Source organism: Callospermophilus lateralis, chromosome 2 (genome assembly GCF_048772815.1).
Source record: "Callospermophilus lateralis isolate mCalLat2 chromosome 2, mCalLat2.hap1, whole genome shotgun sequence".
NCBI classification, from domain to species: Eukaryota; Metazoa; Chordata; class Mammalia; order Rodentia; family Sciuridae; genus Callospermophilus; species Callospermophilus lateralis.
Genome location: NC_135306.1, coordinates 154,027,088 through 154,099,176, shown reverse-complemented (window position 1 = coordinate 154,099,176; position 72,089 = coordinate 154,027,088). Strand labels below are relative to the sequence as shown.

At 35.3% G+C, this 72,089-nt stretch overlaps 2 protein-coding genes and 3 pseudogenes across 2 annotated transcripts; all 5 read right to left on the bottom strand.

Annotated features, from left to right (window-relative positions):
- Nucleotides 1-4,794: 4,794 nt before the first annotated feature.
- On the bottom strand, nt 4,795-5,772 carry LOC143388915 (olfactory receptor 56B2-like; annotated as a pseudogene).
- A 9,147-nt stretch (nt 5,773-14,919) lies between these two features.
- On the bottom strand, nt 14,920-15,877 carry LOC143388904 (olfactory receptor 56B2-like; annotated as a pseudogene).
- A 12,057-nt stretch (nt 15,878-27,934) lies between these two features.
- On the bottom strand, nt 27,935-29,440 carry LOC143391410 (olfactory receptor 52N4-like; annotated as a pseudogene).
- A 26,249-nt stretch (nt 29,441-55,689) lies between these two features.
- LOC143391409 (olfactory receptor 52P1) lies at nt 55,690-56,664 on the bottom strand. The gene has a single exon (XM_076844113.2). It carries the CDS (start codon nt 56,662-56,664, stop codon nt 55,690-55,692), a length of 975 nt encoding a protein of 324 aa, XP_076700228.2.
- Nucleotides 56,665-69,980: 13,316 nt separating this feature from the next.
- Nucleotides 69,981-70,940, bottom strand: LOC143391408 (olfactory receptor 56B1-like). The gene has a single exon (XM_076844112.1). It carries the CDS (start codon nt 70,938-70,940, stop codon nt 69,981-69,983), a length of 960 nt encoding a protein of 319 aa, XP_076700227.1.
- Between the last annotated feature and the right edge of the window lie 1,149 nt (nt 70,941-72,089).

Sequence of the window (72,089 nt, the reverse complement as noted above, 5' to 3'; positions counted from 1 at the left end):
TTATGTATAACAAAAAGAACCACTAAAAAGAAAAATAAAAGAAAAAAAGAATTTTTTTTTTTGTTATTTCAGTTGCTTTCTGTTACACTGAGTCTCTGGATCTGGTGCTGGATCTGGTGCCCATTGTTTTTAAGTGCATGGATAATTGCCAAACATTTTTTTTCCCCACAGGTAATCTACTTTTTAACATCTCAATAGCAATATATTTATATACCTATAAACACTTGCTGACTTCTAATTTTTAATGATATCTATTTCAGCAGGTATAATTATGCATTCCTATAATTTGACTTGAATTTGTCTAGTATATATAGACTAATGATGCTAATTATATTTATAGATATTTCTTGGTTATTTGTACATTTTCCTAGAGAAAACTACATTGAAGTTCTTTGATCACTAATAATTGACAACCAAATTGACTTTCTTCTAAGCAGCACATGGAACTTAAGGTAGGTCACATTTAAGACACAAAAAAGTCTTAGCAAATAAAAAAATAGAAATTATTTCTTGCATCTTATTATATTATAATGGAATGAAATTGGAAATCAAGTAGATAAAAACAGAATCTATCTTAACACTTGGAGATTAAATAATACACTTATTTGAGATAAATGGATCACAGAAGAAATCAGGGGAGATGTTAAAATTTCTTTGAAACAAATGAGAATTGAGGTCCCACATATAAAAAAAGGCAAACTACATTTAGAAATTTAATAGCATTAAGGTCCTACTTAAAGAAAGATTAAAATATAGAAAGACTGCATATAAAGTTACACCTAAAGACCCTAGAAAAAGAAGAACAAACTAATTCTAAAATAAGCAGAACATAGTAAATAATGAAATTGAAAATAAAAAAGATACAAAGAACAATGGGACAAAGCATTGGTTCTTTGACAAGATAAATAGAATTGACAAACCCTTAGTGAGAGAGAGAGAGAGAGAGAGAGAGAGAGGACCTAAATCAACAAAATTAGAGAAGAAATAGGAAATGTTAACACAGACACTTCTGAAATTCAGAGGATCATTCTAAGTTATTTTGAAAACTTATACTCCAATAAACTGGAACATGTGAGATACAGACAAATTTCTAGATATGTATGATCTACTCCCATTGAACCATGAAGATGTAGACAACATAAACAGACTAACACCAAGCAGTGAGAGTGAAACAACAATTAAAAGCCTTCCAACAAAGAAAAGCCCAGAACTGGATGGATTCTCAACTGATTTCTGCCAGACTTTTAGGGAAGAACTAATGTCAATTCTCCTCAAATGATTCCATAAGATAGAAATTCATTCTATAAAGCCAGCATTATACTGATACCAAAATCTGACAAAGACACATCAAGGAAATTAAACTACAGGCCAACATCCCTAATTAAACATAGATACAATAATTCTGAATAAAATTTTGACAGATTGATTAAAAAAACACATTAAGATGATTCCAATGATAAGTGGATTTCATTCCAAAGATATAAGATTTATTCAACAGAACTGAATTGAAAAATTTAGTTCACTGCATAAATAGAATTAAGGACAAGAATTAATTCATCCTCTCCATAGATGCAGAAAAAGCATTTGACAAACATCCTGGATGTATCCATGTTAAAAACAGTGGAAAAACTAGATAGAAGAGCTTAACTTCAACATTTTAAAGGCTATACAGGACAAACAAAGGTCAACTATAGTGAATGGAAAAAAAACTAAAAGCATTTTTTTTTAATTAGAGATAAGACAAGGATGACCACTCTCAACAGATGTGTTAATAATAGTTCTTGAAACTGTAGTCAGAGCAATAAAACAAGAAAGGAAATTAGAGTAAAGAAATACAAATATAAAAAGAAGTCAAATTATCTCTCTTTGATGATGATATGATCCTCTATATAGAAGACCCCCACACACACATGCTGTAGTCCAGCTGGGCTGCCTAAGTCCAGCTGGGCAAAATAACCGAGAGGTGACAAGCAACTTGAAGGTTGAAGCAGGAACTACTTTACTGCGAGTGAACTCAGCAGGAACTGAGAACTCGAAGTAGCGGGCACCCAAGGTAGCAGGAGCCATTTCTCTGCCGGACCACAGAGGTACATATACCCAACTAATTACACACAGCTTAACTTAATTGACATCATCTAGACATAGCACTCAGTCATTAAGGAATCCTCATCATCTTAATGGCTGAATGGCGTTGGCTAACAAACCACTCCTCCCAGCATACTGCCAGGAACCATCTTAACTTGGTTGTGGCCCTCATCACCCACACACAAAAAAACAAACAACAGAAGAAGACTTTGAGGGCTGATAAAAAAATTTTGCAAAGTATCAGGATACAAGATCAACAGTCATAAATCAATTAATTTTCTGTACTCCAATAATGAATCTTCTGAGAAAGAAATCAGGAACACTATCCATTCACAATAACCTCAAAGAAAAAAAATACTTGGAAATAGATCTAACAGTGGAGGAAAAAGATTTCTACAATAAAAATTATAGACTACTGAAGAAAGAAATGGAAGAAAACCAAGGATGATGGAAAGACCTCATGTTCTTGAATAGAAGGAATTCATGTAGTCAAAATGACCATACTACTAAAATCATTATACAGGTTCAATGTAATGCCCATCAAAATACCAATGACATTCTTCCCGAACTAGAAAAACAGTTCTTAAATTTATTTGGAAGGATAAAAGACCCAGAATAGCCAAAGCAATCCTGAGCAAGAAGATTATGCTGAAGACATCGCAATAGTAGATCTCAAATTATACTACAGAGCTATACTAACAAAAACAGCGCCAAAACAGACATGAAGATGAGTGGAATGGAAAAGAAGTCACAGAGACACACACATAAATATAGGATCAGATATTTGACAAAGGTGCAAGAAGCGTGTATAAGAGAAAAGATAGCCTTTTCAACAAATGATCTTGGGAAATCTGAATATCCATATATAGAAGAACGAAAGTACATCTCTATCATTCACCCTGCACAAATCAAATCCAAGTGGATCAAAGACATATGAATTAGACCAGAAAGTCAGCAATTTTTTGAAAAAAATGCAATTTTAGCATTTCAACATATTGACAAAGGCACTATCTTACTTATCAAGCCTCTAAAGTACAAGAAATAGAACCAAGAATCAATAAGTGGGAGGGCATTAATTTTAAAAGCTTTTCCACAGCAAAGGAAAGAAGTCATGAATACAGAGTTTACAGACTGGGAGATCTTAGCCAGTTGGTCCTCTGACAAGGGATTAAAATTTAGAATATATAAAGAATTTAAAAACCTAACACCATGAAAACAAATACCTCAATTACTAAATCAGCCAAAGAAATAAGTAGATATGTGTTAAAAGAAGAAATACAAAAGACAAATGTATACATGAACAAATATTCAACATCTCTAGAAATCAGGGAAATGGAAATCAAAACTGCATTAAGAATTAATCTCACTCCAGTTAAAATGGCAACCATCAAGAATGCAAATAATAAAAAATGCTGGTGAGGATGTGGAGAAAAAAGTGAGATTCCCGTTGCTAGTGAGACTTCAAATTAGTCCAAACAGTATGGAGATTTGCTTGTACTAATTGGAAGCAATATGGAGATTGCTCAAAGACTAGAAATGAAGCTACTATATGACAGAGCTATAGCCACTCCTTGGTGCTTATCAATACAAACTAAAATCAGTATTCAATAGTGATTCAGGAACATTAATTTTATAGCAGTACAATCCACAATAGTCAAGTTGAGCAACAATCAACAGTTAAACTGGTGCCCTTAACAGATGAATGAATAAAGAAAATGTAATGGAGTACTATATGGCCATAAAGAAAAATGAAATCATGGCATTTTCTGGTAAATGGATAGAATTGAAGAACATTATGCTAAATAAAATAAGGCAGACTCAGAAAGTCAAGAGTTGAATATTTTTTCTGATGTGCAGAAGCTAGACCAAACTAAGGAAAAAGAGTGTTCATAGTCCCATAAAAATAGAAAGAATATCAGCAGAATATGATTGCAGGTGACAGACGGGGAACAGGAAAAGAGAGGAATAGTGGAATAAAATTGACCAAATTGTACTGTGTACCTATAAGAATATGCCATAGTGAATTTCATCTTTATGTACATCTGTAAAGCACCAATTTTAGGAAACAAACTAAATACGTAGAAGGAAGACCAGTAGAGTAGAGGAAAGGGGATAGGAGAAAAGTGGGAAGGAAAAAAGGAAGTACAGCAAACTGAAGTGGAATACATTATTTTTCATACATGCATGATTATGTCAATATAAGCCACAGTATTACATATAACTATAATTCACTAATAAAATATAAATTAATTAAAAATAAGAACACATGATAAGGCACATAAAAAAGTGCAAAAGTAATTTCCACCTTATCAGTAATTACATAAAAAAGACTAAACTCTCTAACTTAATAGTAAATATTGGTAAGTAACTGATTCAACCATATCTATTCAACATCCTCTGGAAATTCTGCCCATTGCATCCATGAAACATAATGAAAAATATATTTTCTATATCTTTTCCATGGATTTCTTGAAACAAATAGCATCATTAATATGTTATTTGTTGTCTGAAGATTTTTGCTTGACACACAAATATTTCAAATAAAAATTCTCATGTCTTCTTCTGCAAGTATAATTGTTGCCATGAATTACTTGTGATAACTGAAAACCTGCCACAGTGTCAATATTATTAACTTCATAGTCACAGTCATTGATAAATGTGAAGGGTGAGCATATGGAGTAAATGAAGAGACTGAGTATCTCCTCTATGTTAGATGCTCTTGATGTTCAGCCCAAGCACCTTGCATAAGCCCTGCCTGAGCTCCTTGTTCCTGAGGGCACACACCATGGGGTTGAGAGCAGGAGGGATAACATTGTGTAGCACATTGAGTAGAACTGGGATGAGGGGAAGTTCCTTCCCTCCACTATGAGTGATGGAAACAACAACAATGACAGTGTAGAAGAATAGAATTAAGATGAGGTGGGAAGTGCAGGTATTTAGGGCCTTGGATGCAGCTTCTTTGAAATTGAGTTTCAACTCCAAAGAGTTGAAAGATTACAGACTGAAGAATCAAAACATATGATATAATAATCAAACCCAGACCACTTCCCATAACCGTCCAAGCCGGAAATATCTGATTGATACTGTTGATTTTCCTGTCATCACAGGAGAGGCTAGTGACTCCAAGATTAGAACAAAGACAGTGCTCAATTTGATTCTGAGAACAGTAATTTCTCTGAGCAGCTAACACAGGCACTGAAATTGGACACAGACTGTTTCTAACTGCCATGAACACAGTTGCTCTGATCACAAAAGAGTCAGTAACTATTGATGGGTATCTCAGAGGTTGGCAAATGGCCACATACCTATCTATAGCCATGAGACAAAGATGCCTGACTCCATGGTCACAAAACAATGGATGGCATACATCTGAGCAAAGCACTCAGGGAGGCTGATGGCCTTAGCACTGAACCATAAGATGGCCAAAATCTTGGGCATGATGGTGGTAGCCAGGCCCATGTCCACCACAGCCAGGATGCCCAGGAAATGGTACATGGGCTGATGCAGACTTGCCTCTTGGTAGATGGTGGTCAGGATCAGGATGTTGGCCCCAAGGGCTAAGAGGTAGAGCAGAGCCAGGGGTAGTGAGAGCCAGCGCTGCCAGCTGTGGATGCCTGGGAATCCCATCAGAACGAACTCAGAGACCTGGAACTGAGAGCTGTTGGAATCTCTGAGATCCTGGAACATCCTTTAGTAATAGATAAAAAAGTTTAACGTTACTCCTCCTAAATATCACTGAGAGTGTTGGAAAATTCTAACCCAGGATAATGGTTCTTTGTCATTGATGATGTATCTTTATTATTCTCATCCTGACACTCATACTTACTTTTCTTACAAAAGTGGAACTGTATAAGTGTAACATTCTCAGCCTCATTCCTAAAATACATCATGTGCCTCATTTTTTCCTTCATCTCATAAATGACAAATAGACTATTAGGGAAAATCAGTGCTGTGTTCATGACCTTCCAAGTAGAAAGTCGTTGAATTAGAACAATGTGAACATTATCTGATCATTGTTTGACTGTGAGATTTGGCTTTGCTGATAATTTGGTTGCTTCAGAGACCTAATATCCAGATCTTCTTGAGGCTTTCATGCATGTAGACTTCTTTAGGAACTTAGATTATCTGACACATTAAAAAATTATTTGTTCATTCAGGTACTTGAGAATTTATAAAGTACCAATGTTCTCTTTTAAATTAAATTTTGGTAAGCTTGTATGAGGCAAAGAATACTAAAGACACTGATGTACTAAAACTTTCTATACCTTCCTAAAGCTGAGCAACTATAAAAGAACATAATATAGCTTGAAAGCCCCAGTGATCTTTAAATTCGAATGATTATTTATTTTTCTTTAAGTATATTATCTCCACAATGTTTTACAGTAACTTAGGCATATCGTTAGTTCTTAAAGTCCGTAAATCATGATTCAATAAATGGGCATGACTTAAAAAAATAAAGAGCAAAACATATGCATTTATAAACTGTTTTGGTAAATGACTTACTAATATTAAGACATTCTATACTTCAGAGACTTTTTTAATATAATAATTTGCTAATATTTTAGTGCAAAAATTAAAAAAGGATGTCCACTATGTGTTCTTACCAGATGTTACCATGTACATTTTCTTTCTATTTGAAGATTTCAAATTCTTAGAATAAAAATTATTTATACACACAATGTTTTAAAATATTGTGGTTAGAATGATAGAACCAACAGAAGATGCAGTATAGGTGTAGACTTGGTGAGTACATTCATCTTAACCCCAATAACATCCTCATTTGTCCTTAAAATAAATGAAGTTACATTATTAAAAATATTTAATTATAGAAATGTATTTATTTTTTAACGTATATTATCACCACAATTTCTGTGTTTTCCTCATTTATTTTTATAAATTTGTTTTAGAGTTACTTACTACACAATTGTCTGCTTATTTTTCACTATGAATTCAGACTTTTGTTCTAAAGTTCATATTTGAATCTGCTTATCTTTGACAACGCACTCAGACTTAATAAAGGGCTTTGGAAAGCTGTGCCAAGACTGTGGATGAGTGAGCATCACTTGAGAGGATCAATTTTGAGTGCTCTTCTCTAACCTCTTTGTTTCTTTGTAGACATTCTTAATTAGCACTGTTCACAGGTCTTTCAAAAACACTTCATTATTTTTTAAAAGTAGCCACAAAATATACAAATTATTGAAATAAAGAAATGGCAAAGAGCTTCTTAGGCTTGAGTAACAAAAAGTTACTGAGAATTTCATACCTCAATGTGAATGTTGATTCAAACCCCCTTCTTTTAGAGTGCCTCCTCTTTGGCCTTGTTCATATATAATGTACCCGTGTACATATTATTAGTTGAAATGTCTACTTTGAATAGACTTTCAGACATTAAAAGAAGATAGTTTATATTACTTAGGCTGGTGGACAAATCAGACATAGCTCATTGTTCCTCATTCGCTGTTCTTTCCCTACTTCCCTGTTTTGCACTGAAGAGTGACAATGAGAAGGCAACTTCTTCTGGAAGCAGCAAAGAAACAGGATGAATATTTTAATATGAGTATTGCTCAAAGCTCTTTTCTTGTGTTATAATAAGATGTGAGAATCATGCAGGAATATACAGAAATGGCAAGTAGGTGATCAAGAACAACTTCTAAAGGGACAAGACAAATGTTCTTATACCAGAAACATTGCTGGTATTCTGCCAGTCAGAGTTCTCTTCAGTTGTTATTTCTCATTTCCTATTCACATCACGCTAACATTCTTTTGCTTTGTGATTTTGCAGTTCTTTCTTTGATGCTATGACCTCACCCTCCACCCCATCACATCCAGCCTCAATAATCCCTTTCACAGGAAAACTCAACTCTTTTGGAGAAGATAGCCGACCACACTTCAGATCAGCATAACATCATGTAACTAGGAAATTGGAAGGCTTGTAGGAGGGAATATATAGGCTGATGGAATCTATCTCTGTTGTTATTTGAATATAATGGTACCTGATTACCTGTTTATAGTTTTGAATCACCCATAAAAACACAACTATAATATTTGAACATATTGCATGTTCTTTATATTTGCAGCATCTAACAAGGCTTGATGTATATAGCTAAATACCATTTGACAATTAATGAGCAGATTAATGAATCAATGAATGTGATATCATAATAGATTTTAAAAATTATTAAATCAGGAGATACATATTGTTTCTTTGAAAAGATTAAAATATCTTCAAGAAATTTAATATGTCTACCTCATAGATCGTCTGAAGAAGCACATTGCCCAGAAAAATTATTATCATAAAAAAGAAAGAAGTAAAGAAACCCAAGAAAGCAAAAATTTAGGAACCAGTCAAAACAAAGGTCCTGGTTTGGGCAGTAAAATCAATTTGTTAAGACCTTTTATAAGTCATCATACTTCATAGATACAATTTATATAATGTATATGCAAAAATGTATAGACGTGCAATAAAAAGATATACAGACAAAACCATAAGCCAAAATATATCTAAAGATCTTTTGGCAATCACAAACTACACAAACATTAAAACCTTGTAAAAAAGTTAGTAAGAAACATCAAAGTCACTCAATTTTAGAAACCAAAGACATGAAACACTGTCTCAAGATCATGTTCAGAATCAGTGGATAACATGCTTGACACAGTGTAATTCAAGCTCATAGTGCCAAATTGTTTTATTCTATGTGTTTATCAGTTTAATTATTTCCCACATGTAATATAATAGGAAACATTGAAATTGGCTTCCTCGCTGTATTTATCCACAGTACAAAATTGAAATATGGGGAATCTATTTAATTAGAGCATTTTATCTGATGCTTTGTTTCCTATCCTACAGCACTGTTAAGGACTATGGTCATAATTACAAGGTTAACAAAACCTAGTAATCTATATTATGAACACAGATTAAGATGAATTTGTACAATAAGAAAAGATTTCCTTATGTGCCAAACTTGTCATCAAAATTTTTTTCTGTCTGGTTTGTTAATTTTTATCTACTGTTTGTGCTAAATAATGCATTTTTCAAATTTCCTTGAAAATTTTTCATTAAAAATGAAATTAATCCTTTCATACATGTATATGCAGATATATAAAACTAAGTCATACATAACTCATGATTGATTACTATAAAAACAATCTGTATTTTGAAATGAACTCTTACTAGTTTAAATATGCATTGTGTATCAAAAGGACACAAAAATAGATGCAGAAAACATTAATGTAAAGTTCATTTCATAAACAAGCAGTGAATACATTCATGTGAATAAGAAATGGACTCTCTTCTGTCATGCTCTTGAACACCACTGTGGGTTTCCCTTCTATTCAAAGGCAGTCAAGTAAGAGCTAATGCTGTAGATCAAATTTGCCTTTCTATTCAATCTTTTATTAAAATAATTTTAAATATATACAAAAAATAAAATTTATACACCATCTCTTAAGTGCAAAATTGTCACAGATTGCTGAAAAATGTAAGATCATTATTTATTACTTTGTCTCAATTTATTTGAATGCTCAAATCTTAGCTCATATTTGTTTTGACAATAGAAACCAAGTAGAAAATTAGGAGAAATGTAAATACTTATGAGTAGAGAATAGGAAATACATCTTTGAGATGATTTGTGCTATATTCTGAATAATGTATTTCCTAATAATGAGATAAATGTCCTATTTGTGACCCACATGATCCCTTCATGAGTACACTTTTAACTGCTGATACATGAGAACATCTATTTATTATCTTCAACATATCAAATTGCTGAGTAAAGGTCCAAGTTGATGCCAGGCAATGTGGCAATAACTACTAATAAATCAGATTGTCTCAGTACAAATTTAAAGTGTTTTCCATACTGTTTGAGTTTACTTTTCTGTGGGGAAAACAGACTCATATTATGCTATGAGTGAGCAGGTTCATTGAAGTAATAACAATAAACGCAAATATCACCATAGAAAGTACAACTTTCAAAACATCTGTAGTCTGAATTCATAACAATTTTATTCAAAACAATAAGTTTGTGTCCACACTTGATCATCCTCAATCCTTACAACCCATGGTCAAACCTTTTGGTAGTGGGCTCATCTAAGTCAGTTTTGCCATCAAAAGTGGGTGAAATAGTCATAAGTATTCTCTAGAAAGACTTGCTATGAAGCAAATAAATTAGATTTTTCTTTTGAGTAACAAATGAATGCAGGGAAGAAGTAATAGAGTTCTAAAATTGTCACAAACTCCGCTCTAGCTACTTTAACTCACCATGGGATAATTTAACCTGTCTTCTAGCATCCAGTTATTCTTCTTTGGTCAGGGAAGGAATAGATATTCACAATCACCATGAAAAGTCACCTTGAATTGCAATGTGAGAACTTGGGAAATTAGCATTTTCCAAGACAAACCCATCTTTTACAAAATTTATGCCTTCAACTGGGTGGTGGAAATCAATTTGCATTTCTGACAACATTGTAATCACTTAATATATACTCTATATACTCAAACAGTGTTCACATGAACAAAATCTCTCTTCAGTGTGCTATTAACAACAAAAAGAATCTTGACACTACTTTGTCTGCCTTTTCAGGCCCTTTATTACCTAATTTCTGGATGAAAAAACAGTCAGCTGAATACAATCTGGTCCAAACAAACAAGGTTGGGTATTTTAAAAAATCAGAATTCTGCAACATTTATACATGCGTAGCCCCCAATATCTAAATCCCTTGATAGCTGTAGGATTGAAGTAAGCCTTTAAACAAAAACCCCAAAGGGATATTTAACAGCTTCAAGACACAGATGCTAATACAAATCAAGATAATTCACATGGAAGGAGGAAAGGAGCAGCTGCTTTTTATCTTTACTGGTTGCATGATATCACATTAATACATGAATAATTTCTTATGCCTATGTCAGTACATGTGCTTGAGGGTGGCCATGTGTAGATGGAGGGAAATGAGAATGAGCACAATATAATTTGAATGAAAATCCATGATTTTCCTATTATTTCAGATTGTTTCTGCTTAAGGCCTGTTGGGAATACAAGCATTTCTGTATACAATATTTTAATCACTCCCATACATATATTCATATGTTTCTTTATTCATTTACAGTTTCATAAGTTTATAGTACTTAGAACCCTCCAAAGCATGCACATAACTATGAAAAAAAGCATTAGATAACATGGATTTTTGTTTTCAAGAAATTTATTTTCAAGTGAGATTCATGATGAATATTATGACATCAGAGAAACTCATAAAAAGTACAGGTAAACTTTTTTTACTGAAATTTGACAAAGGTACCTAAAACATACATTGGAAAAAAGACATTTTTTTTAAACAAATGGTGTGGAGAAAACTTGTTATCCACATATAGAAGAGTGAAACTAGACCTTTATCTTTCATCCTGCACAAAAATCAATTCAAAGTGGATCAAAGACCTAGGAGTTAGACCAGAAACCTATAAAACCCCTAGAAGAATATGCAGGGTCAACACTCCAGTATATAAGAACAGACAATGACTTTCTCAGTAGGAGCCCTAAACTCAGGGAATAGTCAAAGTTAATTAATTAGATGGCATAAAACTAGAGACGTCTCGAAGTTTGTATAAATATGCCAAAATATACTGTACTATAATATGTAACTAAAAGGAACAAATGAAAGCATTTAAACAAAATTAAGGACTTCTGCAGAGCTAAAGAGACCTTTAGGAATATGAAGAAAAAATGTATAGAATGAAAAAAATATCTTTGGTAGCCACTCTTCTGACAGAGGATTAATATCAAGAATAAATGAAGAACTAAAAAAAACCCCATAACACCACAAAAAGCAAATATCCCAATTAATAAATTGGAAAATGAAGTAAACAGACACTTTTAAAAAGAAATATGAAAGGTCAATAAATGTATGAAAATATTCAACTCATTAGCAATTAAGAAAATGAAAATCAAAACTACACTGAGGTTTAATCTCACACTAGTCAGAATGGCAGTCTTCAAGAATACAAATAATAATAAATACTGAGAGCAAGTGGATAAATAGGAACACTTTTACATTGTTGGTGGGATGGTAATGACTACAACCATTATGGAGATCAGTATGCAGGTTCCTCAAAAGACTAGATATGAAACTACCATACGACCCATGTATACCACTCCTCAGTAGTTATTCCAAAGAATTAAAGTCATCATACTACAGTGACACATTCATACTCATATTTATAACAATACAAACTATAAAACTAACCTAGATGTCCATCAAAAGATGAACCAAGAAAGAAAATGTGGTATATATACACAGTGGAGTTTTATTCAGCCATAAAGAAAATGAAATTATGTCATTTCCAGAAAAATGGATGGAACTAGAGACCATTATGTTAAATGAAATAAGCCAAAATGAGAGCATCAAAGTTTGTTAGTTTTCTCTCACGTGTGGAAGGTACAGAGGAAAAAGGAAAAGAAATGTGGGGGGTTTCCACAAAGGTAGAGAAGGAGTGGGGAAGTGCTAAGGAGTGATATTGGCCAAAATATATGGTTATATTGTGTGCATGTACATAACAACAATTCCCATCATTATGTACAACTCCACTACAACAATTAAAAATGTGGAAAAAAGTATAGAAATAAGTGTGTGGGTAGCATGTACCAGTACTTTGTCAGTTTTGTTCATTTGGTTCCTTTATTTTTTAATTATTTTGAATTATACTGTACTAAAGTTTGGATTTGATTTTGTAGTATTTAGCAAGCCCTTAACTCCTTAATTGAATCTAACTTTTAAAAATAAAGTTTCATTGTGTATATCAAGATTTACAAGATGATGTGATAGGATACATCACAAATAGCAAAATAGTGAGTATAGTGAAACTGATATCTTTTATCTCACAGTTATTTCTTGATGAAATAATCTTGTTTTGTACAGTTAAATATATATATGAACTTGTTCATTCATTCGGCAACTTAATTATATATAGCATGCTTTCACTTTTTGACTAATAGTGTTACCATAAACAATCATGTACAAGTTTTTGTTCTCACACATGATTCCAGTCATGTTAGATCTACACACCAGAGTTAAATGCTGAGACCTATCATTACAATTACTGAGAAATGGTCTAAAATTTTCACATCTATGATACAATTTTATATCTCAACAGCAACAAATGAACAGATAAAATATGGTATGTATGCACAATGGAGTGTTAGTGATAAACAGAATGAAATTATGGCATTTGCTGGCAAATAATGGAACACCATGCTAAGTGAAATATGCCAGCCTCAAAAAGGCAAAGGTCAAATGTTTTCTTTAATACACAGAAAAACTAGTGTAAAATAACGGAAAAAGTTGGTGTGTGGGAGGAATCCCATGAAAATACAAGGAAGATCTGTGGAGTAGAGGTAGGGATTGAGGGGAAGAGAGCAGGAGTAAAAGTAACGAAATGACCAAATAAAGCTATGCATGTAAGTAAATATACCATATGCAATTCTATTTTTGTTTATATGTATAAATCATCACTTTAAAAACAAATAGAAGGAAGACCAATAGAATAGATGAAAGTGAACAAGGGAATGAAGGAGAGAAAGGAAAGAGAAAATACTGGGAACTGAAGTGGAGCAAGTTACATTCCATGCATGTGTGACTATGTCAAAATTAACACCACTGTTATGTGCAACTATAATGCATTAATAAAACACTTTTTAAAAGACTAGGATAAGAATCACTGTATGACACAGCTATATTGCTCTTCAGTAATTATCCAAAAGAATTAAAGTGAGCATACTACAGATATTCCTACTATAGTGACATATAGTGCATACCTATTTTTTTAGATGTATGGACACAATACATAGTTTATTTATTTATTTTTATGAGGTGCTGAGGATTGAACCCAGTGCCTTACGCATGCAAGGCAAGGGCTCCACCACTGAGCCACAACTCCAGCCCGAGCACATCCATTTTTATAACAGTGCAATTCACAATAGCCAAGTTATTTAACAAGTCTAGGTGTCTGTTGATAGGTGAATGCATAAAGAAAAGGTGATACACACACACACACACACACACACACACACACTTTAGCATACAATGAAGTTTTATTCAGCCTTAAAGGAGAATGAAATTATGGCATTTGCAGGAAAATGAAAGGAAATTGAGAGCATTGTGTTAGGTGAAATAAGCCAGACTCATATAGTCAAGAGTTGTACATTTTCTCTCATGTGGAAGTTAGAAAAAAAATGGGTGAAAAAAATGGGATTCTCATGAAATTACAAGGGAGACATATAGAGTTGAGAAAGGGAATTCAATGGCAGAAGAGAGGGAAAGGAGAAGTATTGGAGCATGAAAGTTTCTAATATTGCTATATGTGTGTACAAATATGTCACAATGAATCTCATTATTACATGTAATTATAATGTATCAGCAAATATTAATTTAAAATGATCCTACCTTATCAGTAATTACATCAAAATAAAAATACTGTGCATTCAATTTTAATAGTAGATATTCTCAAATATTTGCACTAACCATATTTCCTTGACATTGTTTGAACATTCTAGTCATGGAAAATACAAAACATAATGAAATGTAAATTCTTCACATCTTCCCCTTGGATTCCTTGAAACAAATAGCATCATTATATTACTCTTGTCATGAGATTTTTGCATGTAAGTAAATACTTACTCAAATATAAGCTCCACATGTCTTGTTCAGAAGCTTTATTGCTGCCACAGCTTCCCTATGAAAACTGAAAAGATGCTACTGTATCCCTATTATTGACTTTTAGTATTTGTAGTCACTGAAGACTATAATGGATAACTATGTGGAGAAAATAAGAAGCATGTCTTGTCCATGTTAGTTGCCCTTGCTGTTCACCCCAAGCACCTTGCATAAGCCCTGCCTGAGCTCCTTGTTCCTGAGGGCATACACCATGGAGTTGAGGGCGGGGGGGTAACATTGTGTAGAACATTGAGTAGAACTGGGATGAGGGGAAGTTTCATTCCTCCACTATGAGTGACAGAAACAACAACAATGACAGTGTAGAAGAAGAGAATTAAGATGAGGTGGGAAGTGCAGGTATTTAGGGCCTTGGATGCAGCTTCTTTGGAGTTGAGCTTCAGTACAGACTGAAGAATCAAAGCATATGATACAATAATCAAACCCAGATCACTTCCCATAATCGTCCAAGCCAGAAATATCTGATTGATACTATTGATTTTCCAGTCATCACAGGAGAGGCTAGTGACTCCAAGATTAGAACAAAAACAGTACTCAATTTGATTATGAAGACAGTAATTTCTCTGAGCAGCTAAGATGGGCACTGAAATTGAAAGCAGACTGTTTCTAGTTGCCATGAACATAGTTGCTTTGATCACTAAAGTGTTAGTAACGATTGATGGATATCTCAGTGGGCGGCAAATGGCTACATACCTATCTATAGCCATGAGACAAAGATGCCTGACTCCATGGCCACAAAACAATGGATGGCATACATCTGAGCAAAGCACTCAGGGAGGCTGATGGCCTTAGCATTAAACCATAAGATGGCCAAAATCTTGGGCATGATGGTGATAGCCAGGCCCATGTCCACCACGGCCAGTATGCCCAGGAATTGATACATGGGCTGATGCAGACTTGCCTCTTGGTAGATGGTGGTCAGGATCAGGATGTTGGCCCCAAGAGCTAAGAGGTAGAGCAGAGCCAGGGGTAGTGAGAGCCAGCGCTGCCAGCTGTGGATGCCTGGGAATCCCATCAGAACGAACTCAGAGACCTGGAACTGAGAGCTGTTGGAATCTCTGAGATCCTGGAACATCCTTAGTAATAGAAAAAAAAAAGCTGAATGTTACACCTCTTAACTGTCAGTGTGAGAGTGTTGGATATTGTCTAACCCAGGATCATAATATCAAGGAGAATTTAGTCTCTTTCATGTTCTCATCCTTTCACTCACTTTTTAAAAATTTCTTTCTTATGAAAAAAGAAACTGTAATAGGAGACACAATCCATTCATTTATTCTATAAACCATTTTAAAATTCCATAAATCAGGTAATATTTTTTCCATGTTTCTAATTAAAGAACTGACTATTAGAGAAAATCAGGACTGTGTTAAAGATCATTCATGTTATAGGTCATAATAGCAGCAGAAGATGAAGGTGATCTGATATCACAGTCTGACTGTGAGGTTTAGCTTTACTAATGAATTGGTTCTTTAGAGATCTAAAGTGAAGACACAATAAAGGTTTTTATGTATGAAACTTCTGTTGCTGGAGGTTACATAATAACTTTTTTTAAGTTATGTACTTGAGATATTAGGCATGTGTGTGTGTGTGTGTGTGAGTGTGTGAGTGTGTGTGTGTTGTATGTGTGTAGAGATATAAATTTAAAGAAACATGTATGTTATAATTAATTATGGTGGAATTAAGCTATACATTGAGATGCAATTTTAATAGTTAATATTTAAGTGGTATTGGAGTCTCACACACACTGGGCAATCACTGCAATGCTGAGGTATATCCCAGATGTGCGTGACTACACAATAAAAACACTTCTTTAGCAAGAAACAGACCAGCTTCTCTTATGCTCCCTGAAAATTGTTTTCTCCTTTCCTCATCCCCAAAGGTAAGCAAAATGTTAAGAGCTAAAATGGTAGATGACCTTTATCTTTTTATAGAAAATTTTAATTCCAAATTTTAAAATATCTACAAAATAAATGAAATAGTATAATATATCCATCTCTTATCTTCAACATTGTCACTAATTGCTGAAAAAACTACGATCTTTACTTGTTCATTTCTGTCTTAGCTTTTTTCTTCTGTGGTCTAAAGAGCTGATGAGAACAATTTTAGAGGAGAAAAAGTTTATTTGGGGGCTCACAGTCTTGGAAGTCTCAATCCATAGATGGTCGACTCCATTACTCTAGGCTGGGTGGAGGCAGAACATCATGGCAGAAGTGTGTGTCAGAGGAAAGCAGCTGGGAACAAGGCACTGTGAAGCAGAGAGTGAGCTCCACTCACCAAGAGCAAAATATTTACCCCATAGCCAAGTCCTCAGGGATGCACCTCCTCCAGCCACACCCTACCCTACATTTACCACCCAGTTGATCCCCATTATGGGGATTAATGTACTGATTAGGTTAAGGCTCTCATAACTCAATCATTTCACCTGTAAACTTTCTTGTATTTTCTCACTCATGGGCTTTTGGGGGATACCTCACATACAAACCATAACACTCTCTCTCAATAAATTTGACTTAAGAGTCAACTCTTAACTATTATGTGTTCATGTAACACAGACTAGTGGGAAAACATAGATGCCATGAGTTGATAATAGGATATACATAGCTGAGGTGAACTGTGTTTATGTCTCCAAGGTCTCTCTAAATAACCTATCTATGTCCCTCATCACACTTTATAGTTATAATTTTAATTGATAATATTGGTTTTATTGTAACAAAATTCTATATTTCATCTTCAATGTTCTTTTAAATTTCTGGGTTAAGAATCCAAACTGATACCAAGTAATATAGAACTAAGAACAAATTAAATTAGACATTTTATAGCACATTTAAAATGCTTTTAATACCATATGACTTTACATTTCTGCAGGGAAAATGGGCTCACATTATTCTGTGTTAGGTCCACTGAAGTAATAACTCTGAACAGGAGCATCACCACAAAGTATTATTTTGAAAGCATCTAGTGTTTTTTCTCACTTCAAAGCCCATAAATGGTAAGTTTATTTCCTCACTTGATAATAGTCAGTTTTTGCAACCCAAGTTCTTCTGTCCATGTGACAGTAGGCTCATTCTAGTCACTTCTGCCAAGACGAGTGAAACAGAGTCATGCCTAAGTCTGGGTAGAAAAGAACAATTTAATGAGATTCTGCACTGGGAGGGTAAGGAAGGACAGGTAAGAAGCAACAGGCTCTGACCATGATTATCAACGCTTTTCTAGCTATTTCTTCTTATCATGGGTGATGCTACAGAGTGCATGAGAATTACAATCCACCACACATATTGAGCCAAATAGAAAGGGGGAAAAAAGTCCTTTAATGAACATGCCTGGCAAGTGGCGGGGAATAGGCTAGCACCTCAAAGAACTCCCATCCCCTGAATGTTGGAAGTATAGAGTTCATATAGGCAAAAATCACAAAAACAATTGAGCACATATAGGTCAGAAAGACTCTGTTGAGACAGATATTTTGATTACATGAGAAAATTGTTTGTTTACCCATTTCAGAATCATCTTTGTTATACATCAGGGCCATAGTCAGGGATACAGGAAGGTCCTACTGTACTGTCCACAGAGATCCAGGAAGCTGAAAAAAAAACCTGTTAAGCAACCATAAAAGGGAGTCAGGTCAGAACAAAATGGCATTACTTTGGTTCTTTTCCATTCCAATTATACCTGATTGCCACCATTTCTAATAGTGTCAATTTGTCTAGGGAAAACAAATATTCACACTCATTATGAAAAGTGGCACTGAATAGAAATCTAAGAATTGTAAAAAGTAAACATTTTCAAAGACAAAAGCAATATTCCCAGTGCTGTCTGTGTTTAAACTAGGTGAGTGGAATCAAAAATGTATTTCTGAGAAAAAGCTATCAGTCAGGATATATTCAAAGCAGCTCTGCACATTAGCAAAATCTCTCACCAATGTATCTACTAATATCAACAAAGAATACATTTTAAGTAGTACCCCTTTCCCGTGTCCTTTAACACCTCATTTCTGAATGACAAAACAAGGAGATGAAAACAATCTTATCTAGCTATTCTGGGTCTTGTTCAAAAAATATCAGAATCTACAATATATACATGCCTGGTACTCACTGTCTAAATCCTTTGATATCTGTAGAATTAAACTGAGCCTTTAAAGGAAAATGTATCTTCTATATCCTGAAGTATATAACAGAATTGGTGTGGAAACAAGATTACTCTTACGGAAGAAGAAAAAGACTGTGGAGTTTTCTACGGCCTGTGTGATAATACATAAAAAAAGTGAAATAATTTCAATTGCATGTACCTATGTACATGTTTTCACATGAGCATATGAATACTGAAGGGAGAATGATCATGTTATTTTTAATAAAAATCATGATTTTAATGGTATTTTCAAGAAATTTCTTTGTATTTAAGGCCTTGTGAGATACAGATAGAAAGTATTTAAGTACAAAATGTTTCAATCATTCACATTTGTAGATTCATATTTTCTTTTTGGTTTCAATGTTGTTACTGAGTTACTTAGGCTATTTCTAAAACGTGCTAAATATCACATGGAACTCTGTCATCAAAATTTACTTCAAATTTTTTATTATACAGTATAGTTTGTTTCATTGTGTCATGTATTGTACATGCTTATAACATGGTTTAATCAAATTCACTCCCTATTACCTTCCCTTTTTTTCCTTATCTCTCTACGTTGATTCCCTTACTTCACACTAATCTTGTCATATTTACACTCATGATATCCTTCTCCCCATTTGTTCTAGTTTTGTCATATGAAAGAAAATATGCAATACATGTCTTTCTGACTTTTTTTGCTCAAGATGATGATCTCTTTTGCAGGAGCAAGTGGCATAATTGCATTCTTCTATATTCATTTTATTACATTTTAAAAAATAATGTGATTGAATAATTTGAAAGTCAAAATTCAGACTAGGAACTAAAAAAATCATCACATAACATGAGTTCTGGTTTTCATAAAATTTAATTTCAAATGAAGCTGGGGATAAACGTTATTACCTTGTAGAAATTTATCAAAAGTTTGGGTATTATGCACACTTAAAAAACTTAATGTAATTAATCATTGAATGTTTGAGATAGTAATGATTATAGTGAACATACTAATAATAAAACACAATAAGTGACCCTAATTTTATATCCCTTTACATTAGTACCCAAATCATGGCCAACCTGTATATTTTTATTAATTAAAAATATAAATATAATTAAAAAATTAATATGTGAAATAAAATGTGTATGTAAAGTTATATATATTTCTTACATTCTATAATGTAGATGTGTCTTCTGAGACATTTCTTAATAAATAATTATTATGTTTAAAAATATTTTGGTTAATAACATATTAAACTGCAAATTTTATCACTTAAAATTGACATTATGTTTTAAGCATATTCAAAAAAGGATTATTCAGTTTCAGTATAACTCATCCAAGGTACAGTGTATATTTATATGCTTTTTAAACATATATATCTCCTATTCATAGACATCTATATTTTTTTTATCTTATAGTATATGATAAAACAAATATATATGCAGAGAACGATTTTAGCACAAATCTTAAACTATTTTTATTGAGATGAAAAGTCTATAAAATAAAAGTGACCACTTTACCCATGTTAAAATGTACTTTGAGGGACTTTTAATACATTAATAATGTTATGAAACAATTGTCACTATATAATTACATAATATTTCCATCACTACCCAAGAAAACTTCATAACTATTAATTAGTATCTCCTTATTGTCCTGTGCCCCCAACCCATGCAAAAACAAATTTGCTTTTGTGTTTGTGGACTTAACTTATTCTGGAAAACCATATAAAAAGAATCACACAATAGGTAGACTTTTTGTCTGGCTTTCTTAGTATAATGTTTTCAAAGTTCATGTCACACGCTGTCCCAGTACATCTTTTCTTTTTTAAGGCAGAATATTGATACATTTCATAGAAACACTCTTTTTGTTTACACATTAGTTAATAATGAATATAGAGATTCTCTACCCCTTTTAGCTAATAATACTAAAATAAATACTCAGAGATAAGATTTAGTTTAAACACCTGTTTTCCATTATTTTGAGTATAATGCTGTGTCATATGCTAATTCTGTTTCTCATTTTGAGTAACTGTCAAATGTTTTCCTTCAGACACTGTGTCATTTTACATTTTTAATATCAGTGTACCATAAATCTGATGTATTCAAAGTGTTAAGTCCATTTTGTGTGCAATGATTGGATACCACAGAGTGGGCAATTTATGAACAATAGAAGTTGATTTGGTCCACAATTTTGGAGACTGGAGAGTCCATTTCAATGAAATGCATCTGGTCAGAGCTTTCGTTTTGTATCATAACATGGTAGAAGGTATCACATAGGTAAAAGGAAGGGACAAACTCATCCTTTAGAATGACCCTTTTAGGGCAATAATGAACTCGTTGTCATATAATAACATTAATCTATTCATGAAGCAGAATCCTTAAAGATCCCAGCTTTCAACCCTGTTGTTTTGAAGAATAAGTTTCTGACCAGTGAACTTTGACACAATGAGGATACATTCAATCCACACTATTCTGTACCTGGTCCTCAAATTCATGTTTTTCTCACAAGCAAACTATATTTACTTTATTCTACTAGTCTCAAATGTCTTACTTCTATCCAGATCAACTCAAAAGTCTCATCTATATCAGATATGGATAAAACTCGGGGCACAATTAATCATGAAGTAAATTGTCTTCCAACTGTGATTCTGTGAAATCAAACAACTTATGAACTCCTATAATGTAATAGTGGGTCAAGGATAGGATTGACATTCCCCTTCCAAAAAGGAGAAAAAGGCAAGAAGAAAAGAGTAACAGGCCTCAGGTAGGAAAGCTTTTAGGAGGTTTCTTGAAAGAAAGGCAAGATGTGAAAATCTCTTCCCATATTTTTAAATTATGTATATACACAAAGTTGTGAGGGGTTTTTCTCTCAACTTGTGTCTCTAGGATTTTTTCAATTTTGAGTGAGAGAAGGCAACTTGGAAAATAATTGGGTTGGGAAGCTCTAAAGATTAAATAATACTAAGTGATCAATTGATTGATTAGCTACCAGAGGAGAGAAACTCGAAGTTCTTACATCTCTGTGTGTTTGACTTAGATAGTCTGAGCTGTATTACATAAAGGGGAGGGAATATGAGGCAATTTTCTTTTTGACAGTCTGCAGAGTAGCCTCTCTCTCTCTGGGTAACCTTAGTAATAGTCCTCAAAACACTCCTTCTCTTCCTCCCAAACTCACATAAACCTATACAAATCAGAAATCCACATGATCTTCTAATTCTTTGTTGATTATTGATGAATATGCCTAGTTTAGTAGTATTGAACAATACACATTCATAAACTACTTCCTGCAATGACAACTTTACCTACATGCAAACTAGATCCAGGATTACTTTATATATTTCACAATAAAAATAATAAATCCTTATATAATGATTCCAACATGCTATAAGTTATTTTAGGTATGTTACATGTTTAAAAAATAATCCTGATAACAACCCTCATTGAGTTATGTGACATTATTTTTACATTTTATAAATGCAGAAACAGATCCACACAATATCATGAAACACGTTTGACATAACAGAGTTAGTATATTGGATAAATGAACTTGGAATTCGTATGCTCATGATTTCCCATTGATATTACCTATATCCACAATAATTACAGGGCTATTTTACTTCTTTAAATGGTGATTAAATTCTCTTTTAGCCAAAGTTTAGCAGATTTTGAGACCCATTGCAAATATCATTTTAATAAAAACACATTGTCTAAGAGCACATTTATTATAATGTCAACAAAAGTAATAGTACTGCATTTGGAGGGGATTTTTGGGAATTGAACTGAAGGGCCCTTGATCACTGAGCCACATTCCCAGCCCTATTTTGTATTTTATTCAGAGATAGGGTCTCACTGAGTTGCTTAATGTCTTGATTTTTCTGAGTCTGGCTTTGAATTCATGAGCCTCCTGCCTCAGTCTTCTTAGCCATTAGGGTTACTGGTGTGTGCTACTGTGTCCTGCATTAAAATTTTTTTTTGCTAGTTATATATGACAGTAAAATGCATTTATGCACTTTTATATGTCTTACATAAATAGACTATAATTTATCATTTATCTGATTGTAGATTTTTTAGAATCACACCAGTCATGAATCATATATGTATATAAGTAGAATGTTTGATTCATTTTAATATCCTTCCTATCATTTATCTTCCTATCATTTATCTGATTGTAGATTTTTTAGAATCACACCAGTCATGAATCATATATGTATATAAGTAGAATGTTTGATTCATTTAATGAATGTTTGATTTTTTCCTATCCCCATGTCCTATCCCTTCCCTTTACTCCCCGCTATGTAAACTAAAGTAACTGTCTTCTTCCCTAGTCCCTCCCTATTGTAAATTAGCATCTGTGTATCAAAGAAGAAATTTGGCCTTTGGTTTTTTTTTTTTTTTGATTGGTTTATTTTGCTTAGCATGATATTCTCCAACTCCATCCATTTATCTGCAAATGACATAATTTCATTCTTCTTGAAAGCTGAGTATCATCCTATCAAATATATATACCCCATTTTCTTTATCTATTCATCAGTTGAAGAGTACCTAGGTTGGTTCTATAGCTTAGTTATTGTGAATTGAGCTGCTATAATCATTGATGTGGCTGCATTATTGTAGTATGCTGATTTTAAGTCCTTTGTGTATAAACAAAGCAGTGGGATAGCTGGGTCAAAGGATGGCTCCATTACAAATTTTCTGAGGAACGTCCATATTACTTTCCAGAGTGGTTGCACCAAATTGCAGTGCCACCAGCAAAGCATGTGAGTACCTTTCCCCCCAAATCCTCACCAACACTTATTGCTGCCTGTATTCTTGATAATTGCCATTCTGACTGGAGTGAGATGAAATATTAGAGTAGCTTTGCTTTACATTTCTCTAATTGCTAGAGATGTCGAACACTTTTCATATATTTGTTGATCAATTTTGTGTTAGAAGGGTCCATAGCAATACCACTCCTTGATATTTATTCAAAAGAATTAAAGTCAGCATATAATAGTGATACCTGCCTACCAATTTGTTGACTTGACTGTTCCAGCAACAGTTTGCAACAGCCAAGTTACGGAACCAACCTAGGTTTGACAACAGATGAATGAATAATAAAAGATGTGGTATATATACACAATAGAGTTTTGTTAAGAAAAAAGTTAACCAATTCACAGAAAAACAGATGGAACTGGAGAAAATTATGCCAAGTGAGATTTCTCTCATATGTGGAAGCTAGAGAGAAAAAAGGAAAGAAAAGGAACCTCATGAAAATATAAGGGAGACCAGTAGACTAGGAATTGGGGAATCAGAGAAGGAATGAGAAAAAGAAGTGAGGCACAGGGGAGAGAGATATACCAAATTATGTGTTGTGCATGAGGGAATGTATCACAACAAATCCCATTATTATCTATAATTATAATGCATAATTATAATGCATAATTAAAAATTTCAAATTAATAAGCATCCACTTTTTTCATTTGCATATGGACATTCTGTTTCACCAAAATATTTTATTGAAAAGGCCATCCTTTCCCTGTTGTTTATTCTTTCCATCTTGTTGAAGATCAGTTGATCCTACAAGTGTGGGTTTATTGCTCAGCTCTCTGTTTTCTTCCATTGGTCTATGTCTATTTTTGTCCCACACTGTTCTTATTCACTATATTGTTTTAATGAGTGGAATTTTATAAGGTATATTGAAATAATTAAGTATGAGTGCCCAACTTTATTCTTCTTTCTCAAAATCATTTTGGATATTCAGATTTCTTTGTGGTTCCATATGAATATTATGATTGTTTTTTCTATTGCTATACAAATTTTATTGTGACCTATAGATTGTGATGTGTTTATAGATCACTTGTTAGAGTCTGTAACAAGTCAGGATGGTGCCTGGCATTTTGCCAAGGAGAGTGGTTTGGAGGTGGTGCCAGGGAGCCATTAAGTGTGGAAATTTCTTATTGGTTGACTGCTGTATCTAGTTTATGTTAATTAAGATAAGTTGTGTGGAATGTATAAATACCCCTCCGGTCCTACAATAAAATGGCTTACCACTTCTGCTGTATCAATGTACACAAGTTGCTCATCACCCCCCCCCCCCCCGTTATTTTGCTGCAGTCGGACTGCGGCAATCACTGAATACTATGGGTATTTTAACAATACCATTTTAACAATAGCAAGTCTTCTAATTCAGGAATATGGAACATCTTTTCATTTTTTTGTATCATCTTTAATATTTTCAGTTTGATTTTGTTTTCACTACTCAAATATTGTGCCTGCTTGGGTAAACTTATTTCTAGGGATTTTTATTCATTTACATATTATTAAAAATAAGATTGTTTTATTTATTTTCTTTTGGGAATATTTGTTTAGTGTATAGAAACACCACTGACATTTCTCTGTTGCAAAGTTAGCAGACACATGTTTTTAACAGACGTTGTATCTAGCCTTATTAGTTTTGAAACAATAAATTAATGTTACTAGTCAGTAAATATGAAAAATAAATACCAAGAGAAACATATATTAATTTGTTCAGTGAGAATGAAAGGAATAGATTCACATCATTAGAATAATAAAACATATTTAAGGGTTTGGGATGTGGCTCATGCAGTAACACGCTCGCCTGGCATGCGCAGGGCGCTGTGTTTGATCCTCAGCACCACATAAAAAATAAAATAAAGATGTTGTGTCCACTGAAAACTAAAAAATAAATATTAAAAATTCTCTTTCTTTTTCTTTAAAAAAGTAAATAAATAAAACATATTTAAGTTGAAACAAAATAACTAATGATAATATCTGTTTTCAAAGAAACCTGTATAAAAAACCTATGTCAAAACAGCTGGGAAGATTGACTAGAGAAGCAGGGAGATAGGAAATAGGAGTACAGTTGGGGGATTAAGGGAGAAGGAGAAACATCTTGGATTGTCTGAAGAAGAGTGCCCTAAAAGGAGCATGTGGAAAATAGTTTATGAAGCCTGCCTTCCTTTGAGGAATCATTAGTTCACAGACCATGCTTCAGACTAAGATACTGAGGAATAAGCGAAGAAAAAAATAAGTGTATGCCATAAAGTTTGCACATTTTGCAATAAGATTATAAAGAAATATTCATGAAATAAAAAAGTGTAATTTGACTACAGTTAACTGAATTTGGGAGAGATAACATATATTCTGGTCATTTGGATAGAAAAATAAATTTCAGATCACTTTCCTGAAGATTTCTAAATACCCAAAACCCATCCTCCTTTGTGTTTTAGTACTCGGAATTGAATCCAGGGTCACTTTACCACTGAGTACATTCCCAGCCTTTTTATTTTGTGGCAGGGTCTTGCTAAGTTTTTGAGGCTGGCCTCATACTTGTGATCCTCCTTCCTCAGTCTCCAGAGTTGCTGGAATTGCAGGAGTGTACTACCACACCTGACAACCCTTTTTAAATTTCTTTTATTCTCTCTCTTTTGCTTCTGAATATGAGAGAAAACAGAACTCTACCAAATTATGCTATGTCCATATACAAATATATCACAGTTTATTCATATATATGTATATATGATGATAATGCACTAATTAAAATTAATGATAATGATAACAATAATAACAGTAGGGAGACCAGGTGTACAGGGCTAGTGAATCAGGGAGAGGGAGAAGAGGAGGGGAAAGAAATGTACTCAGGAAGGAGATCGAAAAATTCTCTTATGTGCATGTTCAGATATTACAAAATGAATCTCACTATTATGCAAAATTATAATGCACCAATAAAAAGTTTAAAATTCAGTTTACTCTATATTCCTTCTATAATTGACTTAATTAATGAGGAATTAATATGAAAAGATCATTTTATCCAGTTTCTCATTTCCTTATTGTATCCATAATTGGAAATATGCTAAAACAAATGGATTTTGATCACCTCTCATGTGGTTCTTAGAAAAAAAATATATTTATTGTTACATTTGGTTAAGAAAACTACCTCTCTTTCCAGAATTTGTGCTTTTTAAGGGTCTGTTGGATAAAACTAAGTGTCCAATTATTCTGTTGTGAAATATCTTTGTATGTGACCAGACTAGGAAAGACATGTTGTCTAAAATTATGGTTCTGTCAAGATGCTTAAAGACTTCAGACTCATAATAATAAATACTTCACTGGGTGCATTCCATCTTCCTTTTCAGTAAGAAGTCATTGAAGAAATCCATTTTAAAAAAACTATAAAAATATAGACGAAAGATCAATAGAGTAGAGGTAGGCATCAAGAGAGAGAGAAAGTGAGGAAAGGAGAAGTACTGAGGATTGAATTAGAGCAAATTATATTTCATGATTGTATAATTGTGTCAAAATGATTTCTAATGTTATGTATAACTAAAGTCATATAACTAGAAGAAAGAAAAAAAAAGAAACATGTAGCTGGGCATGGTGGTACACACCTGTAATCCCAGTAGCTAGAAGAGAGGCTGAGGCAGGAGCATTGCAAATTCAAGGCCAGCCTCACCAACATAGAAAGGCTCTAAGCAACTTGGTAAAACCCTGTCTTAAAATAAAACATATAAAAGGCTGGGGATGTGGCTCAGTGGCAAAGCACCCGGAGTTCAACTCCCACACTATCCCCCCTGCCAAAAAAAAATAATAATAATAAAATTTAAAAAATTAAAAAAGAAAGAAAGAAAAAGACCAAGAAAATAAATATGTAGCACATATTTCCAGAAGAATGTCACTACTAGCCATTAATCTGGAAATTACTATTTGAAAACAATACTCAGATAACATTATTACACTTTATTCAATTTTCCTTAGGTTTTTTTTTTAAAGGAAACTTGGTGTACTTATTAGTCTACTTCTTCACAGATACCAGAAGGTGAGAAATTCATAGAAAATTGCTGGGCATGCTAAGTGACATTAAAATTCTCAAGGCACTTTTGGAAAATGCACAATTCTACAAGCTCCATCTGTATGGGTATGTGTGGTTAAAACAGATGTATTATCTTACACAGCTAAGGAATTTACCATCTCCTGAAAAGAAACAGGCAAATTTTAGATATAATTATTTTCTTCTTTCCACTTGCACATGCTTATTTATTTATATGTTGTGGGACTTGGTGTCCTTAAAACCTGAAAGGATCCTCATGACACAGTCTCGTATCTGCTTAGTTTTCACCCCATAGACCACAGGGTTCATGGTGGGAGGCAAAAGCAGATAAATATTGGCCATGATGATGTGACAAGATGGAGGGATCGTGTGGCCTCCAAAGCAATGGGAAAAGAAGGAGAAGAAAGCAGGACTGTAGGAGAAGACCCTGGCACAGATGTGGGCGGTGCAGGTGCTGAAGGCCTTTTGCTGAGCATTGTTTATAAAATTATGTTTCAATAATTTACAATTATTTAGTATGAACTAGTCAATAGGGTCACTATTCTTTTCTCCCTCTATACCACTTTAATACATTGAACAGTACCTCTTAACTGTAAAGTTCAGTACTTGCTTCAAGATATACATTACATTGTAAATATCATTGCAAAAAGCATATTCACAGCTTCTCTTGGAGTTAAAGTATTTTATGTAAAGTTTGCCAAATGTTAGATAATGGTCTTAATTATAGTTGTGCAAAAAAGAGCAATTGCCTAGGGTAGTGAAAAAGATACTGTGGCTATATTCTGACCCTACAGGTACCCAAGAATGAGCAGGTAGTTCTATTACACTTTAAATATGTATCCATGTATCAGAAGGAGACAGAAAAATTAAGGGGAATTTCTGATTGGTGGTGCAAAAATGTTATCTCCAAGACTCTCAGGAGGTTAAAGCAGGAGCATCATCAACTTAGTGCAACCCTGTCTCAAAAAATAAAATTGTGGGTGGTGCAGGTGCTGAAGGCCTTTTGCCGAGCATCTGCTGAGGAGAGGCTGACCATGGCCCGGAGGATCATGGTGTAGGAGACTGTGATGCACAGGATGTCAAAGCTTCCAATAAGGAGGGCTACCATTAAACCATAGATGGCGTTGACCTCGACATTGCCACAGGATAATTTGGCTACAGACATGTGGTCACAGTATGTATGAGAGATGACATTGCCTCTGCAGTAGGGAAGACGCTTGGTGAGGAAAGTGAAAGGAGTAATAAGCAACACCCCTCTTAGGAAGGTGGCAAGCCCACCCTTCCCAATGACATCATTGGTGAGGATGACTGAGTAGCGCAGAGGGTAGCAGATGGCCACATAGTGGTCCAGGGCCATAAGCATGAGCACCCCAGACTCCGAATCCCTGTGAAGGTATGGATGAAGAACATCTGGACCAGGCATTCATCAAATCCAATTTCCTTGAGGTGAAACCAGAAGATGCAGAGGGCTTTAGGGATTGTGCTTGAGCACATGACAAGGTCAGTTAGAGAAAGCATGGCCAAGAAGTAGTACATGGGTCTGTGCAGGGAGTCCTCATAGCGGATGAGGTAGAGGAGTCCACAATTCCCAACCACAGCCACTACATACATGGAGCAGAATGGGAAGGAAATCCAGATGTGCATGTCCTCCAGGCCTGGGATACTCTTAAGAATGAATGAAACTGGGGTTACATATGTTTTATTCAGGGTCAGCATGATCAAGCTAGTATGGTCACTAAACAGCTTAAAGTTACATGAGTTTTCCTAAAGTAGGAAAAAAAGAGAGAGAAAGAGAGAAAGCATAGGTTAAGGTTACTGTTTTCCCCCATCCCTAGTTTTTAAAAAATTACATAGAACATTTTCATGATCAGACAATCAAATTTTTCTGAGTGCCAAGGTACAGCTTTGTTCGCTTGTTATTTGCTCTTAATTCATTGATTTATTCAATAAGTTCTTATCAAGCAATCTAAGTGTTTATCAGAGAAACTGATTGTACATCAATTACTCTAAGTGGCAGATTCACACCTTCATAATTTATAATCAAGTATAATAAGGAATTTTTGTTAGAATACCTTATTTAACTGTTAATCATTTCACACTCACTATGAATGTGATCTTAAAGAAGAATACTTTGATCATCTCACTGATGAGCCAACAAACACAAAATTAAAAACATTTAAAAAATTCTTAATTAACGACTCATGACAGGCATGGTGGTATGTACCAGTAATTCTAGCAACTCAGAAAGGCAGGAGGATCAAAGGCTTGGGGCCAAACTCTGCCCTAAGCAACTTAGTGAGACCATGTCTCAAAATAAAATATAAAAAGGGCTAGGGAGAAAAATCAATAAATTGTATAGAATCAAACTAAAAAACTTCTTCACAGCAAAGGTAACAATGAAAAATGAAAGAAAGCCTACAGAATGGGAGAAAATATGTGCCACCTGCACCTAAAATAGAGCATTAATCTCCAGGCTATATTAACACATATACACACACAAAAAAAAAAAATCCCAAATAACCAAATCCAGTAATGGGCAAAGGAATTGAAGAGACACTTCACAGAAGAAGAAATATGATTGGTCAACAAATATATGAAAAGTGTTCAACATCTCTAGCAATTAGAGAAAAGCAAATCAAAACTACACTGAGATTTCATCTCACTCCAGTCAGAATGGCAATTTTGAAGAATACAAGCAACAATAAATATTGGTGAGAATGTGTTTGTTGGGGAATACACTCATACATTGCTCGTGGGACTACAAATTGGTGCAACCACTCTGGAAAGCAGTATTCCTCAGAAAACTTGGAATAAAACCACCATTTGACCCAGTTATCCCACTCTGAGTTTTGGACCCTAAAGACTCAAAATCAAGATACTAGAGTGACACAGCCATGCCGATGTTTATAGCAGCTCAATTAACAATAGCTAAACGATGGAACCAACCTAGGAGCCCTTCAACAGATGAATGGATAAAGAAAATGTGGTACAAAAAAAAAAAAAAGAAAAAGAAAATGTGGTACATATACACAATGGCATATGTTACTCAGTCATAAAGAAAAATGAAATTATGGCATTTGCCCATAAATGGATGGAACAGGAGAATATCACACTAAGTAAAATAAGCCAAACCCAAAAAACCAAAGCCAAAATGTTTTCTCTGATATGTGGATGCTAACTCACAAAAAGAGAGGAGGTAGGGAAGAATAGAAGTCCTTTAGATTAGAACAAGAGGAATGAAGGGACAGGAGGGGGTTGGGAATAGAAAAGATAGTAGAATGAATCATTCATTACTATTCTATGTTCATATATGATTACACGACTAATGAAAGAAATGTACATCATGTACAACTAGAAGAATGAGAAATTACACTCCATATACATATAATATGTCAAAATACATTCTACTATTATGTATAACTAATAATAAAATATATTAAAAATAAAAGATAAATTGTTAATATCTAAAAATATTTGCCATTTACACTATGCACTTCTAAATATCCACAAGATAAACGAAAAAAATATTTAATTATTGATTTAAATAAAATAAAACAAAATTTATCAGGAATTTTATATGCAGTTAAAGCTTCTCTCTCAAGAAAGCTTGTTCCCTTAAATATCTTATATTAGAAAATTAAAAAATAAAACGGCTTGGGATGTTGCTCAGTGGTTAAATACCCCTGGGTCATTCAATCCCTAGGACAAAAATACAATTAAAATTGATGACTGAGATTTACTGTTGGTTACCAAGCACTGTTCAAAGCATTTTGGAATCATTATGTGACTTTCATCTCAAAGGATCCTAGGATCTCACAAGCCAGTGATATTCTAGATTTAGTCTTCTCACTTTCTATGATGTATGGCTCGTATTTTTTCCCACATCCAGTCTATGTACATTTTAAGAAAACTTATTTTGGGGCTGGGGATGTGGCTCAAGCGGTAGTGCGCTCGGCCTGACATGCGTGCGGCAGGGTTTGATCCTCAGCACCACATACAAACAAAGACGTGTCCACCAATAACTGAAAAATAAATATAAATACATAAAAAAATTCCCTCTCTCTTTTTTTTTCTCTCTCTCTCTCAAAAAAAAAGAAAACTTTTTTTTCTGAAATTAAACTTCTACTCATAATTGAAAATTGCTTAGGATGGTGCTTAGGATGGTGAATCTATGAATGATAAGAAATCATTTATTTTATTCTTTCCATAAATTTGCATGATTTATGGTCAGGCATTGACCACTGAGAATAATTCATTAAAAATAAAATCACATTGCTGGGGAAAATACAAGATTGCTAAAGCATACTGGCATCGTTGAAGTGCTCAGGGTGTATTTTCTTCTCATCATAAAGCAACATCTGGGGGACAAGTGAGATTTATCATAACACAACTTCTTTCAAAAATTGTGAAGAAACACAGGTTGTACACACTCTTCAAAGGCATAGTTTTAGGCTTTCACAAAATCTTAGAGCTATTATAGTATCAAAGGAGCACCTGTGTATCTAACCTAGTCTCAGGAGGAGCTTTTAGTGAAATGGGAAAATGCTCTAGACCTGAAGCATTAAGACAATCCTGACATATCAAAATGGGAGGGATCATATTCTTTCCTATGTGCTATTTTCTACTTACATAAACTGGTATTCTTGGCTTTGTGATGGATAGTCCTCTATCTTTTGGTGTTCCCTTGACCTACCCTCCTCAAAAGTGACTAATTTCTACTCATTATTCAAGCAAAACCATCATCAGGAAGACTCAGATGTCCTTTGGACCTGATGGTGTTTCATCCTCTAAATGCCCCCAAAATAATGTAGTCTCCAAAAGCTGTGATGAGTGGTAAGAGACCCATTGGATTAAAATTTACACTTTTTTAGTTCTGCTTACCTTATGAATGAAAATTAGTTCATATTTAGGAATCTTTCACAGTTTGATAAAATCATCTATGATAGGGATATTGTTCAACAAATCATCACCAATGTCTAGCACATCAAATCACACATAGTACATACTCAATAATTGTATTTTTAAATAAATATATAGATGAGTAATGAATGCATGACATGTTGAACTCCACTTTGAGAAATCTAGATTATGATCTAAGTATTATCATTTAGAGTGCATAAAGGATACCAGTAGAAGAAAAAATGCAGATTATATTCCTTAAGATTAATGGGAAAGATAAATAAAGCATCACTATCATAAACTACAGAGACAAAGAAAATCCAAAGAAAGTGGAAAGAAAACAAAATGACAAAGATGGGACACATATATTAGTTTGGGTAATAACTATAAATCATTCAAACTTCCCATTACAAAACATAATCATTTTTAAATGACATATACAGCATGAATGAGCACATAGAATAAAAATTACATACAAAGGTTTAAAAACGAATGAAGATTGGTTTTAAAAAGTGAACAGTATCCCAAAGTATCAGGGAGGTTGTATTAATGTTATACAAAGAGAATTCAAAGCAAAAACACTTGGGTCAAGAACCCTTTGGGGAAGCAAAATGCTTGGTAGTTTTCAATTAAAGTTAATTGTACCAAATTGTTTGATTTCCAGCCTAATGAGATATTTTCATAATACAAATGATGAAGAACACATTCATATTCTTATTGTGCGAATACAAAAGGAAAGTTGAAATATAGACTTCTTATAAAACTACTCAATTTTCTGTGTAAGACAACTGGATTAGTCACAAGCTAAAATGTTAGCTTTCTGATTTCGAGGAGTGTATTAATTTTTCTTTTAGAATAAAACATAAAATTTTGCCTTTTCAATATAAGAAATGCTTTTCCTTGAAAACTAAAATTACAAACAAGATGTTGTCTTTAATCTTAGTAAACTTGTAAGTTATATTTGTAGTCAACATATTTTCAGGTTTCTTACACATATATTTTTAGGCTAAACATATATAGTCTGTACATGTAGATATAGATGTATATATAAACACACAAACATATAAGTAATATGCATTTAATTAAGGCAGCAGTAAGAAGTTGATAAAATTATGTTTCAATAATTTATAGCTATTTGGAATGAGCTAGTCAATAGGGTCACTATTCTTTTCTTCCTCTATACCACTTTAATACATTGAACAGTGTCTCTTAATTGTAAAGTTCAGTACTTGCTTCAAGGTATATATTGCATTGTAAACATCAGTGCACAAAGCACATTCATAGCTTCTCTTGGAGTTAAATAATTTTATACAAAAAGTAGAGAATGATACATTAGTGTCTTAATGATATTTGTTCAGAAAGAACAAGTGCCTGAGGGGACAAAAAGATATTGTGGCTATACACATATATCCAAGTATGAGCAGGTAGTTCTATTACACTTTAAGTATGTATCCATGTATCAGCAGCATGTAGAAAAATTAAGGGAAATTTCTGGTTGGTGGTGCAAGACTTTAATCTCCAAGACTCTCAAAAGGCTAAAGCAGAAGAATTGTCAACTTAGTGAGACCCTATTTCAAAATAAAAAATAAAATCGGCAGTGGCTGCTGGGTTCAATCTCTAGTGACACATACACACACACAAACACACACAGAATAATAAAATATTAAATACTTCCTAAACAATATATGTATCTTGATTACTTGTCCACTTTTCTGAAGTATTTTAAAATACTAAATACACATTTTCTCATATTTACTTATTGTGTGTATGGCTTTATCACTAGAACTGGTCTTTTGCTTACACAAGTTTATCCCCTATTCAATATATTCATGAAGATCTCTAGATCTAGTTTCTAGTATTAACTACAACTGTAAGTAGTTGCCTTTGCAAAACAGACCTAAAACAATTTCAACACATCATTTTATTTCTTCTGCAAAGAACAGTTGTTTAATTAAGGCAAATATTTCTTTTCATCTAGTGTAACTATTCTGATAGTTGCTTCTCTCTAATTTGACTTTGTAGTATTTTAAATTGATAATCTTTCATTAACCAACTTTGAGTTACTAGAACAACCTCACTTGGTCGCAATTTATTTTCCTCTGTAACACCTACCACACATACATGCACAGGGGTTTATGGGAATTATTAAGTAGCAGATGCAATTTCATTATAAATGCAAGGCTACTATCACTTTGCAGTTCTTACATCAGTTGTAGTATGTTTAACATGTATCTATTTTATCTCCGTTTTCAATTGTTTGGCAAAAAGTTGTCACTAAGACTCTCCTTTGGCTTATTTTGGTAAACATTTTATTTATTTATTGAAGAATAAAAAATATCTACTTAAAGCTGTCAGGTGTTATTTTCTATATGTCAATTAGGTTAAGTTGCTCATTTTCTCAGATCTTCTATGTTAATTCGATTATTCTAACTCCTTGTCCTTCAGTTACTGAGAAGATATGTTAAAATATCCAGCTATGATTTGACTATCAATTTGGCAATTCCCCTTCTAGTCCCAGTAATTTCTTCTATGGGCGAGTATGTGTGAATCTGTAATCTTAGGCACCTAGAAATTCAGGTATTTTATGTTTATGTGTTGACTTGATAATGTAATATATAAAATGTTGCATTTTATTTTTCCTAATATTTCTAGTGCTAAAACCTGTTTTTCCCACACCAGCTTTTTTAAGTATTTATAAATTTAAATTTAGTAATTTTTAATTGAAGGAATCATTTTGTTTTTTCTTTTTTTTATTTATTTTTTTTAATTTTTTCATCTTTTATACATTTGATTCATGTGAGTTATGCTTTTCCATTTTTACCCCAAATACAAATTGCAGAATCACATCAGTTATACATTCACAATGTTTACATAATGCCATATTAGTGACTGTTGTATTCTGCTGTCTTTCCTATCCCCTACTATCCCCCCTCCTCTCCCCTCCCATCTTCCCTCTCTACCTCATCTGTTGTTGTTCCATTCTCTCCCTCCCCCCCCTTTCCCCTCACAACCTCATATATGTGATTTCGTATAACGATGTGGTTTTCCTTCCGTTTCCATGCAATTTCCCTTCCCTCTCCCTTTTCCTCCTTTCATTCGTCTCAGTTTAATGTTAATCTTTTTCTCATGCTCTTTCCCCCTGTTCAGTTCTTAGTTGCTCTCCTTAAATCAAAGAAGACATTTGGCATTTGTTTTTTAAGGATTGGCTAGCTTCACTTAGCATAATCTGCTCTAATGCCATCCATTTCCCTGCAAATTCCATGATTTTGTCATTTTTTAGTGCTGCATAATACTCCATTGTGTATAGATGCCACATTTTTTTTATCCATTCATCTATTGAAGGGCATCTAGGTTGGTTCCACAGTCTAGCTATTGTGAATTGTGCTGCTATGATCATTGATGTGGCAGTATCCCTATAGTATCCTCTTTTAAGGTCCTCAGGGAATAGTCCGAAGAGGGCAATAGCTGGGTCAAATGGTGGTTCCATTCCCAGCTTTCCCAGGAGTCTCCATACTGCTTTCTATACTGGCCGCACCAATTTGCAGTCCCACCAGCAATGTACAAGAGTACCCTTTTCCCCACATCCTCGCCAGCACTTATTGTTATTTGACTTCCTAATGGCTGCCAGTCTTACTGGAGTGAGATGGTATCTTAGGGTGGTTTTGATTTGCATTTCTCTGACTGCTAGAGATGGTGAGCATTTTTTCATGTACTTATTGATTGACTGTATGTCCTCTTCTGAGAAGTGTCTGTTCAGGTCCTTGGCCCATTTGTTGATTGGGTTATTTGTTATCTTATTGTTTAATTTTTGGAGTTCTTTGTATATTCTGGAAATTAGGGCTCTATCTGAAGTGTGGGGAGTAAAGATTTGTTCCCAGGATGTAGGTTCCCTATTTACTTCTCTTATTGTTTCTCTTGCTGAGAAAAAAACTTTTTAGTTTAAGTAAGTCCCATTTGTTTATTCTTGTTATTAACTCTTGGGCTATGGGCGTCCTATTAAGGAATTTGGAGCCTGACCCACAATATGTAGATCGGAGCCAACTTTTTCTTCTATCAGGTGCAGGGTCTCTGATTTGATATCAAGCTCCTTGATCCATTTTGAGTTAACTTTTGTGCATGGCGAGAGAAAGGGATTCAGTTTCATTTTGTTGCATATGGATTTCCAATTTTCCCAGCAGCATTTGTTGAAGATGCTATCCTTCCTCCATTGCATGTTTTTAGCCCCTTTATCAAATATAAGAAAGTTGTAATTTTGTGGATTGGTTTCTGTGTCCTCTATTCTGTACCATTGATCCACCTGCCTGTTTTGGTACCAGTACCACGCTGTTTTTGTTACTATTGCTCTGTAGTACAGTTTGAACTCTGGTATCGCTATACCTCCAGATTCACACTTCCTGCTTAGAATTGTTTTTGCTATTCTGGGTCTTTTGTTATTCCATATGAATTTCATGATTGCTTTATCTATTTCTACAAGAAATGCCGTTGGGATTTTGATTGGCATCGCATTAAACCTGTAGAGAACTTTGGGTAATATCGCCATTTTGATAATGTTAGTTCTGCCTATCCATGAACAGGGTACATTTTTCCATCTTCTAAGATCTTCTTCTATCTCTCTCTTTAGGGTTCTATAGTTTTCATTGTATAAATATTTCACCTCTTTTGTTAGGTTGATTCCTAAGTATTTTATTTTTTTTGAGGCTATTGTGAATGGAATGGTTTTCCTCATTTCCATTTCAGAAGTTTTGTTGCTGATATACAGGAATGCCTTTGATTTATGCGTGTTGATTTTATATCCTGCCACTTTGCTGAATTCATTTATTAACTCTAGCAGTTTCTTTGTAGACCCTTTTGGGTCTGTTAGGTATATTATCATGTCATCCGCAAATAGCGATAATTTAAGTTCTTCTTTTCCTATTTTTATGCCTTTAATTTCTTTTGTCTGTCTGATTGCTCTGGCTAGCATTTCAAGAACTAAATTGAATAGAAGTGGTGAGAGAGGGCATCCCTGTCTAGTTCCAGATTTTAGAGGGAATGCCTTCAGTTTTTCTCCATTTAGAATGATGTTAGCCTGAGGCTTAGCATATATAGCTTTTACAATGTTGAGGTAAGTTCCTGTTATCCCTATTTTTTTCTAGTGTTTTGAACATAAAGGGATGCTGTACTTTGTCAAATGCTTTTTCTGCATCTATTGAGATGATCATATGGTTCTTATCCTTAAGTCTATTGATGTGGTGAATAACATTTATTGATTTCCGAATATTGAACCAGGCTTGCATCCCAGGGATGAATCCTACTTGATCATGGTGTACAATTTTTTTGATGTGCTTTTGCATTCGATTCGCCAGGATTTTATTGAGAATTTTTGCATCTAAGTTCATTAGAGATATTGGTCTATAGTTTTCTTTCTTTGAAGTGTCTTTGTCTGGTTTTGGGATCAGGGTTATGTTGGCCTCATAGAATGAATTTGGAAGAGCTCCTTCTTTTTCCATTTCTTGAAATAGCTTGAAAAGTATTGGAATTAATTCTTCTTTGAAGGTTTTGTAGAACTCTGCTGTATAGCCATCCGGTCCCGGGCTTTTCTTAGTTGGTAGTCTTTTGATGGCCTCTTCAATTTCTTCTTTTGTTATTGGTCTGTTTAAATTGTGTCTTTCTGACTCAATCTGGGCAGATCATATGACTTAAGAAATTTATCGATATCTTCACTATCTTCTATTTTATTGGAATATAGGGTTTCAAAATATTTTTTAATTATCTTCTGTATTTCTGTAGTGTCTGTTGTGACATTGCCTTTTTCATCCCGTATGTTAGTAATTTGCGTTCTCTCTCTTCTTCTCTTCGTTAGCATGGCTAAGGGTCTGTCGATCTTATTTATTTTTTCAAAGAACCAACTCTTAGTTTTATCAATTTTTTCAATGGTTTTTTTGTTTCAATTTCGTTGATTTCCGCTCTGATTTTAATTATTTCTTGTCTTCTGCTATATTTGCTGTTGTTTTGTTCTTCCTTTTCTAAGGTTTTAAGATGTAGTGTGAGTTCATTTATTTGTTGGTTTTTTCTTTTTTTGAGGAATGAACTCCAGGAAATGAATTTCCCTCTTAAAACTGCTTTCATTGTGTCCCATAGATTCTGGTATGTTGTGTCTGTATTGTCGTTTATCTCTAGGAATTTTTTGATTTCCTCCTTTATGTCTTCTGAAACCCATTGATCATTCAGTAACATATTGTTCATTTTCCAGGTGATGCAGGATTTTTCCTTCCTTCTTTTATCATTGATTTCCAGTTTCATTCCATTATGGTCAGATATGGTGCATGGTATTATCTCCACACCTTTATATTTACTGAGAGTCGCCCTATGGCATAACATATGGTCTATCTTTGAGTAGGATCCATGTGCTGCTGAGAAGAATGTGTATCCACTTGATGACGGTTGATAAATTCTATATATGTCGGTTAAGTCTAGGTTATTGATTGTGTTATTGAGTTTTATAGCTTCTTTGTTCAGCTTTTGTCTAGAGGATCTATCCAATGGCGAGAGTGGTGTGTTGAAGTCCCCCATAATAATTGTGTTGTGGTCTATTTGACTCTTGAACTTGAGGAGAGTTTGTTTTATGAACGTTGCAGCACCATTGTTTGGTGCATACAAATTGATAATTGTTATGTCTTGATGGTGGATGGTTCCTTTTAACAGTATATAGTGTCCTTCTTTATCCCTTTTGATTATCTTAGGTTTGAAGTTGACTTTATTCGATATGAGAATGGCCACTCCTGCTTGCTTCCGAGGGCCATGTGAGTGGTATGATTTTTCCCACCCTTTCACCTTCAGTCTGTGTATGTCTTTTCCTATCATGTGAGTCTCCTGAAGGCAGCATATTGTTGGATTTGTTTTTTTAATCCAGGTTACTAGCCTATGTCTCTTGATTGGTGAATTTAAGCCATTAACATTTAAGGTTACAATTGAAATATGGTTTGTACTTCCAGTCATGTTTATTTATTTATTTATTTTAGATTGGTTAGTTTTCCCTCTTTGGTTATTTTTCTCCCCCTTTACTGAGATACCTCCCACTGTTAATTTTGGGCGCTATTTTTCAATTCCTCTTCTTGTAATATTTTGCTCAACATACTTTGCAGTGCTGGTTTTCTAGCTGTGAATTCTTTTAGCTTTTGTTTATCGTGAAATATTTTAATTTCATTGTCAAATCTGAAGCTTAGTTTTGCTGGATACAGGATTCTTGGTTGGAATCCATTATTTTTCAGTGTTTGAAATACGTTGTTCCAGGATCTTCTCGCTTTCAAAGTCTGTGATGAAAAATCAGTCGTTAACCTAATTGGTTTACCCCTAAATGTAATCTGCCTCCTTTCTCTCGTAGCTTTTAGTATTCTCTCCTTGTCCTGTATGTTAGCTATCTTCATAATTATGTGTCTTGGAGTTGGTCTATAATGGTTTTGGATGTTTGGGGTCCTGTAAGCTTCCAGGATTTGGCAATCCATTCCATCTTTCATCTCTGGGAAGTTTTCTAGTATTATCTCTCTTAGTATGCTATCCATTCCTTTGTATTGATTCTCTGTGCCTTCTTCTATCCCAATGACTCTCAGATGAGGTCTTTTGATGAGGTCCCATATCTCTTGGATAGATTGCTCGTGAGATTTCAGCATCTTTTCTGTGTTGACTATATTCTTTTCAATTTGATAAACTTTGTCTTCATTATCTGATGTTCTGACTTCTACTTGATCCAGTCTGTTTGTAATATTCTCATTAGCGCTTTTAATCTGATTTATGGTTTCTTGCATTTCTATGATTGCAGCTTGATTTTTTTTAACACCTCTATCTCCTGATAAAGCTCATTCTTTGCGGATTGAATTTGTGTGGTTAGTTCCTCTTCAAAATATACTTTCAATGCTTGGATTTGCTGTCTCATGTCTTCTCTAATATTCCGTTCCATCTGCATTAGGTATGCCTTGATTTCTTTCCCTGTCCATGTTTCTGATTCTTCTAGGCCCTCTTGTAAATTTAGGTTGTCCTCTATTGTTTGTAACCCTTTTTTTTCTTGTTTTTTCATATTGTTCACGTTGCTTTCCAGCTCTGTTTGACTGCTTAGTAACTGCTTTCTCCTATACATTTGTTTTGGCTTTGTATATCTCTGTTGTCTCTCTTTTGTGGTGGGAGATTATGCCTAGAAGTGTTGGGCTTTGTTGTACTTTACAGCTGATTCATTCAATTTATATAAGGCTTCTAGGTTCTGTATGCATATAATGTTTTGCTGTTTGTTCTTAGGACTATATGTTTAGGTTGGGTGCTCTGGTGGTACGATGGTTAGTATGCCTTGGCTACTTTAGAAGATTACTCCACTGAAGGTGAATACTACCAGGCAATTGTATCAGGGTGCTGATAGTAGCTAGGTATTTATGAGTCTTATAGACAGCCTCGAGACATTCACCTATTTGCATTTAGACAATTACACGCAATGGAAGATGTAATGCTTGGGATGAGAGTTGGGGGTTAGGGGAGTGAGGGTGCTGTTAAAAAAAGAAAAAAGGTTATAGGTAGAGATAGATTAGAGGGGAATGAAAAGAACAATAAAACTTGAAATGGGATAGAAAGAGAGAAGTAAAAGGGGAGAAAGGAACAGGGAGAGAAGAAGGAGAGAATAAAATATCGACAACAACAACAAAAAAAAAACCACCAAAAAAACACAAAAATTAAAGTCTTAGAGATCCACCTTCCTCTCTTCCAGTAGGCGGTGCTGTGCCCTCCAAGAGGAGCTTCTGCTCTCTACCAGCCAAGAGCTGTCTCTGTAGGGCGTCTCCTGGGGGTCTCTCAGACTTGTCAGTCCAGAGCCATTTCACTTCTCCAGCTCTTAACCCCCTTCCTCCTGTCAGCCTGCCAGCCAGGTCCTGTTCCCCAGAAGTGACTCCCCCAAGGTCTAGTTACACTTGCAGCCCCACCCCGTGTCCCTTTTAAGCCCCAGTGCTGTGGTAAACTGGTGGCTAAGACCTCGGGATTTGCTGCTGGTGATATGTGGGGCTGGGGGTCTGGGATCCCCTCTGCTTCCCTACGGATACGACCCCTGAGAAGTCAATGATGTTTCCTGGCTGCTTGTATCAGTATGGGAAGTCACGCACCTCCTAAAGTGGATTCTGCTGGGAAGGAATTCCGGCGGCCGAATTCCGATGACGTCACCTCTCTGCTAGGGCGGGCCCCAGGCTCCTTGCCGGAGTGTCCGAGGGGAGGGGTGGGGCTGGTCCGGCCCGGTTCGCCTCAGCTTCTGGCTTGTGGAGGTTTGGCTAAAGACTTCTTCCTGCCAAGCTGTGTCTCGGCGTCTAGCAGGACCCAGTCACTTTGGTTGCGGGCGGGTGGACGGATCTGCAGCTGCGTCCGCAGTGCACGGACTGTGGCTGTTAGTTTTGGAATTCCGCGTCTCTGGCAGGGTCCCGCTCGTCCGGGTCACACAGACGCTTCAAAAAAATTCTAGTAGCTCCCGGGCGGTCTCTCTTCAGAGGAATTTTGCTAGGAGAATCTCCGTTGGACGAATCCAAGAGTTATCCTTGTGATTTTATGTTCCCATCACTGGGTGTGCCTTAAAAGTGCAGCCTCTCTGCCCGCCGCCATGTTGGATCCCTCATTCAAGTCATCATTTTGTTTTTTCAATTGGTTGCCTGGTCAACTTACATTAATCTAATTATTGAAGCAACTTTTCCTCAAGTTTCCTCATTTCTGTTTATTTTAATTTAGTCCTATACTTTTTCCTAACTCTTTTTAGACCAATGAAATTGGTATTATCATTATTTTTGTTGTATTTTCTCCAATATCAGTTTTTTGTTATTCAGCCTTACATTTTGATGCCGAAGGATTTATATATTATTTCCACCATTTCAAAAAGTAAATATTCATCCATGATTACTCAAATATTTTTCCTGACTATTGCATTAATTTCTGCAGTTCTGTTTTCACATCAGTAATTATTATTCTATGTACAGAATAACATATTTTAGTATTCCCTCTCATCTTTTATTTATATGTATAAGTATTTTATCTTCCTTTTGAAGGATGTTTTAATTGGATATATAACACAAGTTTTTGGAATTTTTTTTCAGCACTTCAAAACTATGACTTTCCAGTCTTCTTTCTTTACATTTTTATTGTGAAGTTGACTACTAGCTTAAAGGCTATAACACTAAGGGGAATGTTCATAGAATATTCTAAATAAAATATTTCCGGTTATGTTTTGGATGTGAGGTGTCCTCCAAATGTTCACATGTGAGACAATGCAAGAACGTTTATAGGTGAAATGATTGGATTATGAGAAAGTTAACCTAATCAGTGCATTAATCCCCTGACAGTGATTAACTTGGTGGTAACCCTAGGCAGGTATGGTGTGGCTGGAGGAAGTGAATCTTTGGAGGTGTGCCTTTGGGGTTTATATTTTGTCTTGTCATAGTGGGGAGAGTCTTTCTCTATTTCTGCTTCCTGGTGCCATGTCTCCAGCTGCTTTCCTCTGTCATATACTTACACGATGATGTTCTGTCTTTCCTCAGGCTTGAGGATTAGAATTGGCCATATGTGGAATGAGACCCCAATAAACTTTTCATCCTTAAGATTGTTCTTGTCAGGTCTTTGGGTCACAGCAGTAAAAAGGCTGACTAAAACACAGATCCACAATGAAGTGTGTGTGTGTGTGTGTGTGTGTGTGTGTGTGTGTGTGGCAGAAAGGCCTATGAGCAAAGATAATCACCATAGGGTCATTTGTGGTGACAGAGAGACTGGAAAAATATAGATATCCACAATCTGGGATGGTTACAAAATTATTCCTGGTTGCATACTATGAAAATCTGTAGAATAATCAAATGCAAGAAATAAACTATAGCTAAGTAGACAAATACATTATGAAAACAATTTAGTTGAAATTGAGCCACATATTATTATAATACAAAAAATGGACACAAGCTATAGAATTTAGCCAGTCCATATTCATATATCTAAAAAACTTTGCAGACATACTATAAAGGATGCCAATTGGTGACAGGAATGAGGAGAAAAAAATTGAATAAGGTGATGAAAGTAAAATAAAGAGCAAAACAAGAAAAGAACCTAGCAGTAACAGAGTTAATGCTCCATTCAGAAAAGCATAAAGTAAAGCTAACTTCACCTTGAACTAGCACCTGAGCTTCAGTGATCCATTGAGTTAATATGCTCAAGAGTCATAGCATACAATGTGTTTATGGCTACTTATATTTCAATATCTAGGGACTATGTACAAAAAGGAGACAGGTGAACCCAGGGATATTCTGATATGAAGAAAAAGGAAATCAAATTATGCGGAAAGGTTTTAGTGAGAATGAAGAACAACACAGAATGTATAGTGTTTTCAAAAGTCAAGAAAAGGGTCTGTTTATAGATAAAAAGACTAATGAGTATTGTTGAGAGATGGAAACAGATGAGCACAGAAAAGAACCTACTGTGCCTTCTACTAGAGGAAGACTCAAAACAGGACAGAATGGAAATTCCTGAGCGCTCTTAGCATCAGAAAAGGAATGTGGATTCTCACAAGTTGAATGGAAAGAACTGGCTCTTTAATCCTCTTCATGGTATGTTGACATTGCTGTGAAACCACTGTTCTCTGTTCTTTGTTCATTGTGTCACTTGCAAGTATGTGTAGTGTTAAATTCCCTAATCCCTGGTGTTTAATGGGGAAGGGACATCATTTTCCTTCTTCCTAAAGCAATCACTTTGTATATTTTTGGAAGAGTATCTTATACTATACAATCTCTATGTTTTTGCTTATTTTTGTTTCACCTTCAAGACTTACAATTATAGTTTTATTCTTTCAGGAATTGAAAGTTAGAAAACAATGAAAATCTCCTTCAGTCCTTTGTGTTTTCTTAAGTTTCCCCCTTTGTACCTTTCCTGACTGTTTTGAACATTTCTTTAGCTTGCCTTTCACTTCCAGCAGCTCAACTCCAATGTTTCTCATTCAACTCTTATGAGTCAAATGTGGGTTCTCTTTGACTTTAACCTATTGCTAGACTTCTTGCCTTTATGAATTTGTAGTTTAGTAGTTTTAAAATTTCTTTGTCATCGTCTCTTAAAATATTTATTTTTCCTCATTTCCCCCTCCTGTCCTCCATATCTGTGTCCCACATGTCATTTGTGCCTCCTGTTTGTTTCTTTCATTATTTTTTTAAAATTTGTGCTTTAGTTTGAAGATATTTCTATTAATCTATATTTATTTATTAATTCTTTCTTGTTTAGGGGTCACTATGAGAATGTATGGAATGAAATCTGAAGATAGATGTGAGATCTGTGAAATACATTTGGAAATCAATGGGCTCAGATCAAAACATTTCTCATCTGCTATCCAACAGGGAAAGAGAAGGAGGGGGAGGGGGACAGGGACTGAGATCTGTTTCTGCTATGGCTCCTGTCTTACTTGAGTGGAGTCCCAAGAGTTCCTATTCTCTGAGGAAGTGATATTAAACTTCTTTTGATTTTAAAGAACAAAGGTTCCACTCAAAAAATACCTTTTTGCAAAAAAGATGCATTTTTCTGTTCAGTATGTTTATAAGAGTAGAAATGTCTTTGATCACTCCTGATCCAAGTATTCAAACAATAATAGCCTTCATATTTTATACCTTTTTTCCCGTTTTCTTTTATATTGACTTAATCACAGACAGATCTTTTCAAATGATGGCAAGATGAGCATTGACATATCTAGCTAGATTTATATTCTGTAAGCTAAGCCCACCAATTAAAAAGGTCCCTGTTCTCCAATTACAAAGGTTCCTATTCCCCAATATTTGCAGCAGAAGAGAAGATGCACCAGTCACCAGCTTAAGTCATGGGCTCACCCCTGTACCAACTGCAAGAGTCAATAGAGGGAGCTGTTTCATTTTTTTCTCCACTTACTGAATTATGTGTCACCCTTTGAGTCAAACAGTACCCAACCAAAAGAAAAGCAGGTGAGAAATGCTGAAACAAACAAAAACTTTTACCCATTGTCTAATCCTTCAAGAAATAGATTCTGAATACTAATACAATTCAAGTTCTGCTTATAGTCAGGTTGGGTTCAAGATTTAATCATCAGCAAGAGACAGTGGCAGTGGAAGGGATCTGTTAAGCATTGCATAGATCATGAATCAAAGAATAAATGAAAAAGCAAGAGAAACTCCTAGTGCAGAAAAGAGTGCAGGCCCTTCTAATATATATTAGGTGGTGTCTCCTACAGGAAGCTTTCTTCCGTTCTGGGCATTCAGTTCTTCCACCCATAGTCCTAACTTCTCTGGACTGAGATTGGATGGAGTGAGAAGATAACCAAGATGCATCCCTGAAAAACATCAACATTTGAAAGTCAGGTTTGTGAAGAAAAGTTAAGGAGAACAGGGAAACCATTACAGGGATAGAAAAAAGGGTTATATGGGATTACAGAAGTCACACTGAATAGATTTTGCAGAAGTAGATCATGGCCAATAACACATGGTCTTGGTCTAAACTTCCAATAGCATGTAAGGAGGCTTCTTGAGTAGAAAAAAAGTTAGATGTAAATGAATATAGCAAAAGAGATGTCCAAAGTCTACAAGAAGACATGCTTTTGAGATGTATACTTCTAATTGTTTCATTGAACTTTATGGAATAGGAATTAATGTAACATTTGAAGCCTGAGGAGAAGGAATTTTACAAGGGAGTTAGATGATATAAAAACTTAGTATAAAATATGCAGTAGATAAAAATGTAGACAACTAGCATTGAGATCCCAGTTTTTTTTTTTTTTTTTAATATGAACAAGTGGTTTTTTTCTACATGAGTATCTGCAGGCTCTTTTCAGAAGTACTTCAAACTTTGTGTGTAAGAATCTATAACAGAATGTAGGCTCCCTATTTACTTCTCTTATTGTTTCTCTTGCTGAGAAAAAACTTTTTAGTTTAAGTAAGTCCCATTTGTTTATTCTTGTTATTAACTCATGGGCTATGGGCGTCCTATTAAGGAATTTGGAGCCTGACCCCATAGAGCCCTAATTTCCAGAATATACAAAGAACTCAAAAAATTAAACAATAAGATAACAAATAACCCAATCAACAAATGGGCCAAGGACCTGAACAGACACTTCTCAGAAGAGGACATACAGTCAATCAATAAGTACATGAAAAAATGCTCACCATCTCTAGCAGTCAGAGAAATGCAAATCAAAACCACCCTAAGATACCATCTCACTCCAGTAAGATTGGCAGCCATTAGGAAGTCAAACAACAATAAGTGCTGGCGAGGATGTGGGGAAAAGGGTACTCTTGTACATTGCTGGTGGGACTGCAAATTGGTGCGGCCAATATGGAAAGCAGTATGGAGATTCCTGGGAAAGCTGGGAATGGAACCACCATTTGACCCAGCTATCGCCCTCCTCAGAGGACCTTAAAAGAGCATACTATAGGGATACTGCCACATCAATGATCATAGCAGCACAATTCACAATAGCTAGACTGTGGAACCAACCTAGATGCCCTTCAATAGATGAATGGATAAAAAAAATGTGGCATCTATACACAATGGAGTATTATGCAGCACTAAAAAATGACAAAATCATGGAATTTGCAGGGAAATGGATGGCATTAGAGTAGATTATGCTAAGTGAAGCTAGCCAATCTTTAAAAAACAAATGCCAAATGTCTTCTTTGATTTAAGGAGAGCAACTAAGAACTGAACAGGGGGAAAGAGCATGAGGAAAAGATTAACATTAAACTGAGATGAGTGATGGGAGGGAAAGGGAGAGAGAAGGGAAATTGCATGGAAACGGAAGGAAACCCTCATCGTTATACGAAATCACATATATAAGGTTGTGAGGGGAAAGGGGGGGAGGGAGAGAACGGAACAACAACAGATGAGGTAGAGAGGGAAGATGGGAGGGGAGGGGAGGGGGGATAGTAGGGGATAGGAAAGACATCAGAATACAACAGTCACTAATATGGCATTATGTAAACATTGTGAATGTGTAACTGATGTGATTCTGCAATTTGTATTTGGGGTAAAAATGGAAATGCATAACTCACTTGAACCAAATGTATGAAAGATGAAAAAAAATAATAATAATAAAACATATTCTCTTTTTGCAAAGTGACATCCTGATAGTACCACGTTAATTTGGAAATGTGTTCACCATCATAAGGTAAACTGGATATCCAGTAAAATAATTTCCTACAGTGTATTCACATTAAAAAAAAAAAGAATCTATAACAGAATACAAGATTGTTCCAGAGTTGAGTTTGTAAGTTTTTGTGTTAACAAGATGGTCAATGAAGACAGGCAGGATATTGCACACCTGTAATCCTCAGTAAAACTCTGGAGATTGAGGCAGGAGAATCTCAAGTTCTAGAATATCCTCAGCAATTTAGTAAGAACCTGTCTCACTAAAGGTGGTGTGACTCAAGGGTAGAGCACAGCCTAGCATGCATGAAGCCTTGGGTTCCATCCCCATTATGAAGAAAGAGAAAGAGAGAGTGAGACCAAAAGTGAGAGAAAGAATGACAGAAAGAGAAAGAGAAAGGGAGAGAGAAAGGAGATGGTTTGAAGAATAACATAAGTAATTCAGTTGAGGATTAGTAGTATTTAGAGTTGTATGTAATTATTAAAAAGTTATTCAGAGTATCTCAATTTGAGGTTAAAAGGGAAAATTAAAACTAGTGTCAGCTGTTGCATTGAAAATTTTCCTATAGAATAACACAATGATTATCTTTGTTTTGAAAAATAGGCAATGCCCAGAACAGTTTATTAAATTTCAATATATACAATCTGCTTATCTCCAGCTATCTGAAGTATTCCAATCAAAATATTTATTTTCCTAATAATGGGAGCTTTCAAAAGCTGGATCCTGGTGTTTTACCCTCAGAGATGGTGTTTTCCAAGGGCGGAAGGATTTGTGAATGTCCAGGACAGGGTTTGTGTTCCACCCATCTAACAGGGTAGTGTGGCATGTGGAGAGAGTGACAAGTAGAAAGTTCTTAGCATTAACAAAGCCAAAGAGTGATAATTATTCATGGAATTGATAGACCGATAATCCAAAAATGCATTCCTTATAGATCAGAAGGCTCAGTAACTGGTTTCCAATCCCAGTTTCATGAATACAAATAAGAACTTTTCACCACATGTGCTTACCTGGAATTGAATTTGACCCTTTTTTCTTAAAAATAAATAGATAAGCTAATAAATAATTAATGAAATAACTAAGACTTTCCATTCTCATTGGTTTGGATCAGTCACTGTCCTTAACAGGTTCAGGAGATAAGAGTCAATGACTTGGGATTCCACCTCTTGGGTCCCCTTTTTCCTCCGGGAGAAGTCTTTTCTGCTGTCCTTTAATAAACTTCTAATTTCTATTCTGACCTTGCCTCGGCGTGCTTCTTTGGTGTTATTCTTCAACATTGGGGAAGCAAGAACTCATCACCGGTCAACAGCGGTATCATATTGGAGGTCCCATACCGAAATTTTTCTACACCGAGGTAAGCGCCTCTCTACGCACCCCATGTCTGTTTGAGGTGCATCTTTCTCTCTTTCTTTCTGGAGGGTAAGGTGGGCACCCGACGGCTACTTAAACGCAATTAGTGCAGCCGCCACTCTTCAAGACTCGGGTGAGAGGTTTCTCGGCCTAGGCAGCTCTCAATCACCTGTTCAATACAGAGCAGGCATGTTGGGTTCTGCCAAAGCCGCTTCCAACTTTTCTGTCTGGGCCCGGAGAGCAATTGGCGTGAGTACACGGTGTCCTGAATCCCGATCTGCCTCGGATGCGTGGAGGTGGGGGAAGGAGTTTGGAACAACTGCGGAATTCCGGTCTGGGCTACTCTCAGACGATTCTTAAGGTTCCTTTCTCTTGAGCCTCCTCCCGACAGCCCCCAGGGGTATCTAGGGTGATCGGTAGATGAATGGCACTGGGGGAAAGCCCCAATCACATTTGCCTCCGTATGGGCTACGCAGCACTCCAAACCCCGCATCCAATCCCTCCTGGATGCTCCCCTTCCTTCACAGGTCAGAAATTTTAGCAATTCGGGTTGAGACTGAGAAAGGCATGAGATAATTAGTAAAATATGCCCAGGTTCCCCAAGGTGCATAGGTAACTTTCAATAGTCTGTTTTACCGCCCAATGTTTAAAATGGGCTGTGTTCTCTTTAAGCTGCTAGAGAGGCATTTTTAGAATCAACTCCTCAGGTAATCTGCTAGTCTACAGAGCAAAGGCAACAAAAGAGAGCATGTTTCTCTTTACAATGGGTTTTTAGTGGCCAGGAGGATGCAGTAATGCCCTTAAGTCTGAATCCTCCCAGGGTCTCTGTCACAGGGCAAACTGAGACCCTAGCACTTTGCTAAAGGGGACCAGAAACCCCTTGGCAAAGCAAGGTGAGAGACGGGTTTTCTGGACCGTTTAGGAAGCTCAAACCTAGGGAGACGTCCCTAATGAGAACAGTTTTCTCTGGCGCAGCGTGGGCGCCTGAGTCCTGTTTTCTTCTCACTCAGACGGGAGCTTCTCTCTCTCCAATACGCCAGGTGCACCACTAGCCTGCGTATTGAAAAATTGGGACAGTTTGATAAAATTTACAAAAAGGAAATGGTGTGAGGTGCTGTATGTTCAGATTTTCGTTGCTCTAAGAGAAAATCCTAAATTATGCTAACAGTGTAAAGTAGACTTAGCTATGATATCTGCTATGAAGAGAAAAAATCTTGGACTCACTGAGGAAAAGAATCAAGAGAAAAATTTGAGCCGATCAAAGTACATACCCTCTTCCCCCTTCAAGACCTAAGGCAGATAAAAACTGACTCTACTGGAAAGTTAGGAGATATGCCAGATTGCCTGGGATTGGGTCTATCCAAGGTGCTAATCCTATAAGTAAAGGGGAGACTGAGGATTTCTCAGCAGCTGCCAGAGCCATTTTCGCTTTGGGGAATTTCCTCATTCTTTCCCTGCACTGTAAGGATTACTCCACCTGAATGCAGTAAAGTCAGTCACACTGAGGCCCTTAATTTTACACCTATAGTTGCCCCTGTGTGAAAACATCTGGTCCACTCATGGGGAAATCTATGGTGCCACTGATAGGAGTCATAATTAAATGGAAGTTCAAAACCTGGAGAGATATTTTCTTATCTAGTTGTCTGATTGTTTCTTGGGGATAATGTAGGCTAAATGTGTGTCTAAAAGATGATGTTTCATTGTAACATCTGGTATCTAAATGAGTTTGAAGCATTGCACAATCTTGCAGTTAAAAGTTAGGGTTAGGTAATTGTTTAGTTTGTGATTTCAGATAATTCATGCCAGAGAACTTAAATACTTAGGATAGAAAATTAAAAGAACTCTATTTCCAAGTTGGCAAGTAACTCCCAATCATTCAGTGTTATTTTTTCATCAATTTTGAGCTGGGTAACCTGAAAAGATTTCACTAGGTGTACCAGTGTATTAATTTGGGCAAGGATAGTAAATTATGATTTGGTATCTGTTCCCCTTAGTGTGTAAGATTCAGGAAAATAAAATGTTGGATTGGGTCGTTGGTCTGGCTTATTGAAATAACATTGAATAGCAACAGTCTTGAAAATTTTTAAAGCTTAATTTTGGATATACATGGTAGTATGTAGTTCTCTTTTAAGATTTTTTCCAGGTAATGTAACTTAGTACTACTTTAGAAACTTCAGAACAATGATAGTGACTTAATGATCCTAAAGAAATTTCTTCTGATGATAGAGATCCTATTTTCAGTTTTGTGTGAGCAAGTTTTTCTAGTGTAGAAAGATGTAAAGGTATGAAATTTTATAAATTGTATCTTAAACTTGTATCATGATTTTCAACATCCAAACCTGAAAATTGTGACTTATGGTTAAAATGCCTTAGGCATGAGGTTTGTGCTCAGAATTCCAGTTTTCCCAGACCTCAGCCAGGACTTAAGCTGATATGCAAATAGAAGAAGCCTGGAGCACTCAGTAGGAGACAGATCTGAGGCCCAAGAGGAAAAAAATAGAAGTGTCTTTTTATGGGAACTCAAACTAGATTAAACCAGAGAGTAAATTGTATGGCATTTACTAATTACTGGCCAGTCAATTTTTTCTAGGATTTTTGCTTTTTCCTTAGATTTTGTATTTTTTTTGAGCTCATGATTTTGATCCTACAGACAAGTTAATGTTTTTCTGATAAGTTCTATTTTTGATCAACTATGGAGTTTTTAAACATTGCAATGAGATTTCACTTGAGAAAGCAACAAGGCCTTTACTATTGTGTTGTGTTACACTTGTGTTATGTGTTGTATGTCAGTATGTCTATGTGTGTATGTCCATATATCATGCAGTGATATGACAATTGACAGATGAGGAGCACTCATGAAAAATTTTAAAAATGGATCCAAATATCTTTGATTCACATGATTCAAATGGCTCAATTTAAATTAGGTAAACAGATGAAAGTAAAGATGTCTTTAAAATTAAGCTTATAAGTTTTTCTAGGTGTTCAAAAATAAAACCTAACAAAATGTTGATGTCTATAAAATAATCTGATTAAATTCAAAATTTACAAGTATTGTTTCAAAATGTGAACAGAAGGAGGTTCACAGATAAAAAAGAGAAACTAGAAGGTTCTAGGTATGGATTTCATAGAGGGAAAATGTGTTTCTGGATAAGAGTCTATATGATTAAGTAATTAAGAGGGTTTAAGTAAATGATATAAAGAAGGTCTGTGTAAGTTGCTTATAAGTGTAAGTTTTTGAGCAAGTAATCTTAAAGAAATTAAACAGCTGGTTAAACAAGTGCTATTGTTTTAGAGAATTGTGCTATGTTATCTCTTTAAAAGCTAAACTTGGTTAATATAAAAACATCAATGTAATTGGTGCTATTAATGTGTTCATATCTTCCAGGTATACAAGTCTGTAAGGTAGAAGCTACAAAAGAGCATTATATCAAGCTGGTGTTCTAAAGTTGTATGGTAATTTTAGGCTTAAAAGAAAAACATGTTGGAGATTTATTTATATCATTTGTGTTTTATAACTAGACTTCTTATCAATAAGATATGTAAAGTTCTATGTTACTTTTTACACTGAGATACAATTTAAGTGTATTTTTAAGTTAATGAGGGCCTAATCTGTATAAAGGTTTTATTGTAAAACACAAAAGCACTTTGCTACTTTTCTGCAAAAGGTTAGAAGCTTTCAGCCTTTCTTTAATTCATGTTTTAGATGTGATATTATGTTGTGTTTGCTCAAGTTCACAACAATTTATGTAGGCTTTGTAAAATGATATCTAAAAAGCAAAGATCAGTTTCAGAACTATAGTATTTAAGATCTATGAAGAGCCCCACCTTACTTGAGATAAGGCTCTATGTCTCATCTCACTGCATGTGAAAGTGAGTATGGAAGAAGTAGGCCAGATTTCAATACATTTAAAGTTGTGCCCAAAAGTTGTTTTTTGTCAAGATTACTAGGATCTCAAACAGGGGATATAATGTATAACTCCACCAAAATTCAAGGTAGCTATTATATGAACTAAATATGTTTTTACTCTTGATAATTTTATTTTGTAGTTTTCTTATAAATGGCTTAAAGATTGCCTGTTAATGTTTTGCAGAGGTACTGATTTAAGAACTCACAACCTGGGTCAACTTAAGATAAGGAGTTATCACCTACAGGATAGAGAGATAGACACTAAAGCCCAGTGCTCTTAATATAAGGCTGTTAACTTATTTGCTAGATGTTTAAGATCAAGTTTTAAAATTAAAAATTTGGCTTTTGCCCTCTGAGTCAGTCTGAATCAGGGAATAGGGAACTTTTCCAAAGAGCTTTGCAACTCTAGGCCACATAACCTCCTGATCAGGGAGATTAATGAGACCAGTGGAGGACAGAAAGCCAATCAGTGCATTTGCTGTGAAGAGGAGGGTCATCAGAAAAGGGAGACATCCCTGATGCTTCCGAGGGAAGCCACATGGTCAAGCAAGGCCTGGACCCATCCTAGGGCAAATGGCACTAGCAGATCTGAGAAGCTGCTGTAAGTTCCCGAGGACTCCCAGGGAAACTCAGCTGACTGTTAACAATAGATAGAAACAAAAGTCAGTTTGACTTGCTTCATCCTAAACACTTAGCAAAGACAGTCAAAGCCAAAACACAGCTATTCCTGGGCATTTTAAATAAAATAATAGTTAGATGTAACTTCCATAAATAAGTAAACTGGAGGCTTCAAAAGAGATTCTCAGACAGGAATGCCTGATAACTATCAAAAGGAACTGCCAGAGTAGTTTTTAGTTTAAGGCTTTTAATTCTAACCTACCCAGGTAGGCATGGTGTTTGCTAGTATGGTTATCCAGCCCTAAGTAACAGAATTAAAGATTTCTCTATTAGACACAGAGGTCATACTAGTAAAAGGATTTTGCAAGGTCAGATGACATTAAGTTATTAAACTGTATCTTAATGTTGTGTTTACATCCCTGACAATTCTGGCAATGTGACAAATATCCTTAAAGATTTACATGCTCAGATAGAAGCCATGTCCTCAGCAACTTTGTCATGGAAACAATATCTTAGCTCCTGGTTCTTGGTACTTCCTGGTGGAAAACATTGTTAGTCTTTGTCTTTGCCATCATACTCATTGGCATATTCCTGTGCTATGGGATTTATTGCTGCATCAATCTGGTTCCAGTACTAATGAATTCTTGTTTCTCTTATAGACCACCCATCACTCAAATGGCCTTCCAGTCTATTACTTCTCAATCAGACTTCTATCATGGACCCACTCGATAGACCCGATTTTTAAAGAGGGACTCCAAACTGCTTGCCCCACACCGTCCCTTTTCAGCCTGAAGAAGCCAGAAAGATCTTCTTCGCCCCCATTCCTTACAGCAGTAAAGAGTTCCCAAATTAGAGGGGGGAATGAAGCCAGATTTAAAGTTAGGTAGTCAGTGTAGTTAGGTAAATTGGGTCTAATATCGAGTGAAATCTAAAATGGAGGCCATGCTGGGAATGACTCAGGGAAAATGCAGGACAACTCATGGAATGTTAATAAAGTCCTGAAAAGGCCCTAGGCCAAAGTCCACCTCAAAGAAATGTTAATGGAGCCCAGGAAAACAGCCCCAACAGACTTGGAGATAGCCCATCCCAAAAGGTGATAATTAAGCCCACCTGTGTCCCACCCCTCGGGCCTCCAACCTACATTCCATCACTGAAAGAACTATAAAAAGGGGAAAGAACAGCCCTTCCACGGATTCCACCTCTTGGGTCCCCTTCTTCCTCCGGGAGAAGTCTTTTCTGCTGTCCTTTAATAAACTTCTAATTTCTATTCTGAAAAAAAAAAAAGAGTCAATGACTTCTGGAAATCCCTCCCTGTGGTATGAATGTATAAGAATATTTGAAAATTGATAGAGCATGATACACAAGGTCACTTGGACCTTGACTCCATAGAGAGTGAAGACTGGAATATTATTTGTGGGCTAGATTCTGAGCTATTTCTGACCACGCCTCTACCCTTCTCCATGGTTATACTGACTTGTACTAAAGGATTCTAAGTTTCATGTCCTCACTCTCTGGCTAGTAATATTGTGAGTGTTGGTGGATCTCTTCTTTATTCCTGTGTTTAAAGTTTGATGGAGAAATATTGGATTTAAACGAAAACATAATAAAGTTCTTGAAGTTCTAATTTTGTTTAACTGTGGCTTATCTTCTAATCTTTGCAGATAGTAAGACAGCAGTGACAGTGTAAGGTATGAAATTAGAAATCCATGCCTGGAGCACTGGGAAGAGGGCCAGGGCTGTGCAGAGGCCCTTTAGAACTGCAGTGGGGCAGCCTTTCTCAAGGGCCTACGTGACTGTTTTCATTGCTGAGGTACGATCTAGGTGGTAAGAATCTTCCCATGTTTACACTTTCCTGGATGGAGAGGAAGAATGATAAACCTCATTGATCTCCTCTGTGATTTTTACCATTCTTGGAAATAATCTAGAAGGTTCTGCAAAGAACACTATTTCACTATTAAAGCCTCTTTCCAGTCTCAAATACTGAGGATTTCTTAATCGTGAAAAGTTTGGGTTTATTTTTGTTGTTGTTTTTCTTGTTGTTTTGGTCTACACCCCTTCTATAATACAGAATCACTCAGATGCCTTTAACCCAGTTCTCTGTCCTCTTTGAAACACCCTGAAAACCCTTTCACGAATCTCCTTGGTCTTGACTCCATACACCACAGGGTTAAGAGCAGGTGGGAACAGCAGATAGACATTGGCCAAAAGAATATGAATATGGAGTGGAACTTGGTGGCCAAAGCGGTGTGTGAAAAAAGAAAAAAGAGCAGGTGTGTAAGAGATGAGGATGACACAGACATGGGAACCACAAGTCCCCAGGGCCTTGGATCGAGCTTCATGGGATGACAGGCGAAGGACAGCTTGTGCAATGAGGGCATAGGAGAGTCCAATGCAGAACAAGTCAACCCCAATGACCAACAGTGCGGCTGTCAGTCCATACACACGGTTAGGCCTGGTGTCTCCACAGGCCAGCTTCACCACAGCCATGTGCTCACAGTATGTGTGGGGGATCACGTGGCTTTGGCAGAAGCTCAGGCGTCTGATGAGGAAGGGACACGGGAGCATGAGCAAGGAGCCTCGCACCATAGCTACCACCCCAATGCGGGCAATGATGGTGTCAGTGAGGATAGTAGCATAGCGAAGTGGGTGACAGATGGCCACATAGCGATCAAAGGCCATGGCCAGCAGCACTGTAGACTCCATCATGCAGAAGGTGTGAATGAAGAACATCTGTGCCAGGCAGGCAGAGGCAGAGATGTGTCCAGCTCCACACCAGAGGATGGCCAGCAGCTTGGGAACTGTGGAGAGGGAGGCAGCTAAATCGATGGTTGAGAGCATGCATAGGAAAAGGTACACTGGCTTGTGCAAGGCTGGCTCAGTGGCAACAACAACCAGGATGGTTATGTTGCCCACAATGGTGGCTGTGCCCAAGCAGCACACAGGAAGTGAGAGCCACATGTGGAATTGTTCCAGACCTGGGATGCCCAGGAGGAAGAAGATAGTGTGATTAGGAGAGTCCATGGTGTGGCCAAGAGTGCTGGACATCTTCTCTCATCAGAAACCCCCTCACAGCATCACACCACCTGGAGAGACAACACAGAATAGAAATATAAATGAGACTACAGTAATGCTTATTAGCTACAGAATGGTTGGCAAGCTGCATCATCCATAAAATGGCAATAATTAGTATCTACTCATTAGAGTTTAGAGAATCATATGGATTAATACTTATAAAAAGCTTCAGATAGTACCTAACAGATAAGGCTTGTTAAATGAATAAATATGAGAAAGGGCTCAAATACGCCTTTAAATAAACTAGAATTGTCTCCCATCTAGGGGCTCTCATCTTTACAGAAAGGGATGCACACTGTTATTTGGAGGAATAAAACTGAATACTCACATTTTATGGATATGGGAAGACATCATGTAGGACCATCGGTCTAGAACACAAAATGCAAATAAAGTTTCCTGGATAAAGATAAACTTCATTTTTTGTTCTTTAATTTGGAATAGATTTTGATTTGGGATTTGGTTCCTGGCAATTATCTTTTGGTAAATTGTTCCTGATAAAAGTTAGCCTAGTAGCTTCCAATCTTTTCATTAATTAACAAATATTTTCCCATATATTAGCTCAATCTTCACCTAAAACTGCATAAGCTGTTTCACCTGCTCTTATATACCCAGGTTTTTTTTAACCCAACATTTTGGCTTATCTTAAAAGCATTTTTAAAATTTCATTTTATTTCTGAAACAGAAAATTTCAACCTTCTCTTGTACTCTCTTTCATCTGTCTTTTATTCATATTTTATCTTCAGTGCTTGGTGAATTCAAAGAAAAAATACAATTAGATCCTTATTCTCACCTTTTCACAATGGCAGGAAGTGATTTTATAAGATTACCCTGACTTGTAGCAGCTTATCATTCCTTGTGCAATAATCTTGCATTATTCTTTCACTTATCCTACCTTTCCCACACCAGTAGCCCTAAGAGAACACAATCTGCCATTAGGAATATCTGTGCTAAAAGAATTATGCTGAATATGGGAAGCAATGGAAAGGGAAGAAACAGAGAGGTAAACTTTAGGATATAAACTGAAAAATCCTTTTAACAGGAGTTTTCAAAATGAGAATGAGAACGTCACTTCTTGGAAATTCATATCTATTTTTTCAACTACATATGTTTAAGGTGCAGCTTATATTTGTCTAGCCCTATTCTAGAAGCTTAAGATGATGTAAAAGTTAGTACAAAAGAATGAAAAATTCAGGGAGTGAGAAAATAGTTATTATAGGGGAATCAACTCATTACCACAACTCTTTCTCACTGAGGGGGTAATGTTAAGAAGAAGGAGATGTAAACTTTTCTGTTCCTAACAGACCAGCTACTCTGTGTATATATACACTTGAAAAATAAATTAAAAGAAGAGGTTTCTCACTTTTTGGATGACAGATATTCCTTAATTAAAATATTAGGGAATTTAAGAAGCTAAACAATACCAAAAAGTCCAAACATGTTGTTAAACAAGATCAACTATTAGTTTAGTGTGTTGTTCTCCCAGAAATATAGACAAACAGAAGGTATGGAGTTTTGTAACAATTCTATTCTAATCAGAGCACAAGACAATAAAACACATGACCATCAGAGGAGAGAGAAATGATTGTGAGTCATAACAGGGTTGGTATGAAGGGTCCTAAACACACTGTTATGTGAATTACACTCAGGAAAACAAATTTAGCAAAGATCTGGGTTTCCAGTCCTTTTGAGCTATGGATTTATCTTCCATAATCATATCAAGGTGAAAATACAGACTTGAGAGAATATATGATCATTATTGATGTGATTTTTCAGGGAAGAATGCAGGCCACATCTCACGCTTACCTTCATGGGTGCTTTGAAAAGGAAGGATATTTCAAAGGCATGGGATCTTGGCATTTTTAAAACATCAGGATATGGTAGGAAAAACTATATAAATATGGGAACACATCAAATTTGGAATACATCTGTGTATTTCCTTCAATATTTCATTATTGGCAGTGTTGACTTAAAGAAGTCAAATTTTCTTTATGATTCTATACTTCCCTGATCTGTAAAATGGAAATAATAATACTTTGCAAGTTTGCGATAATTTAAAAGAAAGAACTTGCAGACGTTTTTAATCCACAGAAGGTGCTCAGTGAGCGTCATTTACTATTAGCATCATCTTCATTGTAAAGGGACAATAACCTATTATCCAAAACACAATGTTCCTTGAACCTTTTTAACAAAATAGAATCTAGTCTTCCTTTAAAAAAAAAATATATATATATATATATATATATATATATTTTATATATATATATATATTAACTATATATATATATATATATATATATATATATATATATATAGTTAATATGCAATGCAACTTGTCCTGTTGCAGGGCAAACTTGTTGATAAACAAATATTGTTTAATTTTTTTTTCTGTATGCCCTTTAGGACCATATAACACTCATTAGAAATGCCACACATGCCTCAGTTTTCAGTCTTCTTACTAAGTCACTCACCCAGGGACAGAAGATTTAGCTGGATAATTCTTTGAGGCTCGTCAATGCACATTAAGTCTCTGACTCTGTTCTTTATGACATTTATTTTCCTTGTAGAACTGAACTGAGCACAGATTGCTGACTACTACTTGACTAGATGGCTCCTAATTTGATTGATATGACTGAATATTATTTGCAATCCCTACCACTTTTTTTTCTTTCTTAGGAAACCCAAACTTTACAGACTCCATTCCTTCATAGGTGATGCATTCTTATCCATCTCCTAGGTCTGGAGTCTCATGTATTCCTTGTACAAAATATTTTGTGGTAATGACAGATATTTGTGACCATTCTCACACTTTACTATGGACTCGTTCCTCTACCCAATCAATAATCCAACTCTTACTATGACATTAAATCCAATGCCTTCAGTAAGATAAAATTTCTTAAAAAAAAATTTTTTTTTTGACACCAAGGATTGAACCCATGATTATTTAACCACTGAGTCACAACCTCAGCCTTATTTATTTATTTTTTATTTTGACACAAACTCTTGCCAAGTTTCTTAGGGCCTCACTAAGTTGCTGAGGGTGGCTTTGAGCTGTTGATCATAGGCATGCACCACTGCATTGGGCAAGATAAAAGTTCTAACATCACAGTTGGGGGCACCAAGGATAGGAAAGACTTTTCATGCCTTGAAGCTGCACAGACCAAAGGCTGCCAATTTGTCTGACAGAGAAAGCTCAACATGGGCTCCCTCTGTCCATCTTGGGATTGCTGGAGTCAGGGAGTTGAACATTGTCATTAGGTTCCACTGATTCCTCTGCCAAATTTCTTTTGGTTGACCTTCATAGTCTGTCTCACTGGGCACAGAACTTTCTCTTAGGTGCTGAGAAATGATTTCCTATTAGTAACTTCAAGAGTAGCATAGTAAATGCCTTGAACTGTTTTCACAGTACCTTCCATTTCCCTGGTTTTCTCGACATCTCTTGCTTCTTCCTTTATTAGCAGCATTGAGCTGAACCTCCCTTTCCAAGGACTCAGCCTAATGTCAAACTATAGTTCCTCTTTTCGGAAGCCTTCTAGTTAAAATACCAGATCACAGAGACATTATTCAGAAAAATTTCCTTTCCTAGTCTTTAAACCTCATTGTCCCTGCTTCAAAGAAAATTTCCCACAACCAATAACACATATTCTTTTCTGTTTAAGGCTAAGAAATGCCCTCTCCAGAGTATTTTCTTAGCCCAAACTTACATGACTCCAGGAGAGGAGAAATAAGAAGGCACAGCACAGTAAAAGCATCCTTTGAAGATTACAAGAGCATTACTAGTGTCTGCCCACATGCAAACATTTGACACAGGCTCAGATGTTGTTATACTGACTGACTCCATCTCTCAGCCTCCTGAGAATTTGATGGGTGGCACTAGGTTTAAGATTAGTCCTATCTAGGGAGCTCTGGGTTTCCTAGGAAATTGTGAATTCAAACTTTTCTGGTTGACCAGGTCAGAATGTAGAATTGAAATAGCAAGTTTTGCTAAAGAGGCAGGGAAGGCATAATTTGAGTCAATTCCTTGGAACTTTTTGTCTGTTTTGTTTTGGTTGTAAAGTCCTCAAATCTCATTACTAGCACTATTTACACAAAGGCATCTAACATTTAGGGCCACTGAGTCTTCAATTTGGATCCCTCTGCTTCCATTATCCTAGGATTCAGAACATGCTTTTCCTTTGGTTCTCCTTTGTGATTATCCTGGGTCCATTCTGCTGGTTTCTTCTTCCTGAGACTCTACTAGTTTAGAGAACTTATTGCACATGCTCCCCAGTGGGCCATTGTCACATAGCAGCAGTTTGGTTCTCACAACCCAGTTTTAAGCTTACGACTCATTTACTCTTAGTAATATTTATTTGTTTTGGACTTACAACTAATATAATTCACTCCAGCATGCACCTCAAATCTTATTCAGAACATGAACAAGTATATTAAACTCTTATTCTCCCTTATCTCCTCACAAAATAAAACAAAACAAATAAACAAACAAAAACTCGTTACATAACCTAGAACCTGACAATATGCATAGAGGCTTCCAAGAATTATCATAATAGAATTATAATCTCTCTCTACAATTTGCCACAGGTAGTCTCCTCATCATTGTCTAGTACTTCTCTGGTTATTTTCTCTTTCAACTACATCATATCTAAGGTGATACATTCTTGTTATGTGCATTCCCACAGCTGGATTAGATTAAAGTTCTGGTTAATTGCATATGCTTGATTTTAGCTCTTAAAATACTTTCTAAGCCAGAGGTGTCCGAATTTTATTGTACTCAAAATGACCCATAATTCTTGTTAAAGTACAAACTGCAATTCCATACTGATTCAGTAAATTAGAAGAACCCTAAACTCTCCTTTCTAACAAGTTCCCCATTAATTCTGATATTGCTAGTCAAGAGATCAAACTCTAAGAAAATGAATATTTAAAAACATTTTTTGATTAGCTGTCCTCCTCAAATTGTTCTCTTCCCTGAGCTACTGCTGAGTTTTACTGAACAGTGTAGTAATTACTATCATCTTTACTAAGTTATCATTTTTTTTTGTATGAAGGATTAACTCATGGACACTCCACCACTGAGCCACATCTCCAGCCCTATTTTGTACTTTATTTAGAGCAGGGTTTCACAAATTGCTTAGTGCCTTGCCATTGCTGAGGCTGGCTTTGAACTTGAAATCCTCCTTTCTCAGCCTCTTGAGCTGCTGGGATTACAGACATGGGCCACTGCACCTGGCATTTTACTAAGTTACCTTAACAACCTTGAGCAGAACAGGCTTGTAGTAATTCTCCTTTCCCAGAATCCTGCCATAAAAAAATCTTAATTTGTCTAGAGCTGAAGATGCCTCCAAGAAACTTTTAATCCAAATCATTCCTATTACTAAAAGAGAAGAAACAATAAGACAATGAAGACATAAACTTTTGAAATTCCTTTGTTCACCTTCCCTAAACAAGTCTAAATCTCAGCGTGTTCTGGGAAAGTCCTAGATGGTGCATTCTATCAATGATACGACAGTTCCAACTTGGCTAGGCTTCACTCATTCCCTGGATTCCATCTCTGTTTCCATGTAAGAAGGGGTACGACACAGTTTCTCTTGAGGGTTAGAAGATGGAAGGAAAAAAGCAGTCATACACATACATATAACTCCTAGTGATTCAAACACTAACATAGGTCCTGCTGCAGAGGGATTTCATAGATGTACTGAAACACCCTAATCAGACTGACTGACTTAGGGAAGGGATGGGCATGGGCCTGATTTAATCAGAGGGAAATCCTGGAAAGGGGGTTTAGACCTTCCTTGAGGAAGAAAAGAATTGCATCTGTAGAAGCCAGCTTTATCCCTTGCCTAGGGAGGCTCCAAACTCCAAACTTATTGTGATCTTTACTTCCTGACTATGTGCCCTGTGGACTTTGGACCTGCCTCTCTCTCTCTCTCTCTCTCTCTCTCTCTCTCTCTCTCTCCCCCCCCCCCTCTCTCTCATGGGGGAGAGAGAGAGAGAGAGAGAGAGAGAGAGAGAGAGAGAGAGTTTGTAGAAAATTTGTTAGTCTGTTAGGAGTACTCAACAAGATTGACAGATACAAGATAGACATAAATAGGTGGGTAAAATAATGAAAAATTTTGAAATGGGATACTTCTATAAAGTATGTGATTAAAGAGAATAATATACTCTAAACCTGGACAAAAGACAAAATACCATGAAGACAACTAATCTCCCCATATGACTCTATTAATTAGATGTGACTACAATTTAAATCCCAAGAGGAATTTTATAGACTTACCTATAAAAAGATCTACTAATAGCCACGTATGTAGGAGCAATGTGAGAAAACTTTCTTTATTAGAAGTTATGAATTATTAAAATATATGGAAGCTGTATCAAATTATTTGTACAATAAAACTTGGGTAAATAGAAAGGAAAACTAAGAAGAAGACCTATAGTTTTATTTGACATGGTATGGTATTGCTGATCAGAAATAATAGAATATTGTAATCAGTACTTGACAGTGGCTGCTAATATTATTAAACACAGAATGAAATATGATCATTTCATGACCCATAAATAACATAAATTCTACATAGATAAAATATTTTGATGTTGCTGGATAAACAGTAAAAAGTAAGACAAGAATGCATTAATTATAAATGAAGTAACTACTGCATTTCTTTTTAAATAATTAATCTTATATATGACATGAAATAACTACATTTAAATTAAAACGTTTAGGAGAAAATAATTGAAATATATGTAAGTCAATAGCCTCAAAAAATACTTGGGAATCAATCTAACAAAAATGAAAACTATAGAACACTAAAGAAATTGAAGAAGACCTTAGAAGAGGAATGATCTTACATGGTCTTGGATAGGAAGAAATAATATTGCCAAAATGGTCATACTACCAAAAGCACTATACAGAATGAATACAATTCCCATCAAAATTCCAATGATGTTCTTCCTAGAAAAAGAAAAAGTAGTTATGAAATTCATTTGGAAAAAATAAGAGATTCAGAATAGCCAAATCAATCCTTAGTGAGAAAAGTGAAGCAGGAGCCATCACAATACCAGACCTTAAGTTATTCTACAGAGTTATAGTAACAAAAATGGCATGATATTGGCACCAAAATAGGCACGAAGATCAATGGAATAGAAGATACAGAGACAACCCACATAAATACAGTTACCTCAAACTAGGAAAAGGTGCCAAAAAATATACCTTGGAGAAAAGATAGCCTTTTTAACAATTGTGCTGGGAAAACTAGAAATCTGTATGTAGTAGAATAAATCTTAAGCCCTATTTCTCACCATGCACAAAACTCAATTCAAAGTGGATCAAAAACCTAGGAATTAGACCGGAACAAATCACTCGAAGAAACTGTAGGCCCAACAACTCCAACATGTCTGCTTAGGAACTGACTTTCTTAACAAGACCCATAAAGCACAAGAAATAAAATAAAAAATTAATAAATGGGAGAGTATTAAACTAAGAATCTTCTTCACACCAAAGGAAACAATCAATAACATGAAGAGAGGGTCTACAGAATATGAGAAAATCTTTGCCACTTACAAAGGTGGCTATGGAGCCACCTTAGGCACTCTTCAACAGATGAAGGGATAAACAAAATGTGGTATATATACACAATGGGGTGTTACTCAGTCATAAAGAAGAATGACTTTATTGCATTTGCCAGTAAATGGATGGAACTGGAGACTATCATACTAAGTGAAATAAACCAGTCCTCAAAAGTCAAAGGTCAATTTTTCTCTCTGATGTGCAGAAGCTAATCCAAAATAAGGTGTTGGTAAAGAGTACAGGGGATTAAAAATAGAAAAGAAAAGAATAAAAGATCAGTGGAATAGGCCAAAGGGAATGAAAGGAAGGGAGGAATAGGGAATAGGGAAAGACAATGGACTAAATCTGAGCTAACAGTCCTATCTATATATATGAACATACCAAAGTGAATTTCAACACCATGTACATCTACTATACACCAATTTTAAAAAAAACTGAAAGCAAATAGCGAAAGATCATTTGAGTAGAGGGAAAGGAACAAGGAGTGGGAGAAAGGGAAGGGAAGGGGAACTACTAAGGACTAAATTAGAACAAATTATATTCCATTCTTCTATAATTATGTCAAAAAAATGTGTTGTCCTAGCAAACCAATTAGGACACTTAAAAATGTACAAGAAAATAAAAAAAGAATGTTCTTTACAACATTATCTGTAGAAGCCAAAAAGTTAGAACATTTGAATTATATATATATATATATTTGGGTTGGGGATGTGGCTTAAGAGGTAATGCACTCTGCTGGCATGCACGGGTTGGTGGGTTCAATCCTCAACACCACATAAAAAAAATAAAATAAAGTTGTGCCCACTGAAAACTAAAAAAAAATAAATAAATATTTTAAAAATGTCTCTTGCTCTTTCTCTCTCTTTTAAAATAATAATAATATATATATTTGAATAATGTACATATATATTTGAATAATGTACATATATATTGCTAAAAGATAGGCTACTACACCCACAGTTAAAATTAAAACTAGATTAGGCAAAATGTTGCCTTAAAAATTTATGCAGTCGTTCTGGGGATGTGGCTCAAATGGTAGCACACTTGCCTGGTATGCATGGGGCGCTGGGTTCTATCCTCAGCACCACATAAAAATAAAATAAAGATGTTGTTTCCACCAAAAACTAAAAAATAAATATTAAAAAATTCTCTCTCTTTCTCAAAAAAAAATTATGCAGTAAACCTTTTAGATTTAAACATATACACAAAGCAAGATAATATACTTTCATAGCTTAATCCATGATTAATGAAGAACCTTTTACATTTAAACATATACACAAAGCAAGATAATATAGTTTCATAGCTCAATCCATGACTAATGAAGAATCTCAATATGTAAAAAAAAAAAAAAAAAAAAAAAAAAAAAAAAAGGACAGGCTAAGTTTTTGCTATGCATTGACTTTAAAATGAGAAAGAGGAGTGTCTCCTCCTGGTGATAGAATTCTGCACAGTCAGAAACTGCCATAAATCCATTAAGAGATATTTGTGTGTGTGAAAAATATCTCCAGCAGTATCTAGACCAAAATTAAATAAACAGAAAATGCTTTGGTTTTAGATATATTTTGTTATATTATAGTTGCATAACAAAGCCAGCCCACTCTATGGTTTAGGTGATAGGCAGAATAATGTTCTGATGATTTATGACAAGAAACTTTTTAATACTTGTTTTCAAATATGTCTAACAACTTTATTTTTTTCTGTAATAGATGCATATCATATTATTTTTATGGTATAAGTTAGTGAAGTTTGCATTTTTCCATGTGAACTTCAAATTATCAGGGATATTTGTTGAAAGAATTTTCTTTATTACATTGAATGGCCTTCACCTAAATGCAATAAATAATTGACGTTGATTATTTGGATCTATTTGGGGATATCTGTATGGCTACATAGATTCAGTTCTCTTTTTTACACCAATATGGTACTTTTGATTGTTGTAACTTTATAAAGGTCTTTATTTATAGTAGTATAGTAAAAACAGAAAAAAAAAACATCTAGGAAAGAAAACTACAAAACAGATTCCTAATGAACATAGATGAGAAAATCCTTAAAAATATTATCAAACTACATTTAAAAACATATTAAGAAGATAATAAACCATGATCAAGTGGGCTTCATCTCAGGGAAGCAAGGTGGTTTCAACATTTGCAAATCAATAAATGTAATTCACCACTTTAAATAGAATTAAGAATGAGAATCAGATGATCATCTCAATAGATGCAGAAAGGGGCTTTGATAACATCCATTACCCATTCATGTTTAAAAAAATGCTGGAGAAACTGGGGATAGAATAAATTTATCTTAATATTAAAAGACTGAATAAGACAAAACCAAAACCAACATTATACTCAATGGAGAAAAATTGAAAGATCATTTTTCCCTCAAATCAGAAACAAGAAAAAAAGATTTCCATTATCACCATTTCTATTCAATATACACACTAAAACTCTAGCCAAAGCAATTAGGCAAGAGAAGAAAATTAAAGAGAAACAAATTGGAAAAGAAGAGGTCAAACTATCTCCATTTGCTGATAAGATCTTATATATAGAAGACCCCAAAAAACTCCACCAGAAGACTTCTAGACTGATAAATGAATTCAGCAGCAGTAGGATAAAAGATTAGCATCATAAATCAATAGCTTTTCTATAGTCTAACAATTATTCTGCTGAAAGAAATCAGGAAAACATCCATTTCCAATAAATTAAAAAACAAAAAACTGGGAATCGATCTAAGAAAGAAGATAATGCATCTTTACAGTGAAAACTATATAACACTAAAGAAAGAAATGGAAGAAGACCTCAGAACATGGAAACACCTTCCATGGGCAGAATTAATATTGTCAAAATGGCCATACTTCAAAAAGAAACTCACAGATTCAGTGCAATCCCAATCAAAATACTAGTGAAATTCTTTCCAGAACTAGAAAAAAAAGCAGTCCTAAAATTTATCTGGAATAGTAAAAACCCCAAGGAGTCAAGACAATTCTGAAGAAGAAAATTGAAGCAGGAGACATCACAACACCTGACCTCAAATTATACGCAGATCTACTAGAGCAAAACGGCACGATATTAGGGTCAAAATTGTCCTCAGGACCAATGAAATAAAATAGAAGAAAATAAAAACAAATCCATATACTTACAGATATCTGATATTTGACAAAGGTGCAAAAATATATGTTGGATAAAAGACACATTTTTAATAAATAGAGCTGGGAAAACTGTATATTCATAGGTAGAAGAATGAAATTAGATAGCAGTCTTTCATGCTACACAAAGGTCATGTCAAAATAGGGTCAAAGACTTAGAAATTAAACCATAAAACCTGCAACTGCTAGCAGAAAGCACAGGGTCAACACTCCATCATACAGTTGAGGCAATGACTTCCTCAACAATACCTGAAATAAATGTTCATGAAATAAAAACAAGAATCAATAAGTGTGCTGCCATCAGAGAAAAAGAAAGCTTGTTCAGAGCAAAGGAAATGATTAAGAGCCTGAAGAGAGAAACTACAGAATGAAAGAAGACCTTTGCCAGTTGCTCCTCTGACAGGATTAATATCCAGAACATATAAAGATCACAAAAAACTCAATGTCAACGTAACCCAAACAATCCAATCAAACAATAGGCAACAATAAGCACACATTTCTCAAAGGAAGAAACACAAATGGTCAATAAATACATTGAAAAATGTTCAACATTTCTAGCCATCAGGATAATGCAAATGAAGACTTTACTAAGATTTCAGCTCACTTTTGTCCATGTGGCAATTATCAAGAACTTGAATAATAATTAATGTGGAGGAGAATATAAGGGAAAATTGATGATGGAACTGAAATTTAGTGCAACTACTCTGGGAAGCAGTATGGAATTCCTCAAAAAACTAGGAATGAAATTATCATATATGACCCAGTTATACCTCTTATTGGTACATATCAAAAATAACTAAAATCAGCATACTAAACTTAGACAGCCACTTCACTATTTATTGCAGCATAGTGCACAATAACCAAATAATAAAATAAACCCGGATGCCTGTCAAAAGATGTATGGATCAAGAAAATATGGCATAAATACACAATGGAGTTTTACTCATCCATGAATGAGAATGAAATAATGACATTTGCCAGTAAGTGGTTGTAAATGGAGAACATCACATTAAATGAGATAAGTCAGAGTCAGAAAATCAAGGGTTGAACATTTTTCTCACATGCAGAAGCTAGAGCAAAATAAGGAAATAAAGGTAGGGTCTCGTGAAAATAAAAGGGATCAGTGGAGCAGAGTAAAGAAATTGAAGGCAAGGGAGAAGGGACAGGAAAAGAGAGGAACTTTGGAGTGAAATTCACCAAATTACATTTTGTAGACATCTAAAAACATTATGATAAATTTCACATTGATGTGCATCTATAAATCACTAATTTTCAAAAACTATAAATAAATAGAAGAAAGACCAGTAGAATAGAGGGAAGACCAGTGAAAGAGAAGATGGAGAGTGGGAGAGAAGAATGAAGGATTGGAAATGGGAAGAAATACGGATGAATTTAACAAAATCACCTTATATACACATATAAATGTGTCAAAGGGATTTCACCATTATATATATATGCAAAAAGTACCAATAAAAATGAGTAAATGGGTGAAAGGATTATCAGTAGCAGAGAGGAAGGAAAATAAGAGGAGGAAGGTAGTTCTGGGGGAACTGGGGTTGAAATCAATTTCCTTGTATGATGGTTTTGTCAAAATGAACCCCAACTACTATATATGACTATAATGTTCCAATACAGAAATAGGGGGAAAACTCCTGTCATCTCTGTTCTATTTCATTGAGGTCCCTGCTTATATGAAAATACTATACACATATTTTATTCAATTACCTTCATGTCATGAAATATACTATCATTAAATAAATGAATTCATAATTCTATCAAACATTGTGTGTTTTCTATTTATCAGTCTTTGCATAAAAACTATTCAAGTCTAACAAAAACATCAATTCATATTAACAAAAAAGAAAGTTCAAATTATTTTCATTATATCTGAGACCCCAATAAAAACATCGTTTTAATCTAACCAAAAGGAGATTGACAGTACACAAGGTGTGATAGAGTTTCTGGCACTGGTAGACCTGAACGCCAAATTACTATTCATATTTCAAGACATATCCTATAAAATATCCCAGCTATGTTATGATATACTCTGAGACTGAATCTAGAAGAAAGCAGCTAAGATTAAAGTATAAGGCAAAGTATCATGGACCAGATTGAAATGAAAGACAAATTATATTGTTCTTTATTTCTTCTCTTGTTTGAAGATTATGAAAAAGAGGTACGGATAGTATTCTGAGGATATGATGTGAATCATACCCCAGTAGTTTATATCCTAGTCACTTATTTCCTAGGTTCAGTGTGTGAATATATATTTGTGATTGTATTTATTTTTATTTTGTGGAATGAATATGAATAACCACTTAGGAATTTTATTAAACCCATTTGATTGGTTTAGCAGACAGCTCTTCCATATTCTTACATACAATTAGCTTTTGTAAGTTTTAGAACGATTGTAACAGTTTTTCTTACCCTTTGATAAATAATTGTGTTCACAATTATTTAGGTAAACAGAAAAAAAAGGTGTCTGAAAGACATTCATTCACTCCTCCTTTCTCTTTGGAAGTCGAATATACAGTATATAAGAAGCTAAAGTTCATATACACCAAGGAGAAGATTTCTAGGGTCTTACTTCTTTCTTAAACGAAAGAAAAACACCTTCTGGAAGCCTTCTCTGAGTTCTCTGTTTCTAAGTGCATAAACAACAGGGTTGAGGGAAGGAGGGATGGTGTTGTGCAGCACGTTGAGTAGAACTGGAATCAAAGCATTCTTAGTCTCTGCCAGGTGAGTTACTGAAACCACAACAACAGCCGTGTAGAAGAAGAAGATGAGGATGAGATGGGAGCTGCAAGTGCTCAGAGCCTTGGAGACAGCTTCAGCAGAGTTCAGCCTAAAGATGGAGCGCAGAATCAGGGCATAGGACAGTATAATAAGAATTAGATCACCACCCAATAGAAGCCATGCCACAACCAATTGACAAATACTATTGGGCCTCTTATCATCACAAGCCAGGCTTGTGACCCCAAGATTAGAGCACAGACAATGTTCAATTTCATTCCTGGAACAATAATGACGCTGGGCTGCAAGTACAGGCACTGGAATGACAAACAAGCCATTTCTAAGCACCATGAGCAGGGTAGCTTTGGTGATGAAGGAATTGGTGACAATCAATGGGTAGCGAAGAGGATGACATATAGCAACATACCTATCAAAAGCCATGCAGAGGAAGACACCAGACTCCATGCTTAGAAAACAGTGAATGGCGTAAATTTGAGCAAAGCACTCTGGGAGGCTAATGGCCTTGGCATCAAACCAGAAGATGGCCAGGATCTTAGGCACAATGGTGGTGGACAGGCCCATGTCCACCACAGAGAGGATGCCCAAGAAAAGGTACATAGGCTGCTTCAGAGAAGAGTCTTGGTAGATGGTGGTGAGGATGAGGATGTTTGCTCCAATTGTGGAGAGATAGAGCAGTGCCAAAGGCAAGGAGAGCCAGTGCTGCCAGCTGTGAATGCCTGGGAATCCCATCAGAATGAACTCAGAGACCTGGAATTTGGAGCTATTGGAGCCCTTGAAAGATGCAGACATATTTTCCTAGGAGAAAAAAAAAATAGTGTTGCTATCTCTGGGCATAATTATTATTAAACATTATTTTTGAACTTTCTTCATACAGGCTGGGTCCATAACAAAATTAATTTTGTAGTTCATCTTATTGTAATTTAAGATAAATAACAAGAAAGTTCCAGGCTTTTATCCAAGAATGGGAAGTTTAAAAGTCACAATTGTTTTAACTGAGATGCAGGTAATTTTCAAAGCTCTTCTCTAGCATGCATGAGGCCCTGGTTCTGTTCTGCAAACCAGCTGCACTTTCCCCATTCAACTGCTTCTCACCTCGGCGTTTCTTCCTTCATGTCACTCATTTGCACCCTCCTCTACAGGTCTACTGCTTCTGGAACCTGCCTCATCACAATTGTTTCTCATTTCTTCACAGTTCTCCCTGCAATCTGCTCTTTGTTAAACTGATATTTCCCTGCTTACAATAATTTATACCTATACTCTTTCATTAAAATAAAACCCAAGCACTTTCATTGAGCACTCTCAGGTGTAATTCTAACCCAACTGAGCATTATATCTTGGTTTTCACTTCCTTGTATGCTGACTTCAGAGGCACATAATATCTGAATGTATCCTGAGTATTTGATCTTTACAAAGCTATTGATTTTACAGAGCATTTCATTCCCAATATTTTTGTCATGTTGATTGCTATTACATGTTGGTTGCAAAGAAAAAACCTGAAGTATTATGTAACAATGTTTCAAATGCCATCTTTAAAGAAAAATGTTAACTCTTTGATTTTATGATTCATGGATTCATTTTTGACACAATTAACTTTACATGCAGGATTGTCACCTACAAGAGAACATCACTCACAACTAGATGAAATTCCTTTCAGATATTACACGCAGCTTCCGTGTTTGGAAAAAGTTATTCCTTAATGATGGAATAAGCCATCTTTTATTTTATATGAATGCAATTTGATAAGAAATGAAATTATTGAAACATATCCATAGCATAACTTAATGAGCAAGAGGCAAAAACAGGTTGGATATAAAACTAAATATTGATCTTTCAGATCAAAGTTCCAAAAGAGCATTGGCATGAAATCATTTGTGCAAGACCTGGTACTTTTGTGAAATCTTCATTTGTACCTTACAGCCTAATATTGCATAACATTTT

What these genes read in the sequence shown, in the direction of transcription:
- LOC143391409 (XM_076844113.2), bottom strand. Translation starts at nt 56,664, where the DNA reads ATGTCCAGCACTCTTGGCCACACCATGGACTCTCCTAATCACACTATC.
- LOC143391408 (XM_076844112.1), bottom strand. Translation starts at nt 70,940, where the DNA reads ATGTCTGCATCTTTCAAGGGCTCCAATAGCTCCAAATTCCAGGTCTCT.